Source organism: Vicia villosa, linkage group LG3, assembly GCF_029867415.1.
Source record: "Vicia villosa cultivar HV-30 ecotype Madison, WI linkage group LG3, Vvil1.0, whole genome shotgun sequence".
NCBI lineage: Eukaryota > Viridiplantae > Streptophyta > Magnoliopsida > Fabales > Fabaceae > Vicia > Vicia villosa.
In genome coordinates this window covers 84215602-84287690 of record NC_081182.1, presented here as the reverse complement: position 1 = coordinate 84287690, position 72089 = coordinate 84215602, and the positions used below count along the sequence as shown (strand labels likewise).

The 72089-nt window shown below is 34.2% G+C and overlaps 2 protein-coding genes and 1 pseudogene across 2 annotated transcripts; all 3 read left to right on the top strand.

The window, feature by feature from the left end:
- Positions 1–10709: 10709 nt before the first annotated feature.
- LOC131656241 (uncharacterized) lies at positions 10710–11599 on the top strand (annotated as a pseudogene).
- Positions 11600–23717: 12118 nt separating this feature from the next.
- On the top strand, positions 23718–26592 carry LOC131656240 (protein REVEILLE 2-like). Its single transcript, XM_058925995.1, has 6 exons — positions 23718–23999; positions 24087–24194; positions 24562–24673; positions 24805–24866; positions 25000–25398; positions 25503–26592. The coding sequence occupies exons 1-6, from the start codon at positions 23991–23993 to the stop codon at positions 25842–25844; spliced, it is 1032 nt and encodes a 343-aa protein (XP_058781978.1). The 5' UTR covers positions 23718–23990; the 3' UTR covers positions 25845–26592.
- A 19866-nt stretch (positions 26593–46458) lies between these two features.
- On the top strand, positions 46459–53586 carry LOC131662097 (expansin-A13-like). The gene is made up of 2 exons (XM_058931789.1): positions 46459–47142; positions 53124–53586. Exons 1-2 carry the CDS (start codon positions 46595–46597, stop codon positions 53431–53433), a joined length of 858 nt encoding a protein of 285 aa, XP_058787772.1. The 5' UTR covers positions 46459–46594; the 3' UTR covers positions 53434–53586.
- Positions 53587–72089: the final 18503 nt, after the last annotated feature.

Here is a 72089-nt window from a genome sequence, read left to right as displayed (position 1 = left end):
TCTAAGCAATTGTAATTAGAGTGATCACGTGGTGGTCAGGATACTCTAAGAAAGTCTTAGCTTGTGTCTAAGCATTTGTTCCTGGAGTGATCAGGTTGTGATCAGGATACTCTAGAAGACTAAGTGGAAAACCATTGTAATCTGTTGCGATTAGTGGATTAAATCCTCAGGTGAGGTAAATCACTCCGTGGGGGTGGACTGGAGTAGTTTAGTTAACAACGAACCAGGATAAAAATAACTGTGCATATTGTTTTTATCGTTCAAGTTTTTAGACTACACTTATTCAAACCCCCCTTTCTAAGTGTTTTTCTATCCTTCATAATAAAGAAAGCAAAGAAGCGGGAAATTATTTAAAGAAAGAATTTGAAATGAAAGATCTGGGAAAACTATATTTTGCCTTGGTTTACAGATTGAGTATACTAAAAATGGTATATTAGTACATCAATCAAATTATACAGAAAGGGTATTCAAAAGGTTCAACATGAACAAGGCAAATCCTTTGAGTAGTCCAATGATGGGTATAACACTTAATATTGAAAAAAATATTTTTAGGCATAAGGAAAGTAATGAAGAGGATCTTGGCTCAGAAGTGTCATACCTTAGTGCCATTGGGGCACTCATGTACCTTGCTAACTATACAACACCCAATATTGCTTTTGTAGTGAATTTACTAGCAAGATTCAGTTCATGCCCTACAAAAAGACATTGGAAAGGAATAAAGCATATATTTCGATATCTTCGAGGTACATCTGATCTTGGTTTATTTTATTCTAACAATACAAAACCAGTTTTGCTTTGTTATGTAGGTGCAAGATATTTGTCAGATCCACATCATGTTAAATCACAAACTGAATATATAATTACATATGGTAACACTACAATATCATGGAGATTGCAAAAGTAAACACTTGTAGCAATTTCTTCAAATCATGCTAAAGTAATTGCCCTTCATGAAGCAAGCAAAGAGTTTAGATGGTTACGATCGATAACTTAACATATCCAAGGAGCGTCTGGTTTACCTATTGATAATAATCCAACAAATTTGTATGAAGACAATGCTGCATGTGTTACCCAGATGACAAAATGTTACATAAAAGTGACAAAACCAAACATATCTCTCCGAAGTTTTTCTCATTGACACAAGAACTTTAAAGAAACAAAGAGGTTGATATTCAGTATATTCGTTCAAGTGATAATGTGGCAGATCTCTTTACAAAGACATTTCCTACATCAGTTTTCAAGAAGCATGTGCAAAATATTGGAATGCGTCACCTTCGAGATCTTTAAAGAAGAGCTATATGTGTTATGTTGAGAAGTGACATAATGTTGTACTCTTTTTTCCTTACTAAGGTTTTTATCCCAATAAAATTTTCCTAATAAAGTTTTTAACGAGGCAACTTATGTTCCCATAAGATTCTCAACAAGACTTCAACGGAGCACCATGACAAATATTTCAAAAAGGAAAGTGTTATAATAATAAGCAATTATTATTATTACTATTTTGAAATATATTATGAATAGTGAATATTTTTTATCTACAAAATTATCAACTTAGCATAGTAACTTGAACTATTACATCTACAATCACAATGCTATAAATAATATACTATGAGTTCAGGTAAGAACGCAACAATTATCCAAGTAAAATAAATTACTCCCACACTCTACATCTTTATTTTTATATTTTTATAGTTTGATTTTAATATTCGATTTTTATTTTTATAGTTTGATTATAATATTCGATTTTTCGTGTGTATATATATATATATATATATATATATATATATATATATATATATATATATATATATATATATATATATATATATATAGAGAGAGAGAGAGAGAGAGAGAGATGCACTGACAGTGTAAAATATTTTTAAACTGTCAATTAATCACAACCATGTATCTAATTAAGACGCAATTTTACTTTAAAAACACTAATATGACATGGCAAGTGTAAAATTTTTAATTGATTGTATGTGTAAAATTAATTTATACGGTCAGTGTATTACCTTTAAACTCATATATATATATATATATATATATATATATATATATATATATATATATATATATATATATATATATATATATATATATATATATATATATATATATATATATATATATATATATATATATATATATGGGATAGGATCAAATGACACCAAGTGTCAAAGTTTAATTTGACACCAAATCTCAACCGTTAAAAGAATTGATCAAACGGTGATACTAAATAGCCTATTTTTTAGGAGAAAAATATGCTATATATTTTTTTATTATTATTTTATTTCATTTATCATCACCGTTTGATCAATTCTTTTAACGGTTGAGATTTTGGTGTCAAATTAAACTTTGACACTTTGATGTCATTTGATCCTATCCCATATATATATATATATATATATATATATATATATATATATATATATATATATATATATATATATATATATCAACGTGGAAATATCCATAATAAAATAAATAAAAATATTAGCTTCGCATATAGTATATACGTCTCTGTTGATTGCAACCTTCCATCTTCACTTACTTTGGCCTGACATAGTCCAAATACTCTTTATCAAATCTATTTTTTTAATTATTTTTTTTTGGATAAACAAAGTCCAAATATAAATTCGTGGACAGAAATCATTTAAATTTAAATTTTAGAAGGAGAGCGAGTCAAGAAAAACAAGTGGCGTAAAATAATTTCATCCATTTAAGGTTCTTACACGTGTCGATATCTACAATATAAGAAAATCATATGCTCTAGAAAATACCATATTGTCCTTCTATTACCAAATTCAGCCACGTGGATGCCTTAGCAATCTTCCTTTTCTTTTGCTTCTACTATCAACCCTAATTGCTTTTATTTTGAAAAACCATCACATTCTCTCTCTTCCTCTACCTTTCTCTTCCTCTTCCTTTTCTACTTTTTGCTCCAAGCAGAACCAATCTTTTTCTCCTATCATTTCTCACTTGCCTTCTCCCTCTTCTTCTCTTCTGTCTCAAAAGCAAATCTTACCCGGACTTGGATTGAAATCGTTTTTTGGATCTACACTTGGATATGATGCGCTGTTGGGTAGCTTATGGTTTTAAATCGTTTCCTGTTCTAATGCTTCAGGTTTTTTCCTATTTGTTTTTAGGGTTTTTATTACAAGTTTTTAGATCTGACTGGTTGATAAAGAAGTAATTTTTGAGAAAAGTGAGATTACTTTTACATAATGCTTTGGAATGTCATGTTTTAATTTAAGGGTTTTTGTTACAAATTTTAGCATCTTCCTGGTTGATTAAGAACTATTTTTTTTTTTGAAAAATCTACTTAGTTTAAGATAACGCTTTGGAATGACAAATTTAAATTTTAGGGTTTTGAAAGGGATTAGTTTATTATGTAATGGTATAGTTTATTCTTGCTGTTGTTGTTAGTGTCCTTATACAGTAATTTGCAGGTTCCCGAAAATCTTTACTAAATGTTTTTCACGATGGTATGTGCCATCAAAAAATCGAAATGATGATTGATGACCGTTCAAAGGTTTAGGAGGACAAGGACCAGCCAATGGTTCATGTGGTTCCTGCCTTTACTCCTTACTATGCTCCTCAAGCAGAGGTACTGGTTTACATATATTATTTGCAAAAAAGTATATCTTCTGTAACTATTATTGATTGATAATCCAGTATCATTTGTTTTTTTCTTCTATTTGTTTTCAAGTGTTTTATTAGCTCAAATTGTCTTCCATTTATGCCTTTAATTTATTGTCCATGTGCTCAGAGAGTTTGATGAGAACTTTTAACAAAGAATTGCTGAAGTCTTCTTTGAAGACGAGGTTGGAAGTTTACCTCACCCTCCGGATGTGAGCAGTTACTTGATGTCTGAGGTATTGGATTGCAATATATGTGATTCTGAATTCATTAATGATTATTAATTCATATGTGGTTATGTGTCACCATTTTGACACTGTAGATGTCGGTTTATCTGCTGGTTTAATATTGGCTTATCTACTGGATGACAAGAGGTGCCAAATGTTAATGGACAAGCTAATTCCCCCATTAGTGAAGGAATGAGTGGCTCAGAGGTTGACCGTAGGTTAAACCAACCTATAAGTGCACCTCTGTTTCAACGTTGACATTGGACATGTGGGGGTCGGGATTCGCAAATTTTCGGTGATCAGTGATGAAGTTTTTGATGGTTTCGTTTCTATAGTATTGTTATTTTATTTTGGTTTTGTTGTTTGATTTCTTTAGATTCTACTTTTTTCTCCAGGAGGTAGAGGAGATGTGAATTTGAGTTCATGGCATCATGTATGGTTTCAAGGTAATTGTGGAACTCAATCTTTTTGTTAAATATTAAATTAGAGTAAATTGTTTTAATTTTCCTTAATTATTGGGAAAACATGGTTAATTAGTTCATTGTTTGAAAAATATTGTATGCAGTTTGGAACAGCTACAGGGATGCCACTTGTATGTTGGTTCACTACAGTGTCGTTGTAATGCTAATTAAACTTCCTTTTAAGTGATGCAGTTCGACGTGCTCGAGGTCGATGGAAACTATTATGGTATGTGCTTTTTGAATTATTGTATGCCTCACCTGTACATGCAAATCTGTGAAAAATGTGTACTTATAATCTGTGGAAATGTGTACAAGCTTGGGATTATTTTTCTTTACTGCTAAATTTGACTTGCATCATTAGAGTACATACTAATTTGTGGAAAAAAACTTACAGTATAGTCTCATCTCATCTCATGCAGCGTGTGGCCGAACTGACCAAACATATTTTACGTAGGAGCGAGAATGTTATATAATCCGCATGACATCTTATTGAGAAGGAAAATGGAGGAGCAGGATGAGTTGCAGCAAGTCCTTGAACTCTAAGAAAGGAGGTTGAATAGTCCGCAGCTTTCGGACTTGGAGAATATTCTGATCCACCACCAGCGCAGTCTCTCGGTCGGGGCTCCTTTTTCTTTTTCCTCATCAACGATTTCCCATGTTAACCATGCAGGTCTTTCTCTCGATAATATTCAAGAAGAAATTATTGGTTAGTCAATTTACAATAGTCTATCACGTAATTCTAACGAACACAATTACATGCAATATTACTTTGTTAATACTTTACTGTGAGATATTGGATCGAACTCTAGTATGGTCGAAAGGTAGCTTCTTGGTTCGATAGGATTGAGCATGAAGTCGAAGGTTGTTCACATGCTTGTGTCGAAGATGCTAGGGTTGTTAGCATGTTAAATTAGGTTTTAGTGTTTAAACCCTAATTTGTTAAGTTAGCTTGTTTATTAAGTTGGCTTGTATAATGGGTCTTGTGGAAAAAAGCCCATTAGTTAGTATGTTAGGTTTTATTATAAATAGCATACTAGTCTCTCATCATTGCTAAGCTGCAAATCCTAATTTAGGGTGAGAGAGGTTATTTGTTATTCTTGTAAACTTGTAATCTTGTTTTAAGAGAAAGTAAAAGAATAGCAGTTATAACCAATTCTTGTGTTCCTCTTCTTCCTTGTTTTATACTTTATTCTTGGCATTGAATTCACAACAAATTGGTGCGGTGAGCGTGGAGAAGATGCCTTCAACAAAGTATGAGATTGAAAAGTTCACCGGAGTGAATGATTTCGGTCTGTGGCGCTTGAAGATGAAAGCCCTACTGGTTCAGCAGGGTTGTTTGGAAGCGTTGAAGGGAGAGGCAGCCATGAATGCAGAATTGACGGCAGCGGAGAAGACAAATATGATCGAGAAAGCACACAGCGCAATTTTGTTGAGCCTTGGTGATAAGGTTCTCCGGCAGGTATCAAAGGAGACGACGGCATCAGGGTTATGGGTGAAACTTGAAAGTTTGTATATGACCAAATCGCTGGTAAATCGACTCTACCTGAAGCAAGCTTTGTATTCATTCAAGATGATTGAAGACAAAGTATTGGCTGAGCAGTTGGATATGTTCAACAAGCTGATTCTTGATCTTGAAAATATTGATGTGAAGATCGATGATGAAGATCAAGCGCTGTTACTATTGTGTTCTTTGCCTCGATCACATGCTCACTTCAAAGAAACTCTCTTGTATGGAAGGGAGTCCCTGACGTTTGAAGAAGTTCAATCAGCCTTGTACTCTAAGGACTTGAATGAACGAAAGGAGCATAAACCTTCGACTGTTGGCGAAGGTTTGGCCGTTAAAGGAAAACTCTTACGAAAGGATGGTAAATTCGACAAGAAGAAAGGCAAAAGTCAGTCGAAGACTTACAGTGGCGAAGCATCTGGCATTCGATGCTACCATTGTAAGAAGGAGGGTCACACAAGAAAGGTGTGCCCTGAACGCTTGAAATATCATGGAGGTAAGGATAATGGCAACGCTGCCATTGTTCAAGATGATTTCGAATCATCTGATGTTCTTGTGGTTTCAAGCAGTGACTCTAAGAAGAAGTGGATTATGGATTCAGGTTGCACTTGGCACATGACTCCAAACAAAGACTTGTTCGAGGAATTATGTGATCAAGATGGTGGATCAGTATTGCTGGGAAACAACAAGGCTTGCAAGATTGCAGGTGTTGGATCTGTGAGATTCAAGCTCCATGATGAGTCAATAAGGTTGTTGACTGAAGTCAGGTATGTTCCTGATTTGAAGAGAAATCTGCTTTCTCTTAGTGAATTCGACAAGAAAGGATATGTTTTCCAAGGAGAGAAAAGTATCCTAAGAGTCATGAAGGGTTCGAAGGAAGTCTTGAGAGGCGTGAAGAAACAAGGCTTGTATACCCTTGAGGCTGAAGTTGTAAGTGGTTCGACAAATGTTGCATCCACGAAATCTTTGTCGAAAACAGAAATCTGGCACATGAGATTGGGCCATGTCAGTGAAAGGGGTCTGGTCGAATTAGGGAAACAAAATCTGCTTGGTGGAGACAAAATCGAAAAGCTGAAGTTTTGTGAACCCTGTGTACTTGGAAAATCTTGCAGAGTGAAGTTCAACAAAGGCAAACAAAGAACACATGGATCCCTTGATTACATCCATGCTGATCTTTGGGGGCCTGCAAGGTGTCCATCACATTCAGGAGCAAGGTATTTTCTATCCATAGTAGATGATTATTCCAGAAAATTATGGGTATTCATCCAGAAGACTAAGGATGAAACTTTTGAGAATTTCAAAAGTTGGAAGACTCTGGTTGAAAATCAGACTGGCAGAAAGGTCAAGAGGTTGAGAACCGACAATGGCCTTGAATTTTGCAATGAGGCATTCGACAGTTTTTGTGCTGCCTCTGGTATTGCAAGGCATAGAACTACTGCAGGTACTCCACAGCAAAATGGTTTGGCTGAAAGGTTTAATCGAACTATTTTGGAGAGAGTCAGATGCATGTTGACTAGTGCGGGGTTAACAAAGGTGTTCTGGGCTGAGGCTGTTTCGACAGCAACATATCTGATAAACAGATGTCCTTCGACAGCGTTAGATATGAAGACACCTGAAGAAGTTTGGTCGGGACATCCACCAGATCTCGACAAACTGAGAGTATTTGGCTGCGTAGCCTATGCTCACATTAGGCAAGACAAGGTCGAACCTAGAGCTCTGAAATGCATGTTCATGGGATACCCTGAAGGAGTCAAAGCTTATAGGCTATGGTGCCTAGAGCCAGGTCACAGGAGGTGTATCACCAGTCGAGATGTAGTTTTCAATGAAGCTGAAATGGCTTTTAAGAAAACTGATGATGTTGGTCGAAGTACAGAAACATCTGACGAAGAGCTGGAACAGGTAGAGATTCCTGTTGAGGTGGAACATGTTGATGCTGAATTGCATATCCCAGATGAAGTCGAAGAAGAAGCAGAAGATGCTGAAGTTGAGGAAACTGACGATGACTACCTATTGTCGAGAGATAGGTCGAGAAGAGTCATCAAGCCACCTCAAAGACTTGGATATGCAGATCTTATAGCTTATGCCTTAATCTCTGCAAGTGAGGTTCTAGACGAAGAACCTAGAGACTATAAGGAAGTTATGAGGAGTCGAAATAAGACTGAATGGCTGAAGGCCATGGATGATGAGATGAAATCTCTTCATGATAATCATACTTGGGAACTGATCAAGAAACCTGATGGGGCAAGGTTAGTCAGCTGTAAATGGATTTTCAAAGTTAAGGAAGGAATTGAAGGAGTGACGTCGAAAAGATACAAGGCAAGGTTAGTTGCAAGGGGTTTCACTCAGAAAGAAGGTGTTGACTTCAATGATGTGTTTTCTCCTGTTGTGAAGCATAGGTCCATTCGAATGTTGCTTGCCATGGTGGCACAGTTCGATCTTGAACTGGAACAGATGGATGTGAAGACTGCGTTCTTGTATGGTGATCTAGATGAAACGATCCTGATGAGGCAACCTGAAGGGTATGTCGAAAAGGGGAAGGAAGATTATGTGTGCAAGTTAAAGAGATCTTTGTATGGGCTGAAACAATCTCCTCGACAGTGGAATAGGAGATTCGACAAGTTCATGGCACGCATAAGTTTCATTAGAAGTCAGTTCGACCACTGCGTTTACTTCAGATTTCGACCTGGTAATTCATTTGTTATTTTGTTGCTTTATGTGGATGATATTCTCATAGCAAGTAACAGTGTTGAAGATGTGATGAGGGTGAAGGCTGAACTCAATAAGGAGTTCGATATGAAGGATCTGGGAGCTGCTTCCAGGATTCTTGGAATTGACATTCGGAGAGATAGAAAGAAGTCGAAGATATGCTTATCTCAAGAGGCATATCTACGGAAGATTCTTGAAAAGTATGGTATGTCGAATTCGAAGCCAGTTGTGACTCCAACAAACCCTCAATTCAAGCTGAGTATTGATCAGTGTCCCAGTACTGATGTCGAAAGAGCCTATATGAATAGCATCCCATATGCTAATATAGTCGGCTCTTTGATGTATGCTATGGTCTGTACTAGACCCGACATAGCTTACGCAGTCAGTCTTGTAAGCAGGTACATGGCGAATCCTGGAAAGGCTCACTGGCAAGCATTGAAGTGGATTTTAAGGTACATAAATGGGTCTCTGAATAGAGTCCTAATTTATGGTGGAGCCTTGGGTGAAGATAGTAAAGCAGTAATAGAAGGATATGTCGACTCTGATTATGCAGGTTGTATGGATTCCAGAAAATCTATTTCTGGATATGTTTTCACTATGTTTGGCACTGCAATTAGTTGGAAAGCAACACTTCAGAAGGTTGTTGCTCTATCAACCACTGAAGCGGAGTATATTGCCCTAACTGAAGCTGTGAAAGAAGCATTGTGGCTTGAAGGTTTTGCGAAGGAGCTGAAACTTCAAGGTCGAGGTATCACTGTTAAATGTGATAGTCAAAGTGCAATACACCTGTCGAAGAATTCAGCCTATCATGAGCGAACTAAGCACATTGATGTGAGGCTGCATTTCGTCAGAGGAGTAATCGAGCGTGGAGAAGTCCAAGTGTTGAAGGTTTCGACTGAAGACAATGCTGCTGATATGATCACCAAGACATTGCCGAGTTGCAAGTTTTTCCACTGTATGCAGTTGATAAAGCTGCATGAAGAAAGCTAGTCTGTTCCTTGACGTTGTAGAGTTAGGTCCAAGGTGGAGATTTGTGAGATATTGGATCGAACTCTAGTATGGTCGAAAGGTAGCTTCTTGGTTCGATAGGATTGAGCATGAAGTCGAAGGTTGTTCACATGCTTGTGTCGAAGATGCTAGGGTTGTTAGCATGTTAAATTAGGTTTTAGTGTTTAAACCCTAATTTGTTAAGTTAGCTTGTTTATTAAGTTGGCTTGTATAATGGGTCTTGTGGAAAAAAGCCCATTAGTTAGTATGTTAGGTTTTATTATAAATAGCATACTAGTCTCTCATCATTGCTAAGCTGCAAATCCTAATTTAGGGTGAGAGAGGTTATTTGTTATTCTTGTAAACTTGTAATCTTGTTTTAAGAGAAAGTAAAAGAATAGCAGTTATAACCAATTCTTGTGTTCCTCTTCTTCCTTGTTTTATACTTTGTTCTTGGCATTGAATTCACAACATTTACCATTGTAGGCTACGGTGTCAGCCTCACTTCTCTCGGTTCTTTCGGTGATGCTTCTAAGCAGAAGCTGCATCAGCTACAAAAAGAAGTTGATCCATCTCGCTTAGATTATGTTTTCAAGTCTCGGACTTGGAGAATATTCTGATCCACCACCAGCGCAGTCTCTCGGCCGGGGCTCCTTTTTCTTTTTCCTCATCAACGATTTCCCATGTTAACCATGCAGGTCTTTCTCTCGATAATATTCAAGAAGAAATTATTGATTAGTCAATTATTATAGTTCTTATAGTTGGGTTAAGATTCAGTGTTGTTGGTAATTGTTGTAGCATAGGTATTGGTAAAGATTCAGTGAACTTATATACTGTTTTATGCGAACTACAAATTTTTTATTTTGAATTTTCTGTTAGGCTTATGCTTCAAGCAAATTTATTTTTTGGTTTAGATTCCAGTAAGTGTTTACTTTACTTACGACTATATACAAAGTTGTAGACATGAAGGTTGAAGTAGTGTATAAATTTACAAATAAGCATAACAACACGGGAATATTATATAAATCGCATAGTTAATCAAATTTTGCAGGACTGCAAAGGCAGGTTTTCATGCTGCTAGGTACAAGGCATTTGGAAAATTGTGTTACGTCATTGGTGCATTGCAAGCCTTCATGGGACATCAAAATCAAGATCTGAGAATCAAGGTCTGTATTAGTTTTTTACCCTTGCCATGAAAGGTAATAGTAAATTGTCTCTATCTGTCATGTATAAGTTCAGCTCTTCTATAGAATTTATGTAAGTGCACTAGAAGTGTCACACAAGTTTTATATTAAATGAAAAAAATGTGGATCAACAAAGGCAAATGGGTTACATTTTCTCAAGTGACAGCTATTTGCACCAGTAATGCAAAACACTTTGGCGGTGGCATGAAAATTGTGCCGAACGCTGATCCTTTCACAGGAAATTTAGAGGTGAAATGTCTTTTTAAAGGATCTCAGCGATGAAGATTATAATCTATTTTTAGTGATCTGTTAGCTAAACCTATTCCTAAACTCCTACTCATCTTCTATTGAAGTTTGTAGTTTCACATAAATTCTGTAGGTTGTGATTCTTCAGGACTTCAAGTGGTATGATATGTCCTCAAGATACATAAACTTTACAATGGGACACATCTCTCGGTTAAAAATGTATCTACAATAAGGTATCATCTTTTTCAAAGGAAACATACCTATAATCTCCTTGATGAATGTTTATTATTTCGATGACCCGGTTTGCATAAGGTTTGTGGTTATACTCATTTGGAGTGATATTTGTATCATAGTGTACTTTCTATTGAGGTGGAGGACATATCGGGCAAGGGTGGCATCTATATTCAATCTGACGGAGAGCATTTGGGATTCATTCCAAAAAAGATCTCTATTCTTTCTGCTGCCATTGAGATGATATTTTGATCCTTCTAGAGTATAATGGATTCAACGAGAAAGAAATGATGTTGTTCATGCCTTGTAATTTGTTCCATTTAAATAGAGGAGGATTATTTCGTTTAGATTGCTTAAGCATTAGGCTTCTTACATCATTTTATTGTAGCCTTTAGGGTGAGCAGCTGAGAAGTCATAAATTTGACAGTAAATAAGAGTACCAGAGTAGGCTTCTTACATCAGTTCATGCCTTGTGCTTTATTTCTTTTCCGTTCTATTAGCTCTATATTGGCTTTTGGTAGTAATTCTTTCTTTTCCGTTCTATTAGCTCTATTGGCTTTTGGTAGCTCTATTGGCTTTTGGTAGTAATTCTGATAAACACTGGTTTGTTTTCTAATAGAATATAGCAATTAGTTATCTTCAGCAAAAATGTGTGTTTAACAGTAAATAAGGAGCATGAATCAATATTTTGTGCAACTATGCTATGCTGACCATAATTATAGGACATTTGAAAAGTGTAATAATAGAAAGGAATCATGTGCTCGTATAAAGGAAAATATAGCTTCTAAACTTATTAGGGCTCCTCTTAAAGAGTAAGAAATATTAAGTTAAATATTTTTTATTTATTTTAAAATATACATTTTTTTTAATTGAACTTAAATATTTCTAAAGTTTAGATTGTTTCGATTAAGTGATAGTATAAAAATACTTCTTCAACGTGTAAATGTGTGTAGGTGTCCATCTTTTAATAAATGATTTGTTTTTAAATTATTAATGTTTCTAATGTTTTTTAAATTATTTTTAATTTTAAGATACAAAATTTGTTGAGCTAATTTATGAAAAATTAAAATATATATTATTGATGTAAAACAATTTTGTTTTTATTTTAAAAATAAGTTTTTATTTTAAAATTAATAATTTATTTTAGTAAAACAATTTTCTTTTCTAATTTATACTTTTATTACATTTTAAAAACAAAAGTGTGCGTACCATATCAATACTCGTGTGAATGCACGGGTAATCATACCAATACGAACCCATTGGTTATTATATTTTTTTACAATTACAAAAAATAAATACAATATATGAACCCAAACACGAGAAAAATTAATTGTTTATAAATTATTTATGTTTCTAATATTTTTATTTTGAATTTTTTTAATTAAAAATACTATATTTTGTAAGATAATATATAAAAAATTAAAATTTATATTACTGATGCAAAACAATTTTGTTAAAACAATTTTGTTTTTATTTTGAAAATGTATTTTTAAAAATAATAAACTATTTTATTTTTTTATATACATTTTGATAACAAAATGCGCGTATCGCGCCAGTATTCGTGCGGACGCACGGGTAACACATCAATATGGTGTGAATGACGAATAATCATAACAAATTTTGTGTGAAAGTATGCAGGGTAACACACCAGTACCTTGTGAACGCACGAGTAATTATACCAACATCTGTGCGAACGCACGGGTTATTATGATAAGATATGAAGCATTTTATAAATTAAATTAAATTTTACCTAATAAAATATTTTTCCGGAGGATTCTGTTAGATTAAACTACAATTTTAAATGATTTTTTTAATGATATTAAACAAATTTTGAATATTAACGGAAACACAAAGTTATTGATCAAAATAATAAATATTAACGGGAACACGGAGTTATTGACAAAATATTGAATATTAACGAGAACACAAAATCACTGATAAATTTTTTGAATATTAACAGAAACATTAAGTCTACGTCAATTTTTTTGAATATTAACGGGAATAAATTTGGAATATTAACGGGAACACGAAGTTATTAATTAAAATAATGAATATTAACGGGTACACAGAGTTACTGATCAAAATAATGAATATTAATGGAAACATGAAGTTATTGATTAAAATATTAAATGGAACATGAAGTTACTAAATAAAATATTGAATATTAACAAGAACATGAATTACTGATCAAAATATTGAATATTAACGGTAACCTAAAATTATAGATCAAAATATTAAACATTAACGGGAATGAAGTTTATTGATCAATTGATTAAAATATCTTTTTTCTATAAAAAATTACAATATTGAACAAAATGCGGGAACATGAAGTTACTGATCAAAATATTAAATATTAACGGGAACATGAAGTTATCAAATAAAATATTCAATATTAACGATACCTAAACAAAAATAATATTTTGATACGGGAACATAAAGTTATTCATCAAAATATTAATTATTAACGGGACATGAAGTAACTGATCAAAATATTTTTTTATTAATTACATTCAATTATTATTTTTTCACGGATAACCAAATATTTTTTTATTAAAAAATATATATCTGAAATAAATGCGCGCCCCGTACCAGAACCCGTGCGAACGCACGGGTTTCTTACTAGTTTGTTAAGCAGGACGGAATGTGACCATGACGTGGTTAAAAGCGCAAGATAATATATTAAAAATAAAATTTAATCTATATTAGTACAATCGATTTTAAATGTTAAAACACTTTAAGGTTTTTAAACTCGCAAACATCCTTCTATAGTAAATGAACAAATCTATATATAATGTGGAAATTTCTTTCCCAACCTCCCACTTTTCTAGATCACCTCCGGTGAAAAACTCAAAATACCCTCATTTCGGAAATGCATTTCCGAAACGTTTTTTTTTCAAAATTTGTCTTATTTCGGAAATGCACTTCCGAAAACACGAAAAAAATGTGTTTTCGGAGATCCATTTCCGAAAAACACCCCTTTTTGGGTTTTCGGAGATACATTTCCGAAAACACCTCTTTTTTGGGAGGGGGTGTCTTCGGAGATGCATATCCGAAATATTCCAAGACCAAATTAGTCTTGGAATGTTTCGGATATACACTTCCGAAAGAATTCAATAATTATTAAAAAATTAAAATCAAGGTGAATCAATACAATTAATAGGTATAAAATCAAGGTGAATCAATAAAATGAAGGTTAATCAATAAAATCAAGGTGAATCAAAATTTCCTAAACAATTTTAAAGTTAAAAATAATTTTTAACTTATATAAATATATAATATATAAATATATAATAATTAATATATTAATATATAAATATATAATAATTATTATAAATTAAAACACTCATTTTTTTAATTTTTATAATTATTATATAAATATATAAATATATTTATAATTAATATATAATAATTATTATAAATTAAAACACTCATTTTTTTTTAATTTTTATAATTATTATATAAATATATAAATATATTTATAATTAATATATAATAATAATTATATAAATATATAATAATTTTTATAAATATATAATAATTATTATAATTATTATATAAATATATAAATTAAAACACTCATTTTTTTTATAAATATATAACAATTATTATAAATATATAAATAAAAAATTATAACCTATTTTATAAGTGAAATTATTTTAATTTTTTTAATTAAAATTATTTTAAATTTTAAAATATGAATCAGGATAGAAATATATAATAGCTATTATTCATAACTCATAAATTATATCAAAATATATAATTATTATTATTATTCATTACTCATAAATTATATCAAATTTATGATATGTGAATTAATTAATATCCTAAAATTAATTTTTTGGATTTTTTTAGATTTTTTTTGTTGTTTCGGAGATGCATATCCGAATTAGTCAAAATTTCAATTTTTGGGATTTTTTCGGAAATGCACTTCCGAAGTCTGCAAAAATTTAGAAAAAAAAATATTTCGAAAATGCATTTCGGAAGCAGGGTAAAATGGGGTTTTCGCTGGGGGTGACCCCCATAGGGAGGTGAATAAAGAAAAAATCATATAATGTTCATGTAAGGCGATACAACAAAATCAGTTTATAAAATGAGAATAATTCTCTACTTTAAATACATATTTATACTATGTGGATCAATTTGTTTGAATTTTCTTACCAATGGTTCTTATTTCTATTTAAAAAACTACTATCTATTTATAATTGGAAAAAAAGGTATGCACTAGAGGTGTGCATGATTGATTATTTTCAAAAATTAAATCATAATTATTTTAAAATTATTTAAATGGTTTGGATTTATAACTATAATCAGATTTAAATCAAAACTAGTTATAAATTTGATTATGAATATATAATCGATTTAAAAAGAAATTCAATTTTGAAATTTATCACCTCTTATCTATGTGATTTTATTTTTTTTATCTTTCTATTTGATGAGTGTCAATAACAAATTAGACCAATTATAAATAGTTGATTGGTTGACTTGTTTTGTCTCCTTTTGTTAGTTATAATTGTAACTAATTTTATGATTTTTTATTGTGATTTAAAATTTTAATTGTATGAATAAAAGTAAATTGTATAGGTTTTAAAGCACAATGGGTTGCATTGCAATAATGACTCGTTTTTTATGATATATATATTTGAAAGCTGTTGTTAAAAAAAGGATTATGATTTGGTGATTGGTCATCTATCTCATTCTAAATTAATTATTCTCTTTTAATAATAATTTATTTTAATTATTCATTCATTTCTTAAATACACTAGAGTCACAAAATCATATAAATGGTAAAGTCACCAAATCTTCTTCAGTTAAAAATGTGCACTGCATTTACAATATTAGCAAATAGCAATACACTTTGGAAATGATCAAATGACATCTCAAAAAATAAGAAAATTTCTTTACCCACCTCTCTATGGGGTCATCCCCAGCGAAAATCCAAAACTACCCCTGCTTCGGAGATGAATCTCCGAAGTTATTTTTTTTTTTTATTTTTTTTTGACTTCGGAAATGCATCTCCGAAGTCAAAAAGAATTCAAAATCCGTGCATATTTTCGGAAGTTCATTTCCGAAACTGTTGCTGCATATACAAATTTCCCTCCTTCACTATTTCATCATTTTTCTCCAAAACTTCTCAAAACCCTCTCTAAAACCCAATCAATCTCCATCAATTTTCGCCCTAAAATCAAGTTTCAAACCGTTGATCACGTTAAAGGGAGCATAGAAAGCTACAATTTCAGGTAAACATCTCTCATTTCATCCCCTATTTCACTACATTGATTCAACAAATTTATGCTGAAAACTGATATGGTTCGGAAGTTCATTTCCGAAATATATTACCTAATAAATTTCGGAAATGAACTTCCGAAATATGCCCTGGCAGTTAAAAAAAAACAGTTTTGGCCAATTTTGCTAATTTATTCATTTGTTAGGTATGGTGTATCCGGACAACATTGTGCAAGACGATGGAGTATTAGTTCCGGAAATTGTCAACGTTAATAACGATCCGGTTATTGACGTTACTCCTATGATCAATGCGGTCGATGTTCGGCAACATTTTACAAATGATCGGAGCTTCGGTAGTCGCGAACAATTGATTGATTGAGTTCGGAAGGAAGCTAACAAACATGGATTTGGAATTGTTATTTTAAGGTCGGACAACGGAAATAGTAGGCGGAAAGCTTTCGTTGTTTTGAATTGCAAACGGGGTGGTAGTTATGTACAATCAAACCGGGTGCTAAAACACGAGGACACGGGATCGAGAAAGTGCGGTTGTCCGTTTAAGTTGCGTGCTACTCGGAGGGTTGATGATTTGTGGCGGTTAACCGTAATTTGTGGAATTCATAATCATGCCTTGGATGTCAAGTTACACGGACATCCAATGGCGTGCCGTTTGTCCCGCGAAGAGAGGAATGTGATATCGGACCTAACGATAGTCAAAATGGCGCCTCGCAACATACTTTCCGATTTGAAGCGTAAGAAACCGGATAGCGTTTCAAATATCAAGCAAGTTTACAATGAACGGCACAATCTCAAAGTATTGAATATGGGCCCTCGGTCGGAAATGCAACAACTTTTGAAACTACTAGACGATAACAAATATGTTTCAAGCTTCCGAACCTCCGAGGATAAAGTTACGGTGCGTGATATTTTTTGGACTCATCCCGAAAGTATCAAATTATTCAACACATTTCCAACCGTTCTAGTCATGGATTCGACGTACAAGACAAACAAATATAGGCTTCCGCTTCTAGAGATCGTCGGTGTGACCTCGACGGACAAGACTTATTCGGTGGGGTTTGCTTTTTTGGAGTGTGAAAAAGAAGACAACTTTACGTGGGCCTTGGGAATTTGCAAGTCTTTGTTAGTTGATCAAGAGGTTATGCCAAACGTCATTGTCACCGATCGGGACAATGCTTTGATGAATGCGGTCGATACCGTCTTCCCGACATCTACCGCTTTACTTTGCCGGTATCACATAACTTGCAACGTGAGAAGCAAGTTGAAACCCGCGGTTGGGACAAAAGATAGGCCGGATGAAAATGGTAAAGTTGCCAAAGCCGGTGTTGTGGTTGATAGGATAATGGCGGCATGGAGGGGAATTTTGGATGCATACTCCGAAGAGGTGTATACCGAGAAATTGGTACACTTTAGGTCTTTGTATGGTTCCATTAGGACTTTTTGTCATTACGTCGAATCCACCATTCTTGACAAAGTTAGAGAAAAAGTCGTGTGCGCTTGGACAAATCGGGTTAGACATCTTGGTTGCACCACGACTAACCGAGTTGAATCCGCACATGCGGTCTTCAAGAGGTGGTTGGGTGATAGCAAGGGAGATTTGTGTCGGGGATGGGACACCGTGAACCAAATGCTTGAAAATCAACACAATGAAATTCAAACATCGTTCGGTCGGAGCAAGACGGTTATGGAACACCGGTATCAGGGCCAAATTCTATTCTCCCAATTGATTTACAACATATCTCGAACGAGTTTGAATTTTTTGTTTCATGAAGCTAAGCGGTCGGAGACCATGGGGACGGATAGTTCTTTATGTGGGTGCACCATTAGAACTACATACGGCCTTCCGTGTGCTTGTATAATTTCAAAAAAGAAGGAGTTGAATTCACCAATACGCATGGATGAGGTAGCCGACCATTGGAAGAAACTTCGTTTTGATGATTTTGCCCCGCCGAAGGAAAATGACTTCAAAATCACCATCTCCGACGAGTTGGAAGTGATAATGGAGAAGTTTGCTAAAGCGGACGACACAACAAAAAATGCACATAAAAGAACAATTGCGAAAGATCGCATTTCCGGAGACCACCGATTTGAAACCGCCATCTCAACCGGTTAAAACGAAAGGTGCACCGAAAAAGTCCAAAATTACACAAGATGACACGTCAACAAAACGATCTCCTTCCTACTTTGAACATGTTGATGCATCGTTCCCGGAAATTCATGAGACACCGAAGTCTAAGTGTAGTGGTAACAAAGGAGCCCGTATTTCGAAGCCACCTCGCACACCGCCGATCAAAAAATCACCGATTGTCTACATTGATGAGATGCCACTTTTTATGCACAAATATATCGATAACATCGTTGATGTTGGAGGCGACGGCAATTGTGGATATCGGGCCGTTGCGGGTTTGCTCGGTAAAGGGGAAAATAATCACACTTTAGTCCGACGGGAACTCATTGCGGAGTTGACTTCCTATCGGGACATCTACGGCCGACTATATGAAAATCAAGAAAAGTTTGCGAAAATTCATGATGCGCTTGTTCCATCACTTACCGGTATCGCTCCGGTTTCGAAGTGGATGTCATTCCCCGAGATGGGTCATCTTATAGCAAGTGCATATGATATGGTGTGCGTCGATTTGACGAGGTTTGGGCTAAGTGAGACTTTCTATCCACTTCATAGTCGGCCGGCGTTGGACGCGTCGGGCCGCATCATATGCATCGGGTATCTACGATCGCGGCACTTCGTTCAAGCTTTTTTGAAGCCGGGTTGTCCTATACCGGCTACTTCTTGTCAATGGACGGCACATCGTTCAAATGAGGCGGAGACTTGGCCGGATCCGTTCGTTTCGAGAATGGCGGAGTTTGAAGAAATGATGAGCAAAGAGCGCGAGCAAAATAGAGAGCGGTCGAAGAACGTGCCTATTTTGGACTTAGGATCCACCGATTGGTTCGGTGAATTTTAGTTTGTTCCGGATCGTTTTTGTTTGTAACGATCATTTTTTGTATGTATTGTTGTTTATCATGTAAAATCGGACCGATTCAATACATATATAATATAAGTATGTTTTATGTCATCTTTGTCTAATTTATGTTTAATGTCAATTTCATTTGTTCAATTTACACAACACACTAAGCAATCAACAAAATGTAAAATTTAAGTCTGTTTCTGCATAATTCGGAAATGAACTTCCGAAATATACATGTCTGGAGCCTATTTTCGGAAGTTCATTTCCGAAATGTCCCCTGATGCAGGATAAGGTTTGTTGGGCCATCAATGCTCCAATAAGTCTATAAATACTACACACTCTTCTTCATCCTCTTCACACCACAAAACACAAATGACACAAACCTACCCCCACCTAGCATTCGTCTACTTTGAAACCGGCTACCCGATGCCGTTCCAATTTCGCTTCTCGCGCGACACGCCGTTTGCGGAGTTGATACCGTCGCTCAACACGCTTTTGCGCTATCCCGAGAATCGAAAGGTTGTCAAGCTCGAGTACCGCTCGCCATCGCTTAACGACGAGGGAGGCATTAAGTTCACACCTTTTGAGATCAAGAACGACAAAGATTTAGCGGTTTTGTGGACAACGTTCGACCGATTTTCTTCGAAAGGCCCGATCGAGTTGGACGCGAAACTTCAAAGATCGGCGGACGACGTTATCAAAATGTTGACTCATCCCCACCTACCCGTGTTCAACAATATGTAACTTTAATTTTCAGTAATATTATCGTTGTAATCTTCACCCGATTAAATAAAGCGAATCGTTGTTGTTTTTCATTTTGATTCTTTCCAGACATAAATTCGGATGTTCATTTCCGAATTCCCTCAAGGGGGGTGCGTTCGGATATGAACTTCCGAAACACCACATTTTTCTGAAAAGTAACTTTATTTCGGAGATGTATCTCCGAAATCAATATTTTATATTAAAAAAAACACGTTTTCGGAAATACATTTCCGAAAACACCTTTTTTACAAAAAAAAGTACCTTTTCGGAAATGAACTTCCGAAACAAGGGGTAGTGTGGTAAATTCACCAGGGGTGGGCAACAAAAAGGTTAGGAGGTGGGTGAAGAAATTCTCAAAAATAAATATATGTAATATTCACGACACTTTAAAATTCTCATGAAACATTTTATGTGTTACCCATCCTACACGAACGTCTAGTAAATGGATTTTAATTTTAGTTCAAAAATATGATAACAAGCTTTAGAATAAGCTTGGAATCAACAACTTCTATGCATATATAGAAGCTTGTTATCAAAGATTGATGGAACCGTTTAAAGCTTCTAATACCAATGAGATACAATGTATTTTCTTCAAATGATATTGGCACATAGTAGGAAATGATATATTTACAATCTTATAAATACTACTACCTTAATGGAGGAGGGTACTTTGATTCCAACATCTCTAAACATTAATAGCCCTTATTTTTAAAGGAGAATTTGTTAGAACTTGTGTCGGGAGTCTGTAGTAAAACATGGAGAAGAAGGTGAAAACGATACGATGACAGTTACATAAAATATATTCTAAAGCGTATATTTACACTAAGCTTTAAGTTCGATTCGTCCCCGCCAATTTAAAAAAATTGGATGTAAATGAGTTAACTTGCGAATCTCCTTCAGGATACTTTGGAAACCTTAACTTAAATCGCACATTCACATTAAGCATACCGATCAACGATATTTTACCGAATGAAATTCTTTCATTTATTCTCGTGCACTCAAAAAGTAAAGAATGATTTTGATATAATTTTTGGCATTTGAAACATGTTATTTCTATTTATAGAGAAATCCATGTCACTTGGTGAAAGGAAACAACCCTTTGAAAGATTTTGTTCACGAATGATTACATTGCTTTAATTGTAAAGCATTACACATTTTCTCTAAAAGGTATTTTTTTTAACCATTGCAACTTTCCAAATATATTTTGGAAATTTCTCTCACAAAATTTCCAACCACTTTCAAAGAGTTAAAATGTATCAACCTCTACAGTACAATTTACAAGATAGTCACCAAAATCCTCGTTAAGTGCCTTTGACCCCTTCTCAACACTTTCAATGGTCCATACTAAATTAGTTTTCTTTCATGTAAGTTTACTTTTGGCAATGCTATTATTTTGCAACAATTGTTCACTTCATGTGAAAATCCAAGAAGAAAAAAAAAGGGAAAAATCACTTTCAAGTTAGATCTTGAAAAGACCTTTGGTAATGTCAATTGAGCGTTTCTCTAAAATTGGTTATCGAATTTTGGCCTTTCCGGCTCATTATGCTTTTTGTTACTTCCCTTTTCCCGTCTCTTATATGAAATGGAAATAGGATGTTGTCCTTCAAAATATTCATAGTTTGCATCAAAGGGACTCATTATTACCTTACCTCTTCATTATTTGCATGGAAAAACTTTTTCTTGACATGATTGATGATGTCTATATTGACTATTGGAACCTCGTATGCATCACAAGCATAAAACCTCATCTCTCCCACCTTCCATTTGCTAAAGATGTCCTCCAATTTGATAAAGCTACGAAATGTTAACTAAACTATTGATAACCTTTTTATTGTTGTAGCCATGTTTCAGGTCTAAAGATCAACCTAACCAAGTTCCACAATTTATTTTCGACTAGTATCCTTCAAATTAAAACCCAACAACTTACTACTATCTTTGGCATCCATGAAACTACCTCCCGTATAAATATCTTGGATGTCATATCCTCAATGGAATAGTCAGACAGAGTGATTTTCAAATTCATTACTGAACAAATGCAAAGTTACATAGCTCTTAGAATAACAATCTCCTAAGCAAACCTAGAAGAATAGTCCCTGCGTCATATGTTCTCAACTCTGTTCCCTCTTATTATGTGCAAAATATATGGTTTCCTCTAAGCATTTGTGATAGTATATACCAATTTACTCAAAACTTTATTTGCAGGGATACTGAAACACAAGTATTAGTTTGGTAGGCTAGATAATCTCCTGTCTGAAAAACATGGATGTCCTGGGTATTAGATTAGCCAAATAAGTCGACACACATCTTATAGGAAAACTTTTTTAGGACTGCATGTTGGAAACTTCTACCATTACAAGTTCTTTCACCTGTAACTCACCTGTCAAAGAGAAAAATGTTCTCAAGTATTATTTTTGAATGGAGACTTGGATCTGGTTCATCTTTTTTCTAGTATAGCCATTGGACGACTCTTGGTCCTCTCGTTGTTATTATCTCGTTTGTTCATACTCATGATCTTATGTTGACAATTAAAGATTTCTATCCAACTATTCCTTCCCACATTAACACCTTATCCACTCAACTTCCTCAACATACTATGTTACCAAACTCAACAACATAAATTTAAGCATCAACGTCAACACTAGAGATGTCATCATTTGGTATGATCATATCAAGGAAACTTATACAGCCTTATATATGGCTCCTTCACCACAAAATGGTTCGCCTAACCATATTTTTGAATCATGGTCATTTATAATGTGAGACTATTTCTCCACTTACTCACACTTGCATTATTATTTTAACACCCCTCAAGTGTGAGTCCACAATGTTCTCCCTTGCACTTGTACCGTCGTTGACACCTTGCAACGGGACACCACTTCCTGGGCTTTTCGATACAAGTTAGTCGGTCCCTTTCTCGAACTAGACTCTGATACCATTTGTTAGGGGAGTTTTTTTTCACTAGGGAGCATTGATAAATAGTGTTGGACTAGGCATATTTGTGAGAGAGACACACCACTTATCCACCTAAAACCTTAAGGTGATAGGTAAGTGAGTTTTTCCATTTATAAATGTTCAAATCACCACATTCCTATCCAAAGGCTCATGATACCATTTGTTGGGGAAAGTTACTTGTAGCATCTATTTTGGTCAAATATTGAATTTGTTACTACTTATTTTTCCAAGCAATGCTCAGCTCAAATAGGACGCTCTGGCACCCAAAATAACCATTTTGTCATAGGGATCTGGTGGGCATGAGTGAATATTTCCTCAATTGCTTTAGCTTTTGATAAGTAATTTGTGTCTAACATAATTCGAACTTAAAACCTTTGAAAGGAGTACACTCTAAAAACTCACGCCTTCACCACTAGACTACACACGTACATCTTATAACTTTTTTTATTAAAAAAAATAAAGAAATAAGTGATGTCTTGGCAATTCCCAACTTGCTCGTACTTAATTGCTTTCAATTCAACAAATCACACCAGTGACACTGTTTAAAATTATCCACAAAATGATTCTGTTGGATACGTTTTTCTTCATCCACCGAATAAAAAAACAAAACAAAACTCATGTTCAACAGAATCACGACACGACTTCACTACAACTTCCTACGTGAGCCACAAGATTCATTCAACTTCTCCACTTTTCCATGTCGGACTCAACCAATTCATTTCTTCTTTCTTACTCTCCAATCCACATCTCACGTGTCACCCCTTCCTCACTTCTTTCCTTCATACTCACACTCACACATTTCACTCACAACTTCAATCTAACACTTCTTCTCATCAATTTTGTCACCAACAACCTTAGAAGAAACAACCTAAGTCCTAAAAAAAATGAAAAAGGTACACCCTTAATTATGTTTTTGTACTTTTTGATCATAATTATTGATTTTTGATGCATGATACATGTTTTTTTCTTTTGAAGTGTAGGATCAAGATTCAGTAGGAAGTAGAGTTTGTTTGAATTCTGGATCACATTCTGTTACACATGTTCAACTCAGCAATCAGTTATCTTGGGCTAATGATTATACTCTTAAGGTTCTTTCTATGGATTCTTGTCTATTCATGCCATTGATATATTGAACAAAAATTTAAGTTTTATAATTATTGTCTTGTTGTTGAGTATGACTTAAGATAAAGAGGAACACAAGAAATTTTAAATGAGTCTTAGCCTATCTGTTTGTTATGGATAGGTAACTGAAGTATTATCGTAAATTGAGTCGTAATATTATATGGAAATCAAAGAGAATTATAGCTGCTTTATAGTCGTAGATGTAAATATTTTTGGCCGAATTGCGTTAACAAATATAGAAACACTGATCAATCGTGTTCATTGTATTTTTTTTTGTTTCTCTTTAATCTTCTATACTGGTTGTTGCTCTAACTTGTCTTTTTTCTTATATAGGTAAGAAAACCATATACTATAACAAAGCAAAGAGAAAAATGGACAGATGAAGAACATAAGAAGTTCCTTGAAGCCTTAAAGCTGTATGGCCGCGCCTGGCGACGCATTGAAGGTATCATTGGTTTATAAATTTTGATGTGAGAAAAGTACGCTGTTAGGATTTATAGCTAAAAAGGAAATTTAGTAATGAAGAAACCTGATTGCGTTTGGTTTAAGTTTTGAGATTCTTTAATTTCACTGCAGAACATGTTGGTACAAAGACTGCGGTCCAGATTCGAAGTCATGCACAGAAGTTTTTCTCTAAGGTTTAATTTTTAAGGCGCATTCTTTGTACTATTAACAACAAACAAAACTATGTTAAGATTTTGATGTACCTATTTGTAACTTTGTGGTTCAGTTTCCTTCTTGATTAACTCTTTTGCCTTGATTCCATGTTAGGTTCTTCGCGACAAAAGTGAGTGCATTACAAACACTAAGGAGTCTATTAAAATTCCTCCTCCAAGACCGAAACGTAAGCCTATGCATCCTTACCCTCGTAAGCAGGCTGAGACGGCTGGTAGTAAAGAAATTTCAGTCCCGGAAAAGGTAATAAATTCTAATTCTCTAAAGGCATCAGATTTTGATCAAGAAAACCAATCGCCGAAATCAGTATTGCATACACCCGGTTGCGAAAGCCTTGATTCGTCGGATTCAGATACGCCAAATGGAAGTTTGTCTCCAAGATCTTCGATTAGTTGTGTCGGTACAAGTGTTTTCACACATGCTGAATTCAAAACACAAACAGAGGAAGAAGCTGGACTAGATGCTGATTCACCTCCTGATGAGAAACCTTTTATGGTAACTAACTTCCTAATCCATTTCATGATTTCATCTAATTGAGAACAATATCGCGAGAAAATTGTGCATGATTTATATATTCATCTGTTTGATTTTATCGCTAGAAACCTGAGATTCTCCCGAATGAAAGTGTTTCTGCAAAAGAAAGCATAGCAGAAGAATCGTCTCTTCGAAGTCTTAAACTTTTTGGGATGACTCTGTTTGTAACAGATACTTCTTCTTCAACAATTGAGGCATGCAAGCCAATACCTCTTGTCAAACACGTAAGCAAGGGTGAACAAAAATCGGATCGCCTTGGCAATGCTTCACTATGTGAAACATCAGCCATATCTCAGTTAAGAGTGAGAATGAGACGCGAAACATGCGGAAAAGGGTTTGTGCCTTATAAAAGGTGCATGTCAAAGAAGGAAAACCAGTCTTCATCTGCAGCAGCTGATGAAAGATAACAGAAACACATCCACCTTCGGTTGTATAGTTTTCCCTCGTCTGTTTGGCAACTCTTGATATCACGGTGATACTGCAAGTTAGGGGCGAAGCTCCAACTTGTTGCTTCTGGAAAAACCATGATGAAGACGCGAGAAATAGATATTCAACGCGCATTCTAACATATTCTAAAATTTTTGATATTTCTTTCTCGTTGCGAATTACTCAACATTTTGCTGTTCAAATCCCCAAAGCTTCCTTTTGTAATTTTTCACAGTTTCAGCTGTGAATCATCTTACAACTCTATATGGTCAGTAAAAGTAATTAGAAATCTGCATAATTGTTTAGCTTACTGAGAGTTCTTGTTTATAGGTTCTCATATTTACCATGCTGAAATTACTAAAAAAAAGAAGGCCTCTTTAATGGATCTACTAATAATGTTATGATATTAGTACTTGCAATAAAATTATCCAACTATTTAACAATAAAAGTGTATTACATCAATACATTAGTAGTAAGTTGGTTGAAAAACTCACAAGATGGTTAATGTTAGAATTTTACATGAATACATTAGTAGTACGTCGGTAGAAAAACTCACAAGATGGTTAATGTTAGAATTTTTTCAGCGAGTTAAAACTAGAGTTATCAATTCTAGATAGTGAAGGGGTCAATTTTAGATACTAGAGCGATGAATAGCAGGATAACCACTATATCAATAATTTTTAGATTAATTATATAAATACTCTATAAAATCATATATTTATTGTAAAATTAAAAAATAACACAACACCCATAAACGATTTATAAAATTAAATATTAAAAAATAATGTTTAATCAAATAATTATATGAAAACTCACAATCAAATTCAAAACATCACATCTTAAAATTTAAACTTTAGAATACCATTATATGAAAATTCAAACAAACATTAAAATCATAAGATCATCATCAAAGCAGTCTTCTTCTTCAACATATTCCTCCAATTCTTCATATTTTTCATCATTATCCAATTCTTCAACATCTTATACCACCATTTGTTGTGCAATTGTTGTCCTAGATATACTTATAGTTGCAAGTTGCTTTGTACTCTTTATGTAGATTACATGCTCATTAATCTAACGTGTATTGGCAACTTGAAACCAAGTTAAATCTTCATTTTAAAGAACCAAGTCTTCTTCAACATGTTCGCCATCTTCTCGTATCTCTCCTATCTATCCCATAAACTATTCAGTGTGATAATTAATGTCACTCAAAACCATAGGATCAATCTTGTCACAAATTTCACATCTTTCAATCAAAGCTTGGTTATACTTGATGAAAACTAAGTCTTACAACTTTTGATATTCAAACTTATTTTTGAAGTATTAGTTTAATAATCCCTGTATGTAAGATACTTTAGTATCCTAGTAAATATTAATACTTGTATGCTCTAACGTGCTCCAGTTACGCTCATATCTGGAAGCACTTTAAGCCAAACTCAACACTTTAACCGCCAATATTTGCAAATTTGGAGTTTGCTGCATAAGACTCCCACCACTCATTTGCAAGTAAAAAAAATTATTTACATTAGGATATACACAAAGTGTCTCATATGACTGATAATTATAAAAAAAAATGAACTTTCACCTTTCTTAGAGTTTATGTCGACCTTTATCTAATTGTTGCACCTATACCATAGAAACTTGTAACACTTGTATTATGCCAATTAAACTGAAATCATATCTTCCGCTTCAGGTCATCCACTAAGTGTCTCAATGCATTTAGGAAGGCCTCTAACCAATTTAGGATCATTCTCAATTTCAGGTTTATTATAAAAATATTCAGGATTCAGATAGTAACCTTCAACATGTAGTGGATGATGAAATTGACACTACCATCTTTTATCAATGATTGCTTGAATTAAAATGGAAAGCTTTTTCAATTGATTCTTTCGCTACACTCATTGCGACATATTTGTAATCCATTGCGAGTTTCTTTTCATTATCAACCATTCTTAACACATCTACAAGAGGCGCCACGACCTTAAGAGTGTAGATAACATTATTCCAAAATGATGGCATACGTATAATATTAGTTACTATTTTTCCTTTAGGATCATTGGCACACTCGAAACTCACTCAATCTTCACAATTGAACATATATATTTTTAAACTTGTTTTTTAGTTTCTGCAACTTTTGTAAAGTAAGAAAAGTGGTAGCAAACCTTACTTTTTTATTTCTAACCAATTCAACATTGCCGATAGTCTTTTTCATTAGATTAAAGCAAACGTGTGGTAATAAATATAATCCACAATCTGAATTCCGTTTTGTATAACCTTATGAATCCTTGGAACTTTTCCTATGTCTTCTAACATAAGGTTTATACTATAGGTAGCACAAAGAGTCCAAAACATATGTGGTCTATTTTAAGTTAACTTTTTACCAGTCATCTCATAATTACTTCCATTATCAGTAATTAATTGAAATATTTTTTTCACATATTTTCTCAACAAAAGTGTCCGACAACTCATTTAGCTTATTTCGCGTCTTGGTGTAGTCAAAAGCTTCAACACTTTTCTCAAACATGGTTCCCGCTGGAGAATTGACCAAGAAATTTATCAAGGTTCTACCTTTTCTATTTGTCCAATCATCTAACATAATAGAACATTCATATTTAATCTTTGGAACTTAACAGTTCTTCAACAAACCGTTTGTATATTCCATTGAAGGAGTGGAAAATCATGAAGGTTGGCGGTTTCAAATGAGGATCATATGTTCCAACGACTTTCAACTTCAATTTAAAAGTTTTTGTATTTGTTACATTAAGGCAGTTTCATTCATATAAAAAAAGAGCAATATATTGTATAGTTCTTGCCCTAGCTTCTTTATCACACACATCATTGATGCTTGAGTCTTTAGTCTTCTTAAACATTAAATCCAATGGATCTTTGGTATTCTTAACAACATTTGATTAGGTCTTAACAAGCCTTTTTCCGCTTTGAATTCTCCCTATTTCTTCAATTTCATTATTAGCATCTTCATCTATTTGCCCTAACATCTCTTCTATTCCTTTTTTTAATTCTCTCTTTCTTAACCAAATCTGTATGTAATAGTGCTTTAATATTCACTGGTGTTTTAAAGAAAGCAACTATATCACTCTTTACTTCTAATTTATGTTTCTTGCTCTACTTATTCCCCCAATAGTTGTTAGATAACAAAAATCACATGGCATCTTTTTCTTATTATTTAAATTCTTAAAATGGTTATATTTTCATGCTATTTAAATGTTACTATTGATTTGTTTGAAGGTTTGGCCACAGGAAATAATAGATGCGAAATTTAGAGATGACTTAGAAGAAGATGCTGTCATTGTCTAGGAATTAATAAAAGAGTTTAAAACAATAATATAATATAAAAAAATAAATTTGAAAAAAAAAAAAGAAGAAATGAAAAACGTGTATACTATTTAAAATAGAATTTTAAAAGAAAATAAAGAAGATTTTAATAGAAAAAAAAAAGAAGAATAGAGAAGAAGAAAAACATAAAAAGTAAGAATAGAAAAATAGAGAAGAATAGAGGCGAAGAAGATTTTAGAACAAAGAAAAATAGAATAGAGAAGAAGAAAAATAAAAGAAGAATAGAGAAAAAATAACATGGGATGGATGTAGCCTTTTCTCTAGAAGCGGATGGGTGAGAAACGAGTAGGAGCAACATGGAAGCGGGGGAGGAGGAACGTATTGGTTTAGGTCAAGTAAAAGAAATGCAAGGAGAAAAGGAGTCGTGTATTCTGAAGTAGGGATTTCCAACATTAAAAGGAATCTCTACCACTTTCGCAAGCAATATAAGCTCTTATATACTTTCTAGATTTCTTGTGTTGACCCTTTCCCTTATCTTTGTCAAGCAATGGACAATCTGACTTATAATGACCACCTTTGCCACAATTGTAACATGAACCTTTTGATTTTCCTTTCTTATTATCATCTTCCTTTAAGGAGTTTGACTGTCTTGTAAATTTGACGAGGTTCTTATCGGAGTGCTTTACACCATTTCTTTTAATGTACCTATTGCACCTTTTTACAAAAAGCCACATTTCTTCACCCTCCTAATTCTCATCGTCACTAGTATCACTATCATTTTGCTGACTTGTTGAGGACCTCGAACTAGAATCCTTTAGAGCAATAGACTTTTTTACCTCCTTATCCTTGCCTTTATCCTTCTTTAGCTTCTTCTCGTGCTTTATCTCATGTTTCTCTAAGCAAGTGAGTTCTTGCTCATGTTCTTCGAGCTTACCAAACAATATAGTAAGGTCTAATGTTCTAAGATCATTAGCTTCCTTGAGCACTATGACATTAGGTTGCCATTCCCTATTTAAACACCTCAAAATTTTATTAGTAACAATTTCATTAGAAACTGGCTTATCAAATGCATTCAAACGGTTTAGGAGATGAGTGAACCTCTTTTGTATTTCGGAAATGGTTTCACCAGCTTCATGTGAAATAGTTCAAACTATCGATTTAATATATTGACTCTAGCTTGTTTGACTTCATTATTTTCCTCATGGGCAACTTATAATGCGTCCCACATAGCTTTTGCAGTTTCACAATGGAAAACACGATAATATTCATTAACTCCTAGTGCGGATATGAGAATATTTTGTGCTTTCTGTTGAACCCTAAAATTCGCCCTTTTGTTTTCAACCATAATTGGCTTATTGCATAACATTTCATATGCATATATCCATTAAGTCAACAACCTCACAATCATGAACATAAGGTGTGGGATCACATGCTTTCTTGTGATTTGGGTTTTCCATTTAAAAAGAGAGGACTTGTCTTTCAAGGTTTGATTCACCGGATCACATGTTTTCTTGTAATTTGTGTTTGAATTTTTAGGGTTCTCACTTTAATCTAAAAAACTATAATGTTTGAGTAAGAATTAATAAAATTTAAATGCATTTCCATAATCCTCATGAAATTTTGAGTGCAATCGTATATTTATTTGTCATTTTTTGTGCTTAAATGAAAGAGTACGATTTGTCCATGGATGATTGAATTTAAGTTTCATGAAGAAGATAGAGTTGCACAACACGCGTCGATGCATAGCTAGCTATGCGTCGACCTCTAGCGGACAAAATTTCTTTCATAATTTTTTTGCACTACACGCGTCGATGCATAGTTAGCTATGCGTCGACCTTCAGCTCCAAAAACAACATTTTTCATTTTTTGCTTCAGTATGCGTCGACCTCCAAGAGGCAAGAGCCGTGCGTCGACCTCCAGCTAGCCATTCGTCGACCTCCATCTGCTATGCGTCGACCTCTACCTGGAAACCCAAAAAAACAACATTTTTCATTTTTTCTACATAGCACGCGTCGACCTCCAAGGGCTATGCGTCGACCTATGGCTTGCTTTTTCACCCAAAAACATGTTTTTAACTTGCGAAATGAGTCCACATGGTTAATACTTATCCACCCTCACTTTTAGACATGTTGATCCATGTTAGGGTTTAATTTTGATCTCGCCATGTTTAGGTGACCCGTGTTTTGTTTTCCCTTGTCATTATATGGATATGTTGATCATTACTTATTTTTTACTTGCATATTTGACATGTTCACATTTATGCTCATATGCTCAATTTTATCACATTCATGTCTATACACATATCCATACACATATCAATGTTCACGCATGTATGTACACATGTTTCTCATGCTCACATGTTCATACACATTCATGTGCTCCCATACCCATGATCTTTGACACGTACTTGGTATTGTTTTAGTTTTGACATGTTAAGACTTGATTGCTGGCTACATTCTTTGTCTTAGTCTTGCTTGAGTACTTGACATGATCACTTGTGTAAACTTGTATTTGCTTGATCATTATTCTTAATGTTGTGGAATACTTGTTTAAATGCCCATCTTGGGTATGATTAGATGATTCAGGTTTAGATGGTCATTCATTTCACTTTTGGTTTCAATATTTGTCTTTGGGTTTGTATAGTCCACTTGTGACTTTATCTTATACTTATCTACTTGTTGATTGCTTTATTGATTCACATATTCCCTTTGGTACTCATTCAAGTTTAATCTTTGATTAAGGATGAATTTGAGTTAGACTTTAAAACCCTTAATCCAAGCATGACAATATTAGGATAGTTCTTCTCCCTCAATCCAAATTTTAGGACCATTAATGCATGGAAACATTAGGTTAGTTCTCCCTATTCAATCTCAACTCTAAGTCCATCATACATGACAATAATTAGGATCAAGTCTCCCATTAGATTTTGTTTCCTCCTCTTGCATTGCATTCTCTTAAGACTAAAATGTTTTCATAATCAAAACACCAAAACACTTAATCATATCTCAAACACTTTCAAAATTAAAGGAGGAAATGATCAAGTATCCCATGTTTAAGGGAGCCACTTGAGATGTCTCTCCAAACAAAAAACCCCAACCAAATCCAAATCATTTTTACCCTCTTGAGCTTTTCTCATTGAAACGTTTTCAAAAGGATATGTGAACTCCATTATACATAATACAACAACACGTAAGTCTCCAAATATCGAGAGGTAAACGTTTATTGTTAGAATGCGAACTTAACATCATCCATAAAAAACACCAACAAACAAAACCTTTTTAAGCAGAACTACAAATGCTCTGACTTTCCTATTGCATAAAAGGGGTATGTAGGCACACGATGCGATGTCTTGCCGATCACTCGATAATAAAAATATTTTCCTTTTCCCCTAATTAAATCATTCATGCGTTCCCCACTTAGCAAGTAAGTTATAGATATACACACCCATTGATTAGAACAACAACAGTGGATCCTATTTAGTACCACATACGTGAGGGGTGCTAATACCTTTCCCTTGCATAATCGACTTCCTTACCTAGATCTTTTATTAGGGTTTTATCGATATTTTCTTTTTTTCCTTTGTTGGATACAATAAAGTTCAGTGGTGACTCTTGCTCATCGAGTTAAGTTAATCAATAGCTTAATCTCAAATTTCTCGCCGCGATACATTCCAATAATAAGACTATAATTTCTTATCATTATCGTCTCATTGTACTTCCAATTTAGATATGACAACACCATTAGTATTAGTCATTATAATTTGATTAGGACCATTGACAACACCACTAGAGAAGGGGGCGTGAATATATTCCTAGTTAAAAATAAGCTTATAAAAATAATGTTTTAAAACTTTTGTTAACTATGGAAAGAGGAAAACACCTGGGTCAACTATCGTCTAATGTAAACCGTTACCGAAAAGCTTGGATATGTGTTAAACCAATGTTATATGTAATGATAATGATAGGCTACAAAGACAATATATTTTCATAATCAATATGTTTGAATATAATCACAATAGTAATGTGTTTCCAATGAAATATAAAACAACAAACACAAAGAAGCAAATTATCAAACACTTCGTGTGAAATCGATTTTAATCAGATTTTTCTTATTGTTTTGTTTATATCAAAAACTAGTTATAATCTTATGGATGATAATCAACTCAATAAAACAATTTTAAATTTACAATTTTTTTATCTAAACATATCGATTGCACAATAAACATATTTAACAATTTGAAATTGAAAGTAAATGATATATATATAGAGAGAGATAGAGATAGATAGAGAGAGAGAGAACACAAAGTTTTGTTTTTGCAATTCACCAATCGTCCTTGGTATGGCTACGCCCGCCGCCCCCAATTCCAAATGAAAATGAGATATCAATCTTACTTTGCAAAACATTTTTTTAAAGAGAAAAGTAGCAATACAACCCTACAAACCAAATGTTTGATGTTGATTCTAATTCTTTTTCTTCCTTTGATCTTGAGCTCGATCAAGAAGCTCGATAATACCAATTGATCCTTCGGTTATCGCTAATCCTTTGACAGAACCACCGTTCTTCAAAGCTTTCACTCGGTGAACCCAATTAAGAATTATCGTAACCCAAGATTTCCAAATGATCCTCCGGTTACCACTACTCCTTCGACAGAACTACCTTCTTCGAAGCTTTCTGTAACACCCATTTATTTTAATTTTAATTTAATTTGGAAATTGAATTAATATTAGAATTATTTTGAATTATGGAAAATGAAATTAGAAAATAAAAGGTTAAGGCTTTGGGCCAATGGATGATGTTAGAAAGAAAGGGGTGCGAGTTAATAAAGCCTTTTAATAATTATAATATTATTTTTCATAAAACAAGAAGGAAGTTGGGAAGGAGATAGAACGTGAAAGAACTGAAGGTTTTGGAACACGAAGAATGTGAAAGAGGAACAGTAGAGGGAGAGACCAATCAAGAATTCTTGTTAAGGTAAGGGGGGGCTCTCCGATCAATATCTCTTATCGTATTATAGGTGATGATGTTGATTATGGGTATTGTTTAGATCAATGTTTTTGTATTGTGATTGTGTTGCTGTGTTCATCTATGGATTGAATCTATGATTGTGAATTCTTAATGAATTGAGTAGAATCAGGTTTGTAATGAGTGAAATCGATATAGGGTAATAAAATATTGATGATAGATGAATCCTATATGTTTAAGAGTGCAGAATTTCTGTTTTAGAATCCAAATCGCAGACTGTAACAGTGAAATCGCGAGGAAGACGAACTGGGTAAGTTGCAGGTTTTTGGGACTTCAGCCCATTTGCGTATGATACGCGTATGGTACGCGTATGAGAGGGTGGTACGTGTTTGGTACGCGCCCCGTTACGCAGCAAAATACGCCCTTCTGTTGATACACATATGGTACGCGTATGATGTGTGTTTGTGTGGAAATCTGGCTCTGTTGGTACGCGTACGGTACGCGTATAGCCAACGTGAAATGCAGAATTTTGTTGTTTGTAATTTTTGAAAGTTTGATGATGCGTAACTTTTAAAATATTGGTCTATTTTGAGTTCCGTTTTGATCATGATGAACTGGATGAGATAATCTGCATTACTGATTGATGTTATGATTTAATTGAATAATGTTAATATATATATATATATATATATATATATATAAAAACATGCTTTGATGACGATGATGATGATGACTTGAGTATGAGATGATGTTACTCATATATTGATGATTGTATAGGTATGTTTTATGTATGTTTGCATTCATTCATAATCATTTGTTGAGGGTTGTATCCATGATGATGTGTTGAATCAGTGAAGGGCATAATTCCCATTGTGTGGAATTGTGCTGGCAGGGCCGTATCTTGATGATGTTAGATCGATTGGTAGGTTATTCCCATTGATGATGTTGGTACCTGTAATACGGTGAACTGACTTTTTGAAATGTCGCGGTAAGCAAGAGTCGCCACCGACTTTTATTTTATCCAATTGGAAAGGCAAAAAGAACAGGAAAGACCTTTGAAAGATTTTGAGTTCGGGGGGTAGGTTATACAAAGGGAAGGTGTAAGCACCCTTTGTATCCATGGTTATCCATGGGCTCTTAATTTCTTAGCTCACTTATTTGTTTGTTTGAAAAGTTTGAAGTGTCGTGTGTGAATAGTAAAAACTTCATTAAGGACTTTAGCTTGTAAATAAGCGTAGCCTTGTTTTGAAAGTATTTGAAAAGAGAGGTGTGAAAAACAATTTGAAAGTTTGAATGTGAGCAAGCATTTAATAACTACCTACCCTAAGATTGTCTTTCTTGTTCTTTAAGTCTTTCGGGCGAAAGGGTCTATCCATACCATGAGAGGGCAGGAAGTCTTTCAATTGAATGTGCGGGTCATCGAGGAAGTATTGTTCGCCATAAGACTGTCCCTACCATAAAGCGGGCAGGTAGTCTAAGAGAAGGATATAATAGTCATTTTAGACAACAGTAAGGACACCTTAGCATTCAAAGGGACTATCACCATTTTATCGAGGGACGAGATTATATTTAACGTAGGCAACTCGAAGGGACTATGATCTTTTATCGGAGGGACTATGATGATTTGAATTCATAGGCAGCAAGCTAAGGTATCCCTACATCCGAGAGACTTGACTATTTAGTATAATTAGAGGCAACATGCAACAGTAAGAGGCAACAAGGCAACCAGAGGGATTACCCTAAAGGTGTGTGGGTGCACAATCATGTGGTTAACTTCGATTACATTTATCTTGTAAAGTTATTCATTCTAGATCCATTTCATGGTTTGCACTCTCTAATTTACTAACCACGCAGTTAATATAAATAGTTATATTGTGCGAAAATTAAAATGCAGAAAGTAAAATCCTACGCTATTACAAGGCTTCGGGATGGGGGATTACATAGCCAAAAAAACCCGGGAAAAAGGCAGAAATTAAAGGCGAAAATATAAACCCTAATTATTATTACAAGAAAACTTATTGTGACCTATACATAATTTCTAGAATTGAAATGGCGGAAGATAAATAAATAAAAGAATTTAAATGGCAGGAAACAAACAAATAAATAAATAAATAAAAATAAAGGCAGAAACTTAAATAAATAAGTAAATAAATAAATAAGTAAAATAAAAAGGCATGCGACAATCAAGGGAGTTTTAGAGATGAGAAAAGAATTCGCGCATAAAAGAAATTCAATGTTTGATTACAAAAGGGTAAACCTAAACCTTTGAAGGCTAAAAACCTAATGGGTAAAATAAATCTACAGGCTAAAAAACCTAAACCTATGGCTTTTGAAATTTGAGGGTAATTACTAAGACTAATTGCATTAAATTAGTTAAACTAAATTAAAATTAAGAAAAATGTTAATTGATTAAAACCCTAAATTCTAAATATTAAAATTAGCCTAAATTATTTAACTTAAATATTAAATTCTAAGTTATCTAATTAAACCTAAATTAATTATCTAAATGTTAATCCTAAATTAATTTTAATTATCAATCCTAAATTAATTGTTTAGAACAAAATGATAAATCCTAAAACTACTTATTTAACAAAATAGGTTAAAAACAAACAACAACAAAACAAAGTGATAAAACCATACAGCAAAAGAAACAAAAAAAGAGGAGAAAAAGAAACAGAGAAAAAACAATAAATTTATAAAAAAAAAAAAACTGAACGCAACAATCCTGTGAGGTAGGCTCTTGAGGGAACACCATGTGGATCACCTTCCGGTCCCTTAGATCTGCGCTTCATGGAGATCCCATGGTTGAGAGGTGAGGGAGCATCGTAGTCTTGCATGAAGACGCTGCGTAGAATCTGTGAGGAACTACCAACAACAATTATTAAAAATAATAGTGTCAAGGGTAGAGTTCGAACCCAGGCCCTTGCACTCAAGCACAAAACACGCTTACCAACTGCACTGCGTTAACAAGTTGTATATGCAATGGCTACCAATTATTAAATATAATAAGATTTAGTAAAGGGAATTTTCAAACCAGTCAAACTGTGGGCCCGGCGTTGGAGAATGAGGCAATAGGAAATAGAGAGAGGGAGGCTGAATTATTGACCCACGAATGAGGTGGAGACACGCCTGCAGAGAGATAATGGGTGGATGACCATCGAATGAATGCATGCCACGCACGCGGTCTTCTCCCCAACATCCACTGTTCATCATCTTCTCCGCCATACCTGCGGATTTTATTGCGCTTTTTGCTTCGGATTTACCTGCGGATTTTTCCGCAGGTTTTTCGTCTTCTTCACCTTCAATTTGGAACCTGCGAAATCAACAAGAAATAAAAAGGAAAATAACCCAGATCACCTAATTAGAGGGCCACGGATTCAATGGTAAGATTTTTATGTCCTGAAAACACCCGGAAACGTGAAAACGAGCGTGAGGCTCCTTTGTGCCCTAGCCATGGTGATTGAGTGGTTTTGCGTCCAAGCTTCGGTTTCAAGGTTCTAACGTGTTCTGAAGATCATCACAAACTTATATGAAACGTTAATATTAATGAAAACATGATAAAACATGGAGAAAAAAATTTAAGAACGTGTGAAACAATATGAACAAGGTACGATCATTCCAGTCATCATGGGACTTCATGACTGGTTTATTAGCGACTTTTACCACCTTCGGGAGAGATTGTGATGATCGTTTGCTCTTGGAAGGGGCTGCAACAAAGGGGCTCGAGTTTCACTTTTATTCTTGAATATTGAAGTTTTGAGCTAGGGTTCCTTGAGGCTGCAGAACGTCCTTCTTCATTAGGGTTTCCTTGTATACTTATAGGAGATTCAACTAGGGTAAAGAATGGGCTTGGTCCTTGAGTTATTGAAAAAAGAAAATATTTCTTTTGAAAATCATTCTAAATCTTTCTATATTTGCATGACATCCTTTCTGTGGTGTATTCCACGAATTTGGACCCTCCCCTGTGATTATTTGGACCATCTTGATTGATTGAAATTTATTAAAAATCAAATATTTGATTAAAACTAATTTTCAATATTTAATAATGATTTATTTGTATTCTAATGAATTAAAATTCAAATAAACAGAATAAATATTATAAAAATAAAGTAATTAGTTTAGGGATGCCCATAAAGCCCATAGTCACGTTTGGCATCCATATTCTAGGCCCATTAGTCCAAAAACACAAAATTATGCAATTAGGTTTTTGTGTTTTTCTTGAAAATCGACCAACTTCTGAGCCTCATATCTCCTTCAATATTTGTCATATGAACATGTTCTTAGAATTTTTGGAAATCTCAAGATGTCCTCTACAAGCCACTTTGGAACATATTTTTCATTTGGAGATTTTATATTGATGATATGGCTTCTGACAAAAAACAGCTTTTTGCGATCTTCTTAGAAGGACCTGTAATATATTGGTTCATATCTCCCAAATGGTGCATTTATGGCCTTGGCTTGTGAGATACAAAATTGTAGATAATTCAATTTCCTTCAAATTGAGCTTTGGATGGGAAATTTATAATGTTCCATGTGGAAGTTATGGCTGGTCAAAGTTCAGTTGACTTTTTCCTATAAAACCCTAATTTAGAACTTTGAGTTTTGTTGATTTCAGAACTTTCCTTGATGAGTCATGATCAATCCTTGATCAAATGATGAATGATAGTTCAAAATAAGGATGTTGACAAAAAAATCAGGAATTTTGACTGTACTTTGACTACAGTTGACTTTTAGGTCAAACTAATCGACTGTTGATCTTTTGAGCAGTTGATTGATCAGTCTTATGAACCAGGGCTTGAAACTTGAGGTGAGGATCCTTTGGGGCATATGAGAGGTTATGAGGTCCCCTTGAATTGTCAGAACTTGATTTTTCTTGAAGATAAGCAAAAACCCTAGTTGTGGGTTGTTGTTTAGGAGAGTGCGCATTCAGTCAAGTCTCGAGCTTTTGATGTTCAAATGAGCTTGAGTATGAAAATGTGATGGGCAAATTTTGGGGTATGACAATACCACATGCATAGTGTCAGTTCATACATATGTGTGACTTTTCATGATCTGGATAAATGTATTTTATGTTATGGTTTGATGGTGTTGTGATTGTGTGATGATGAAATGGCTGGATATGAAACGATTGGGTGAATTATATAACTATGATATATTGTTGTTTGTAATGCAATAATATTTATTAATTGTGATGAGACTCACCCTTACATGTTTTTATTTTCAGATTGAGGATATCGGCTTTTCGACTTGGTGAGGATTAGTTCATGAGTCAGTGCGTTTCGCTTAGCGTCAGGTGTCATGCTCTGATATTGTAACACTGGGGACGCAAGTTTTGAGTTTATGTTTTATAACTCTAATTGTTATTTTGATGTTTGAAGGATAAAGTTTTAAATATGTTGAACTTATCTGTGTGATTTAATTTCCGCTGTGTTAACATGAGATGTTATAATTTTATGATGGATTTCCCTCAGTGAATGCATGACATAGACGTATGATGTTTTATTAATTATTGAATTTGTGACGCCCTTGTTTTCATGTACTCTGAATAATTTATTTAATTGCCGTGGGGTTTAGAAGGGTGTGACAATAGTGGTATCAGAGCATAGCCGGTCGTTGTGACTATAGTCTTGTGTCAGTCTTCCCTGTGTATGCGACTAGTACGAGTTAACTTATCGATACTTTTGTTCTGACTAAATTGTTTGTGATTTAAGCAGAGCAATGACTGGAAGAGGTGGAAGAAACGATGATGCAATTGATGAGGTTTTGGAAATGATTGCTGGTGTGCTTGGAGGGAATCCCATTGGAGCTGGTATTGGTACTAACAGGAAGTTGGGAGATTTTCAGAGGAACAACCCTCCGTTGTTCAAAGGCACTCATGACTCTGAAGGTGCTCGGAAGTGGCTGAAGGAAATTGAGAGGATTTTTCAGAGTGATTGACTGTGATGAGAACTTGAAGGTGAGGTAAGGTACTCACATGTTATCTGAGGAAGCCGGCAACTGGTGGATTGCTACCAAGACAGAGCTGGATACTGATGGGATATCAATCACTTGGGCTATGTTCAAGAGGGAATTCCTGAGGAAATATTTTCCCGAGGATGTGCGGGGGAGGAAAGAGATTGAGTTTCTGGAGCTGAGGCAAGACAATATGACAGTTCCAGAGTATGCTGCCAAGTCTGTAGAATTGGTGAAATATTACACTCCTTACAACAATGATGAGGCTGGTGAGTTTTCGAAATGCATCAAATTCGAGAATGGCCTCCGTGATGAGATCAAACAGGGTATCAGAAAGGCGGTGAATTCAGAGTTGACGAGAATGGTATATTGAAGTTTGGTGATAGAGTTTGTGTCCCTGACGTTGCTGAACTCCGAAAGAATATTTTGGAAGAAGGACACCATAGTGGATTGAGCATTCATCCTGGTGCCACCAAGATGTATCATGACTTGAAGAAGTTGTTCTGGTGGCCTGGAATGAAGAAGGAGATTGCAGGATTTGTTTAGTCTTGTTTGACATGTCAGAAGTCAAAAATTGAACATCAGAAGCCATCTGGGTTTATGCAACCTCTATTTATTCCTAAATGGAAGTGGGACAGCATATCGATGGATTTCGTTTCTGGTTTGCCGAGAACAGTTAAAAATTGTGAGGCTATCTGGATTGTTGTGGACAGGTTGACGAAGTCTGCACATTTTATACCGGTAAGAATGGACTATCCGATGGAAAAGTTGGCTCAATTATACATTGAAAAGATAGTTAGTCTACATGGTATTCCTTCGAGTATCGTGTCTGACAGAGATCCGAGATTTACGTCTAAGTTCTGGGAAGGTTTGTAGAGAGCATTGGGTACTAAATTGAGGTTGATATTTTCTTATCATCCGCAGACTGATGGACAGACTGAAAGGACGATTCAATCGTTAGAAGATTTGTTACGTGCTTGTGTGCTAGAAAAAGGAGGTGCTTGGGATAGTTATCTGCCTTTGGTTGATTTTACCTACAACAATAGCTATCATTCGAGTATTGACATGGCTCCGTTTGAGGCTTTGTATGGTAGAAGATGTAGAACACCGTTGTGTTGGTACGAATCTGGTGAGAGTGCTGTGATCGGGCCAGAGATTGTACAACAAACTACGGAAAAGATTAAGATGACTCAGGAGAAGATGAAAGCTTCTCAAAGTCGTCAGAAGAGTTATCACGATAAGAGGAGGAAAACACTTGAGTTTCAAGAAGGAGATCATGTGTTTATGAGAGTTACTCCTATGACAGGTATTCGTCGGGCGTTGAAGTCAAAGAAGTTGACACCACGTTTCATTGGTCCGTTCCAAATTTTTGAAAGAGTAGGAGAAGTGGCCTATCGTATCGCTTTGTCGTCGATGCTTGCAAATTTGCATGATGTATTTCATGTGTCTCAGTTGAGGAAATACATTGCGGATCCGTCCCATGTGATCCAAGTGGATGATGTACAGGTGAAAGACAACTTGACGGTTGAGGCTTTACCTGTGAGGATTGAAGATCGAAAGCTGAAGCAATTACGTGGCAAAGAGATAGTTTGGTTAGAGTAGCTTGGGGAGGACCGGCTGATGGAAATGTCACCTGGGAGCTAGAGAGCCAGATGAAAGACTCCTATCCGGAACTCTTTACTTGAGGTATGTTTTCGAGGACGAAAACTCTTTTAGTGGGGGAGAGTTGTAACACCCGTATATTTTAATTTTAATTTAATTTGGAAATTGAATTAATATTAGAATTATTTTGAATTATGGAAAATGAAATTAGAAAATAAAAGGTTAAGGCATTGGGCCAATGGATGATGTTAGAAAGAAAGGGGGTGCGAGTTAATAAAGCCTTTTAATAATTATGATATTATTTTTCATAAAACAAGAAGGAATTTGGGAAGGAGATAGAACGTGAAAGAACTGAAGTTTTTGGAACACGAAGAACGTGAAAGAGGAACAGTAGAGGGAGAGACCAATCAAGAATTCTTGCTAAGGTAAGGGGGGACTCTCCGATTAATATCTCTTATCGTATTATAGGTGATGATGTTGATTAGGGGTATTGTTTAGATCAATGGTTTTGTATTGTGATTGTGTTGCTGTGTTCATATATGGATTGAATATATGATTGTGAATTCCTAATTAATTGAGTAGAATAAGGTTTGTAATGAGTGAAATTGATATAGGGTAATAAACTATTGATGATAGATGAATCCTATATGTTTAAGAGTGCAGAATTTCTGTTTTAGAATCCAAATCGCAGACTGTAACAGTGAAATCGCGAGGAAGACGAACTGGGTAAGTTGCAGGTTTTTGAGACTTCTGCCCATTTGCGTATGATACGCGTATGGTATGCGTATGAGGGGGTGGTACGTGTATGGTACGCTCCTTGTTACGCACCAAAATACGCCCTTTTGTTGATACGCGTATGGTACGCGTATGATGTGTGTTTGTGTGGAAATCTGGCTCTGTTGGTATGCCTATGGTACGCGTATAGCCAGCGTGAAATGCAGAATTTTGCTGTTTGTAATTTTTGAAAGTTTGATGATGCTAAATTTTAAAATATTGGCCTGTTTTGAGTGCCGTTTTGATCATGATGAACTGGATGAGATAATCTGTATTATTGATTGATGTTATGATTTAATTGAATGATGTTAATATATATATATATATATATATATAAATAAACATGCTTTGATGACGATGATGATGATGATGACGACTTGAGTATGAGATGATGTTACTCATAGATTGATGATGGTATAAGTATGTTTTATGTATGTTAGCATTCATTCATAATCATTTGTTGAGGGTTGTATCCATGATGATGTGTTGGATAAGTGAAGGGCATAGTTCCCATTGTGTGGAATTGTGCTGGTAGAGCCGTATCTTGATGATGTTAGATCGGTCGGTGGGTTATTCCCATTGATGATGTTGGTACCACATGCATAGTGTCAAATCATACATATGCGTGACTTTTCATGATCTGGATAAATGGATTTTATGTTATGGTTTGATGGTGTTGTGATTGTGTGACGATGAAACGTCTGGATATGAAACGATTGGGTGAATAATATAACTATGATATATTGTTGTTTGTAATGCAATAATATTTATTAATTGTGATGAGACTCACCCTTACATGTTGTTATTTTCAGATTGAGGATATCGGCTTTTCGACTTGGTGATGATTAGCTCATGAGTCAGTGCGTTTAGCTTAGCGTCAGGTGTCATGCTCTGATATTGTAACACTGGGGACACGAGTTTTGAGTTTATGTTTTATAACTCTAATTGTTATTTTGATGTTTGAAGGATAAGTTTTTAAATATGTTGAACTTATCTGTGTGATTTAATTTCCGCTGTGTTAACATGAGATGTTATAATTTTATGATGGATTTCCCTCAGTGAGTGCATGACATAGACGTATGATGTTTTATTAATTATTGAATTTGTGACGCCCTTGTTTTCATGTACTCGGACTAATTTATTTAATTTTCGTGGGGTTTAGAAGGGTGTTACACTTTCACTCGGCTGAATCCGAATTGCCAAATCTCGTGCAAAACCCCCAAATAAACACCTTGATCTTAGAGGACAAACCATAACTGGTTTTTCCCAATGAAACCCCCAAAGAATCTCAACCCAATTTACAATTCAACAACCTAAATTTGACTTTATCAACTCTGAATCTAGATGACACCCAACAAGAATGATTATGTGTAATTTTTGTGCATAAGCATAAATGAGAGATTGAAGATGAAGAGAACTTTTTTTTGAATGTTTATGGTTTCATCTAGTTGGAAATGATGCATGTATGAGGTATATATATGTGTGTGTGTGTGTGTGTGTGTGTGTGTGTGTGTGTGTGTGAGTGTGTGTACAAGTTGGAGGCAAAAAGAAAACTAGAAGTTTATAAAAGAATGTAGAATTTTAAATTTTTTTACACGTGTGTCGACACTTGTAAGTCATGAGTCAACTCATAGTAGAAAATTTTCTACTATGTGTCGACCTGAAGAGCCTTATGACTCGACTCATGCAAACATAATCCACATGCTTCAAAAAGCATTAACATGTGCTGAATCATAGACGTATGTGTCGAATCATAAAATAAATTTTTTCCATGTGTCGACCTGAAAAGCTTTATATGTCGACTCATGCAAACATAAGCTACAGGGTTTAAAATGCATCCACATGTGTCGACTCATAGAAGAAAATTTTGTTCTAGTGTCGATCAGAAAAGCTTTATGTGTCAACTCATGCAAACATAAGTTATAGGCTTTAAAAAGCATCCACGTGTGTGGACTCATAACACGTATGAATCGACACATAGACTCGGTTTTTTACATAAAATATTTTCTAAACACATTCTAAGCTTCCTAATACTAAGATGCATATCAAGACTCGGAGAAAACCGTCCAATATACAGAAATTCTAAAGTTGTCCTAGTTTTGACATCATGCAAAACATCTATAATGGGAGAGTGCACTCACAATTTTGAGGTTACAATGAACCAAAAAATGTAGGATCCGAAGAAGAAAATAGACTGATAAAATGGGTGTCAGCAGAGCTTAAAGAGGAAAGGTCAGAGTTTATAAAAGACGGGAAGCTTACGGTTTGCGCAAAGAGTGAAAAAGGCGTTTGAAATATTAAGTAACCCTATATAGGGGAGCAAAGTAGAGTACAAAATGGCCCAAAATGAAAGAAAATAGGGAGGTGAAAAAAAAAAACAATTGGATTTCACCTCGAAACTTTGGGCCATATGTTAGAAAGATCATGCGAAACGTCTCAATGATAAGACTAGCATTTAATACATCTGCTCCCTAAGTTACTCACGCCGACTGCCAAACCTCTTCCTTTTATCCAAGCAATGACCCCTATACAAAGATCTCAATCTAAATTTTTTTAAAAGGCTTCCTGCTACTACGCCACGAGAAACCTTGAGGACAATAGTTTTGTGCCAGCCAAATACCCAATAAGAGAAATACCCACTCATCAATCCAAGACCATTCCTCCAAAACGAGTAATGTATAACCCAACCACGTTCCATAGTTCCACAACTGATCCAGGTCATGGATCTGTTGCCACCATTGGATATAATCTAATATTCTTCCGCATTCCAAATTGTGAAGCATGTGACACCTTAACCAAATTTCATATATAAGGTGTCTCACATGAAGAAAAATGTATGATTCAAATCCATTTTCACTCTCACATTGTTCTTTATTTTTCACTGACTTGAGTATTGAAGTGTTAACCTTACAAGTCAGCACTCTCTCCGCCGTATCAAATGCGTGTTTCTTGGATCTTAAATTTCATTTCATCGTCTTAATAATCATTTTTGATTTTGAAGCTAAATAATTAAGGAGTACGACTTATCTCATATAGAAGTGGGATCTGATTACTTGGCCTACATCGATTTGGTTGAGAGAAAGAAGATGAATAAAGGATACACCAATATTTTATTGTTTAAAATATTAGAAAAGCTAGGATTTTCTTTGAAGTTATCATGTTTAAGCATATACAGTTATACCATTCCAATGGCAAAAAAACCGTACTCGCGGATATTCGCGGATAAAATCCGTCACAGGTAAGGGGCGAATAGTTTAATAGATATCCATGGATAGAATAAATGAATATTTAAATATCCATTTTTAAATGGATATGGATTTGATGATATGTATCTACGGATATCCGTATCCGTTAATAAATTATAATTTTTTTTAAAATATCATTAGTTTAAATCATTTAAAGAAGGAAATTAAACTTGCGATTAAGAAAATTAATGTGGCTAAGTTTTGTTGGTAAAGTAAGAGTAAATTGTATTGGTCTTATGATAATAACTTTTGTGTCTTTAAAAGAAATTGAACATTTTTTTTTCTTCAAAATATAATTTTAGAAAAAAAATATTATCCATGAATATCGATAAATATTACAGATATTTTAAAACCCACTAATTATCCGTCCTCATAAATATCCATTTAGGTACTTATACACCGAGTTACAAATGAGGTCGGCGTCCTTTTTTCTTTGTCAAAATAAACTTGGATTAGATTAAATAAACACCAAAAACATTGCTGCTATATGCTAGCTGTCAGCCGTAACTAAAATAGAACAGAGGGCAGCAGGAGCATTCAATATAAGCGGTCCAAAGAGTCGTTATCGTCCTTTGATTTTAATGGGACAAGACGCAGCGAAAAAATCGGTATCCAAATTTACTCGTGAAGAAAAACAGCAAACTTGCAACGATATTTTTTAAAAAATAGAAAAAAAACTTATTTTATTTGTTTAAAAATTAAAACAATTCTCCAGCAATAAAGATTGTACTAATAAAATGACAGAAGTGTCAGTCAGCACTTCAAAACACAGATGATAAAAAATTGTAAGAAATTTTAAAAAATGTGATGTTTGTGTGAAGATGATAATGCACAACCATTCAAGATTGTGATTTTTGGCATCTCATTTTTCATCATTCTCCAGTCTCAACTTCCAAAGGCAAATGTCACTTGGAGTATTAATCTCTATTTACATTATTACCCTTCAACTAATTATTCTATTCACTTCACCCACTACCTCTCATTACTCTTCTCCTTCACCTCCAGCCGCACCATTCTCCGAATCCCCTAACAAACCTCCCTCTCCTCCCGCCGCGGAATGGCTCTCCGCCCACGCCACATACTCCTCCTCCTCCGATGACACCAGAGACGCAGTCGACGGCGCATGCGGCTACGGCGACGCTCTCAGAGACGGTTACGGCATCACCGCAGCTTCTCTTAGCGAAACTCTCTTTCAACACGGCCAGATCTGTGGCGCATGTTATGAGCTTCGCTGTTTTGAGGAGGATGTTCCCTTCGACCGGCGGTGGTGCGTCTCCGGCAGGTCTATTGTTGTCACCGCTACTAATTTCTGTGCTCCGAACTACGGTTTTGACGCGGAGAGTAACGGTGGACATTGTAACCCTCCCAAGCAGCATTTCGTGATTCCGGTTGAAGCATTTGAGAAGATTGCGATTTGGAAAGGGGGTAGCATGCCCGTGGAGTATCGCAGGTACTTTTACTCTATTCTTAATCTTTCACTCTATTAGTTTTTCTTTCTAGAGCATGCAAATTATGAATGAATATGTGTCACTAGTATTTGTTGCAATTGCAATATTACATGACAAATAAATAATAACTAGTGTTGCAATTTTTATTGTATGAAACCATCTTATTAATTATTAAAATACATGTATTGATAGAATAATTAAAAAGTAAATCTACTTTTCAAAAAAAGGCAAATTACATCTGTCACATTCAAAATCTATCATAAATATGAGGTAGGATGAACAAAGAGAAATAAATAAAACAATGATAATATTTAAAAACTGTTCTTGTAAAACACTTTTGGACATAAAATCTATTGTCCATTTGTGTAGTAACATAGAACATGTTATTTAAATAGATAGAGTAACAATTATTCTTTATTATAAATAAAAAAAATCAAATTTGTGTAAACAAGAAACAAAAATGATATTTCTGTTAATTGTAAGTACATAACAGTAGTTATCTAACTGAATTAATAAATCACTAAATAAAGTCATTACATAAGTTCCTACGGCTAAAGCAACAACATCGGCTCTATTTCTACTCTAGATCAACTTCGCCTTTTACCCATTTTATGTACCTTTTTAGCCTATGCACATTTCTACAAATGTGAGAACCACATCCAATATCAAATACATATGATACAAAAGTAGATAAATTTACTTTTATGACAAAAATACCAAAATTTAAGTCTCTACTATATTCTTTTTATCTTCCAGGTACTTTGAGCAAATTCTCTTATAATGTTCGGTCTAACGTAGTAGAGACAAGTGCTCTACTTAGCTATACCTTTGTTATACTTCAAAGAACGACCAGTAGGTTTGAGCCTGACAAATTCCTCGCATTTCCTTTACTATCCTACTTGTTGGGTCTTTTGTTTTCCACGAGAACAATTTTCCCTTTTGATTTCAAATTCTGCCCAGCAGTTGTCGACATGCCTAGCAGCTCTGATCGATTTTTTTCCATATCATTCATATTAAAATTTCGGAGTTGATAGATTGACGATTGGTCTCTGTGGTTCGATAATTTTATATATTACTTCGATAGACTGTGCACTTGCAGTTCTATATTTAGGCTATACGTAACAGACCCATCAAGTATTTGGCGCCGTTGCCGGGGAGCAACTTTGCCAAATTTCGTACCCTATTATTATCCCGTTTACACTAAGGCTATTCTAGCCGGTAGATGCGTAGAAATCGTAGCACCGGTAACCTATTAAACCCTTTAATGGAACCCGAACGTTATGCCAGAGTACATCTGTTTATCCTTAATTAAGGAAAGCTATGGCCGAAGACCGTAACCAAAGACCGCTTAAATAGTTTACTTAAACAGACGGCTTAAAGAGCACGTCTGTTTGCTATACTAGAACTAGGCTCCTCATTAGATGGTTAAGTAAACTCTTTAAGCGGTCTTTGGTTACGGTCTTCGGCCATAGCTTTCCTTAATTTAAGGATAAACAGACGTGCTCTGGCGTAACGTTCGGGTTCCACTAAAGGGTTTAATAGGTTACCGGTGCTACGATTTATACGCATCTCCAGGCTAGAATAGCCTTAGTGTAAACGAGATAACAACAGGGTACGAAATTTGGCGAAGTTGGTCCCCGGCAACTGCGCCAAAAACTTGATGGGTCCGTTACGTATAGCCTAAATATAGAACTGCAAGTGCACAGCCTATCGAAGTAATATATAAGATTTTCGAACCACAGAGACCAATCGTCAATCTATCAGTTTGTCATAAATTTCATTATGAATGGTATGGACAAAACTCTACCAGAAATGCTAGACATGTTGAAAACTACGGAGTAAAGCAGAAAATCAAAAGGGAAGATCATTCTCATGGTTTATAATAAAAAGAAGCAAGATACTAAAAGGAAAAACAAGGAAGTTGTAAAACTCAAATATACTACTCGATATTTGAAGCCTAGCTAGGTTATAAGTAAGGATGACAATTGCTTCTACTAAGGTAAGTCTGAACATTGGAAGAGAAATCGTCAATAGTACTTGGAAAATAAAAAGAATAGGGTAGAGACTTCAAGTTCAAGTATTTTGATTGTAGAAATAAATTTGTTACTTCTACATCAGGTTGAATACTCGATTTGGTTCTCACATATGTAGTAATGTGTTGGGTTAAAAAAGAGTGGAGAATTGACAAAAGGTTAAGTTTATCTATGAGTTGGCAATGGAGCAAAGGTTGCTGCCTTAGGCATGGGAACATATGTATTCATTTTATCTAGTGGTTTATTAACTCAGCTAGAGAATTGCTATTTTGTACTTGCAATTAGCAAAAATATTATTTTTGTTTCTTCTCTGGACAAGTTTGATTTTTTATTTATAATAATGATTAATTGTTGTTGTATTTATTTAAATAATATATTCTATGTTATTGCACAAATGAACAATGAATTATATGTCATTGATTTTGAAATGTCAATTTATAACATATTAAAATAATGAAATCTAATGAATTAAATCTCACTTACCTAAGTTATCTTTGATATTGTCGCTTAGGCCATATAAATGAGAATACATTTCCAAACTCCATAAAAATGGACTTTTAAACTCTTTTTATAAATCATATGAAATATGCAAATCTTATTTACTTGAGAAGATGACAAAGTTCTCATTCACAATAAAGATGAAAGAGCTAGTGATCTTTTGGCCCTCATACATGCCGATGTATGTAGACTACTAAACACACAATTCATGAGGTTTTTAATACTTTATCACACTTACTCGTGGTTACAATAGATATGGTTATGAGTATTTAATGAAACAAAAATCCGAATCCTTTGAAAAGTTCAAAGAATTAAAAAATGAAGTACAAACCAACTAAGCAAGAATATTAAATTTCTTCAATCAGATTAAGAGGTGGTGAATATTTAAGCATAAAATTTGATGACCATCTAAACTTACTCCTCTTAAAACACCACAATGAAGTGGAGTATCCGAGAGAAGAAACCCAACTTTATTAGACATGGTTTGATCCATGATGAGTCACAGTGATCTTCAAAACTCTTTTTGAGAACATACTTAATTAATAGTTGCTTACACGTTTAACTATGTTCTATCCAAAACAATTGAGAAAACATTATATGATATACCAAGTGAAATATAGTATACTGTAAGGTACAATGAGTTTGTTCGTTCAACGCTCGTGATCGTTCCCAATTTTGCATCAATGGTTAATCGTCACAAGAGATAATCATTTTATCACTGATCATGCTCATTCGTAAGGATCAATTAAAGAGAAATTTATGTTTTCCGCTGCATATTTTAATCGTGATTTCCCTTTAATAGGACGTGAGGGAAATGCTCCGAACCCTATAAGTGAGAACCATTGTCCACCATGACACAGAAAAATTGGGTGTGGGCTTTTGAGAATTAGGAGAATATTGTGTGTCAATTAAGACAAAGGAATACATATGACATCAAGTAACCTTTAAGTTTTAGGGAAAATTTTTCCTATGACATTTGTGGTGATAGTTGAAAATATGTTTCTTTAGTTTCTATCTCATTATCAACTGCACCAGAGATCTCATGTGTCTCTTGGATTTCCTCTATCATTAGTAAGAGAAAATTTTCTGTTGCACATTTGTAAGCTGGAACAAAATTTTCATCATAATTAAAACATAAGTTTTGAGCTCTCCGCTCGGGCAAAAGTAATGCGTCTTATATTGTAGTTGTTGAGGAAGGATATGTTGGTCTTGGATTGTGGTTTTGAGAGATAGAGGAGCTTGAGGTCAGATTATAAGATCTAGTTAACTTAGGTTTAGAATCCTTCAACTTAGTATCAATTAATTTGGCTATTTCCACAACTTGTGAAATAGAGTAAGAGTGTTTACTGACAACTTCATTTCGAATTTCTGGGTTCAATTATGATATGAAACAATTAAGGATTGCATCTGATGGTAACTTGATATTCCGAAACATATCCATGTTGTCTCAATGGTGAATGATATATGTATAGTGAAAATTAGGTACTAGTGACAATATTTTCAGAGCTAGAGTGTTCAATGGTGATGAAAATATACCTGTTGGAACTCTGTTTTCTAAATAAGATGCTGATGGAAAATTATTGAGTAATGAGTGATGCAGATTTGGCACGGTTGTTTTAAGATTGTGCTTATGGGTGAGGATGAACTCATTAAGAACACACACATCCGTTAAACTCATTAGGGTTCTTTAAATGGACCCATTTAATTTTTTATAATATTACACTCTTGCCAATTATTTAAACAACTCAACTAAAATTTTCAAATACCCATACCACTTTAACTTTAAAATAGGTCCCACTAAACACCACATTATACTCTAACATTTTATTATTTATAATTTTTTTAATCCAATTGACAAGTAAAGATCGTGCTTTATTGTGGAAATGTTTACTAATTAAACAACTCAATTGCACAGCTGTTTTGGACTAGCCCCACGACTGGTGGTGGCCAAATCCATATCTACTCTCAGGGCGATCCAATAACCTTGGTCCAATCACCTAAGGGTAGTAAGAACGTCATCTCTCCTGCCCCTCTGTCGGAGACACACCTCCATTTAGTCCGAGGACAGCACATCATCACTACGCTCGACCTAGCTTGCCCCTGCACCTACGGCAAGGCAGCCACTCTGCTCTTCAGACAAGGACAGACAGCCCCTGCTCGCTGGACATCTTTGTCAACCAGAGATACCTCTCTTCCCGACCAACGACTAGTTCCGGGTAACCTCCCAGAATTCCTAAACATACTTCTAGAATCCTGGCAGTCACGCGTTTTGGGATTAGATCCACGATCCAACCCAAAACGTGGACCAATGGCCAAGCGCTGTGGGATAAAATAAAAATCCTCTCATTTGAGAGGGTTAGGTAACACAATTTTAAACCACTTGAAACACTAAAACGTATCTGTGCTCCTACTTGCTCGTCAGAGTGCCTTGCAGGTCCACCCTCTCCTCTTCATCAACAACGTGCAGACGTCTCTGGCCCACTTTCTGATTCTGATCACCTCCAGATCAGTGGCGCCGTCAGTGAGAATCTTTGTTATCCCCGTCTTTTCCTCCTCTTCATCAACACCGTGCAGACGTCTCTGGCACACTTTGTGCATGTTTGGATTGGCTTCTACAAGTCTCAAAAGCACTTCTAGTTCACTTCAACTTGAAAATTGTTTTTTTTTTGTTTGAATACTTTTCCAAAATCAATTCTCCTCCTCCAAAAGCAATTCTAGTAGAAGCTACAATTCCTAGCTTTTGAGTTTAGTAGAAACAATTCTACATCTATTATATATTATTTAATATAACTCTTTTAAATTTTCCTTCTTTACCCTCTTTAATTTTCATCAATTACTTCTTTCCTTTTTTATTTGTATTAGAATTAATTCAAAATCAATTTTGTTAAAACTATACAAACAACATTAATTGATTACAATCACTTCTGTATCATTGTATCCAAACATAATTCAATTTTTCTAAACTCAATTCTTTTAAAATCAATTATACCAAACTCAATTTTCTCAGAATCAATTTTGTCCACCGCCAATTCAAACAAGCCTTTTATGGTTTTGATCCCCCTCAATATCAACACCCAATTATCCAAAGATTTCTGACATCGTTTCTTTGGAAAATGTGAAAGAACGATCAATTTTAATCGATAATGGTGTGGCTGGTTTATTGCTTGAATGGCGTCATCAAGGTCTTTTGGAGTACTGTTTGTAGAAACCAATAAAAATAATTTTTTTTACTTTATTTTGAGATTTCAAGAAACTAAGTCAACATGAAAAAACATCAATAACAAATTTAGAATCACACTAAAAATTACTTCAACCATTTTTTTTAAAGAGCTCTAACATAGCCGCCAAAAACTCACTATAAGTAGTGTTATAAAAAAAGTTAATATTCAATTCCATTCTTTATGTTGGTATTTCTTTGGATGTTATGTTTATTAATCTGTATTTTGGAGCAGGACAAAGTGCACAAGGGAAGGGAGAATGCGGTTTACAATTACAGGTTCTGGCATATTCAATTCAGTGCTGATAAGTAATGTGGCTGGCATAGGTGACATTGTTGGTGTAAAAGTTAAGGGTTCAAAGACTGGTTGGATTCCTATGGGTAGGAATTGGGGTCAAAATTGGCATGTAAATGCATTGCTACAAAATCAACCTCTTTCATTTGAGGTCACTAGTAGTGATGGTGTAACCATTACATCTTACAATGTAGCTCCTAAGAATTGGACCTTTGGACAAACCTTTGAAGGCAAACAATTTGAGTCTTAGGAAAAGAATAAACAAAATCTAACTTGTTTCAAAGGACCATTTTCCTTCCATTAGTTACCTTAAGTTAGGATTTATCAGACACATTTTTGATCAGATTTTGTTCCTCTCAACATTTATCCTATTTTTCGAATTTGAGAAAATAAATTAAAGTTCCATGAATAATGGTTGCTCTAAGGTATTGTTGATATGCGTAAATTTAGGTTTGAATTCATCTGGGATTTTTCTTCTGTTCACATTTACATGTGAGTCTAACTCATTGTATTGGTCAAAAGGTTTTGCTTATTTGGACATGAAAAAAACACTTATATAGAATTGTTTTAGCATAGAAATCAAATTTAATCTAAAATTTTAGTCTTTTTTTTTAAATTTTCTGAAAATATTTCTTTACCAGGAAAAACACTCCGGTATTCAACAGTCATTCATTTAATATTATATAGTATATTTAATTAATTAAAGTAAATTTAAACTTTGAATTAATTTAAAATAAGAGAATACCCAATAATTCTCGAAATTGAAATTCATTTCGTTAAGTGAAAGGTTTAGGATTGAACCTTGGTGATATCCTATTGTTATGGAAAATTCGTCGGTCTTTCTTCCCTGTGTTTGCATACTAGTTGACATCCCCTGCATACATAATTTGGATAGTTGGAATATAAGCAATCTTTACCTTTTTTTTTCTCTATGACTTTCCACAAAATCTTTATAGTCACACTATCATACACCTTCTCAAAGTTCATGAAGATTGAGTGTAAATCTTGTTGATACATCTGACAATGCTCCATCACACATCGTAATAAATAGATAGTTTCTATGATTAACCTCTTAGACATAAAATTAAATTGATTATTATCTTCATACAATTTTGATCCTCTTAACTTTATCTCCTCTATAATTTGCACAATTTTGTATATTCATCTTGTTTTTTTAAGTTGGAGTTAACATGTTTCTTCTCCATTCATTAGACATTTTTTTTACTTTATAATTTTGTTAAAGGTTTGGTGATCCATTCAATGCCTCAATCTCCAAAAAATTTTCACACTTCATTATGTATGTTGTCTGATCCAACTGCCTTACTATTACTCATCATTTTTACTGTTTCTTTTACCTCATGTTTTTTAATATGACGATAGTAATAATAACTTTGATCCTCTTCCTAATGTCAATCCTATTAGAGTCTCGTGAGATATCATATCCTTCATTAAGTAAATTGTAGAAATCTTCAATTTATCCTTTGACAAACTTCACTTGATCCAAATCTTTTGTCATTCTTTTTCTTCCATTACTAAACTAATTTAATGATTTGTCTCCCTACTTGATTCCTAAGTATTGATATAATATGCCAAAAGTTTGAGTTTTTGTTTCACTCACCGCCTTTTTAGTCTTTTTCTTAGCTTTGTTATACTTTTCTCACGTTTTGGCATTTTTGCACCTAGTCCATTTTTTAAAATATTTTTTTCACTCTAACTTTACGCTAAACACTTTTGATTTACCACCATGACTCTTTACTCCACTCTAAATTTCAGGGCTATGATCAAATGTCCTACTTTTTTTACATCTATAATATCATTATTCCACTCCTTGTGTAAATAATGCTTACTTAATTTTTTGAACTAACTTTGTCGGTGGACTAACGTTTAAGTTCTAAGCTATCTAATTCTTTCGCATTTTCACCCGTTTACTAAGTTTCTTGTAGACACAGGAAATTGGTCTTTCTTCAACCATAATGTTCATTATTTTCATAAATTATCTAATAAACGTGCCTACATTCCATTTTCTAAAATGAATCCTACTTTCGTAAACTAACTTTTTCATCCATACTCGTTCACAAAAATGTAATAACTCTTACTTATTAGTTACTACATCCAAAGAGCGATGCAACGACCTTTTTTTCATTTGACAATATACTCTAGCCACGCAATGTGTTGGGCAACAACCTAGCATTCACACTATTATGTATTTGATCTATATTATCGAGATTCGACAAAGTTTTACGTTGACTATCGATTGTCTAGCACAACTTTCTATTTTTATCCTTAGTTTTAAAAAAAAAATTAATTTTGAGAAATGAAATGTAAATTTTTCTATACAACTTTTTATTATTTTTAGTATATTAACAAATACTTTAAGAGTACATGTTAACATCTTCCTTAAAATGAAATAGTTGAAAGGGGAAATCCACTATCTTACTCTAACGGTCATAACTCGTAACCTTTAAAATATAGCATTAGCATGGGCACCCTTAAAAAATAATAACACTACAGTGTACAATTATTCAATTTATACAGTATACACCATAAGTTTACTGCTCAATAATATTTTATTTTGTTTTTTAATTTCTTTGCTGTAACTAAACTAAAGTTTACGATGAATAATGATTGTTTTTATTTCTTCACACAACTTAATTTTTTTTTTAGCATATAACCTGTTATGGACAGTTTGAAAGGTTTTGGAATGCTCTTTGACCAACTCTTTAACTAATTCTATAAACCTTTTGAAAGTATATACCATAAGGTCTAATAGCGAACCTCGAGTTAAAAATGTATAAAGTAGGTAAACTTTTGCTTTAACTAGAAGCAAATAATCTCCCCCTCTAGCGTATCAATCACCTCTGATTAAATATGACGACTGTCCTTACAGTATGTTGTATCATACGTGAACAGTTTCAACCACCCTTGATATATAAGGGTAAAATAGAATATTTCAAGTAATTAAATTCAATCTCACCAACATTTTCACGAAAAAACCACATTTTCTCCACCAAAGACTTAGATCAATGATCTTCTTCCTGAAGTTTTAATCTTCTCCTCTAATAGATAAATTATTATATTAATCAAGAATGATAACATCCAAAGTCACTCGATCTCCCATTAAACGACAAGCTGATGTTGCAGCCACAAAAGCTCTGCTTCTTCCTCCTCCTCTGGTGGAAGACAGTTAAATGATGGCGACATCTCTACCTGACCCTACGCAATAAGATTTCGCTCCTCAAAGAGTTGGTCAAAGAGCATTCCAAAATCTTTCGTTCTTCAGATTCACACAATAGCCTCACCAAGCTTAACCATCACACCAAACTCATTCAGTACCTCTTTTACTTGGACAAAAAATGCTCATAAGTCGTCAGTTGTTGTAGGCGAATCTTGGAGAACAAGGCGCCACCAACTTGCTAAACAATGTCCGCACTCTAGTACACCAACACAACTTATAATTCCTGGCTGATAGAATACTCAGAATTGAAGAAATTCTTTAATACGTTCTAGCAAGGGAGAATAGTGTACGTGAGGGAGGAAGCCTCCCGAGGAAATTAGATCGTCACATCATAACTGGTCCCCATTGCCATAGCTACGCCACATAGAGAACTCCTGATGACACCAATTCTTAATCGACATCGAGGAGATAGAACTCCCTCACTTTATTCTGAAGGAAGGAGTGGTAGTCATACTCTTCCCAAAGTTCGTCATTATCATCGTTTATTGGCACGTCATTCTCGGGGAAGGGGAAAGATATGACATAGACGCTCCTACTCCATAGCAAAAGAAAAACTCGCTGCCCATATGCATCATCGACAACATAATCTTGAGGTCTTTGGACAAGCCTCAAAAGTTGTAGAGTTACGACAAAACTAGAGATCAAGACAAACATGTTAGGTATGCATATATCAGGTTGAATTATTATCACATTCAAAGGGCGATGAAGTGCAAGATCTTCGCACAAATATTGACCAGAGATGCAATGATGTAGTTTAAGACCCTTCTATATATGAGTATAGATTAATGGAAGAATTTAAAGTACGCCTTCACTGCCCAATTTACTGCTCGAAAACAGCAACCTACAATCATGGCTGCATTGAGCAGGTTACTCAAAAAAAGAAGGAAACCCTACGTGAGTATATTGATCTTTTTACAAAAGTGGAAGTAGAAGTGGGGGCATAGATGATATATTAAAGTGTTGTGTTTAATAAATGGTTGACGCCTGATTCCATGTTCTGGGAAAAATCGGGGCTTGAAGGAGCCTGTAATCTAAGTGATTTGCTGAATAGGGCGTAACCTTATTATCAATTACGAAGAAGAGCTATTGGCATGAGAATGGGAAATAGGTCTAGGAGTATGAAACTCGGGATACAAGTGGGCACCAAAAAGAGATAATAGTCACTCAAAAAAGATGAGGATTATGAACCCCAATCCAGGTGCACCGCCTACACCTCATTGAACACTTAGAGGTATAAAATCTAAAAAGAGTGTGCCAAAACTGAGTTTAAGGAAGTCAGGATCAAGAATCCCTACCCGGTAAGAGAATCATCCAGAAAGAAGAAGCCTAAATATTGCCATTTCCACAAAAGTCATGCGCATAATACCAATGAATGCTTCCATCTAATGGACGCCATTAAGAAGTTGACTAAAAGGGGAGACTTACTGAGTACACTCAGGATGGTAACCAGAAATGTGGCTGGGACGATAAGAGATAACGTAGGGGACAAGAAGATTCTCCAAAGAAGAAACTCTCCCCTCGCTGGGAGAAATTATCCCCCAAGAAAGCTATTAATGATGTGACTTGAGCCAGGAAAAAAGACAACAACATTGAAGAAGAGGAAGTCAGAAAAGGAAAGCGCTAATACATCCGCATCCATTATTGGTGGTCTTTTGAGGGCAACGAATCACTCCATGGGGATGATGAAGAGGAAAATCATTGAGCTAATAACTGTTAGCAAAGAAGAGGGGAAGGCTTCGACTTAGGAGCTAGAAAAACATATCCTCTGGTCAGGATATCGAATGAGATATTTCCTCTAGTCATAATAGCTACCATATCCAATTTTAATGTCTCCAAGATCCTCATTGGCGCCAGAAGCTCTTGTGACATCATGTTAGCAAAGATTTTTGAAACTCTAGGGCTGAAAGGGAAAAGTTGTAATCCTACGAGGTGTCCGATCAACAAGAATTTAATAGAACTGTATCCCCTACGGTATATAGAGTTGATGGTCACCTTGGGAGAAGGGAGAGATACTAGACTTGCAATTTCTGGTGGTTTCACGCACAAACATTGATAATTGTATTTCGGGAAGACCATTCATAACAACCTTAGACGTAGTGGCTACCCTAGTTCATTTAAAGGTGAAGTATCATAACATCCATAATGAGTCACTGACAATATGCACTGACTTATATGGGATAAGAAGGATACGCAAGGCTTTAATGCAAGATCAAAAAGAGGGCAAGGGAAAATTGATGGAGACCAACGTGGCCTCCCTCACCGGCTTATCTGTTATGATCTAACTTGGAATCTATAGGGGAAGATTCCTAATGAGAGCTGAAGTTGATTATGGCACACTCGTCTAATTCCCCAGTGGCCAATAAGCAACAGTGATGATCGCTTGGTTAAATTTCCCCTTACTTCATGTAAAATGTACATGTTAAAAGGATGTAATGCCCTTCTCCTAGTAAGAATAAATTAATATTACTAAACTCTTTTCATTATGATCATAACATATAACCACAAGTTCGGGATGTTGTCGATGCTAAATGCACACAATTAAAGGAATAAAACCCCCACTGCAAATAACTCAGGGTTTATATCACAAACTCCACAGGCGTACGATAAAAAAATAAAACCCCACAATGCAAACTCACAAATAAAGGCAACCGACTGTCAATTGTCGATTAAGGGCTATGAACATTGACCCCGAGCCAAGTTTTGATGTCAAATTAAACTTCAAGAAAGACCTCAGAGAACGAGTTACCTCCCATAGAAACAAACTCGGGACTTAAAGGAATGCCCTAAGATATTAAAATAATGGTAAATTAAAATATACATGGTTAAGCATGTACCATGAAGTTTTCCTATTCATTGAGATTACATCGGGTACATACACCACAGACAAAAATCAACAATGGACTACCCATTTGTCTCATCCATAATAGAGACAGGTTCCCCATTCATCTTAAGTGCATATTTCATCTCTCGCGGAATATGCACTTGGTGATAAAAATATTCCACCTCATGCAATGCATTCTCAAAATATATATGCACAAAAGAGAAACTCTCTTCCACTGCCTTCACATGCTCTTTAGCTAAGGAAATATTTTCAAGACACGTCTCCCGAAAGTCGTCCTTGATTTTCTTCCAACTTTTTCTAGCTTCTTTCAAAGAGGCCTCCTTCTCCTCTAAATTATTAAGAGAAGATTCTTGCGCCTTGTTGGCCTTAGAAAGCAACCTCATCCATGGTCAATGGTGTCTGTGCAAGAGCCATAAATATTTCATTCTTCTTCAACTTTTGTATGATTGGTTGAAACTTTTTGATAATTATTCCATAATACTCTAAACATTTTACAATGAACCTATCCTTGAAAGTAAAATAGATGTCGCTTGGAACTCTTCTAGACGTCTCTCTCTATTATGAGAGTTTTGACGCATTCTTGGGGAATTTATTTTTTTCCTTTCAAAGATCGTCCAACAGGTTGACTTCTCTTTTCTCGGCTGCTCCAAACACCAAGACAACTAACCTCTAACAAGTATGATACGTCATATATGCTAACACCTTATGGTGAACGAATTTAGCCATACACGAGAAGTATGCGTAATCCTCTTTAGAAATAGAAGCTCGAAATTCCCTGACCATTCGGGAATTAGGGCAGGAAAAGAGCAAGGAGTCGGGCCAATGGATTCAACGTAGCCCCTATCTTAGATCCAGGTTCCCCCAAGTTTTTCTCAAGCATCTGACTCTGGAGGACGAGCAACCTTTCCTTTTAAGGCGCTTCAAGATTAGGAATAATGGTCAGACTCTCCTAGCCACAAAAGACTATGAGCACACAACATATTCCATTACAACTAGATTGGGAGAATCACACGCCTCTGCAGTCTGAACTCCCTAGTAGCTAGAGCAATGGTAGAACCCACCGTGAGAGGAATTACCTAGAGAGACTTTTTATTTATTGAATTGTTTGTAACATTTCATTTTGTCTGAAAACCAATAATAGACATGTTAGAAAATAAAATACCAAAATACTATTCAATAAAAATGGATTCCCCCATATTTCTTACCAAAAATGATTTTCCTAGCCTCTTTCGAGTATGCGTTTAGTAACAAGCGTGTTTCTATGTATCGTTTCCCTTGTTTCCTCGTCGCCACGTTCGAAGGGACAATGCCACCGTTGTATCCTTGACCCTAAAAAAAGATACAAATTTCCTTTTCAAGTAAATCTCCTCTTGAGACAGATCATCCATCTTATAAACATAAGATCCAAAATACACCATGAAATGACTATACCGCCTAAACTTAGAGAACTTATCCAAACATTGGTACGATGACATAGGTTCTATGGTACATACGTTGGAATGGGCCACCTCACTGATAGGAGTAACTAATAAGTATCGATCTATGAAATGTTTCATGCTATCTGAGTATACCTCGAACATTTTGATAATTTGCTTGAGAGATATCAGACCTTGGCCCCGTGCTATGTCAGCATAGTTGTGTTGAGCTTTAAAGAGATATAACAACAGTGGTGTGGTCTTTATACCAGTATTATATTTATACCAATACTGGAATACCTTGATGTAGACCCGACTCACTGAATGTAATTGTGAAAGGAGATTAATAAATGATTAAATACGTCGAACTTAAAATCATTGAAGGAAGGCGAAAATCTATAAAGAAGAATAAGCATTCATGAAGGGGGAACAATACACCTGTCTTATTTGTTACATATCCTCTTGTCTTATTCAAGGGAAATTATCTCCGAGAGAGTGGAAATTTTCCATGAAAGGTGAAATGACATTTATATAGTGTAGTGAGATAAAAAGTTCAACAACCCAAAATGGAAGAAAATAGGCTTATGAAAAGAAATGGTCAGATTTCCCTCAAAAGTACCACAATACTTGAGTACACTTGAGCATCCTAGAGGGGAGATCTACACCTACTATAGGAGCCTAGGGTCACGTGTAAGGACAACCCTGCAAAGTGTCAAAATGATTAAACTAGCATTTAATGCGCTTATTTTTAAGGTCACTCAATCGATTGTGTGAATATTTTCCACTTTTGCAAACAAAGGATCATCGTTGAGGATACTAACCCAAGGAGGCACTAGCTCGATATTCTTGAAGGCTTCCCATTTGACTTCACACGTAAGAGGGGAAAGGGGTGAATTGTGTGTTTAAAAAAATTGATTTTGAAAAACTTTTAGAATTAATTTATGAATTTAAAAGCATTTTTTAAAGGTTTTAGAAATAAGTAGTGGAAATTTAAATTGTGGAAAATAAAAGTTAAAGGAAATGAGAAGACACGAGGAATTATACAAGTTCGGTCAAAAAAACTTATACTTGTCTCCAAGATTTAATCTTGAGAGTATCCAATAAAACTTAAGAGTTTTTAGTAGATTGAACTCTCGAACCCCATTATACAAGGAAAATGAAGTTTGTTGCTAACCTTCAACCAAACACCAAACAAGGAGAGAAGCGGTGTGTTTTCTTTCCAAACGATGAATTTGAATTTTCGGCACTTGCAATAGAGATGTCAAGATTGATGTCTCAACACAGAAACACAATGTCAAGATAGATAGAAATTATGAAGGTAAAAGACACAATCAATTGTTAACCCAGTTCGGTGCAACTCACCTGCTCTGGGACTACCATGCCAGGATGGAAATCCACTATAATAGTATTAGTTCAAAGCTTAACCAATCTCAGTTTACAACTTATCAAATAATCATTACTTCTATGAAATTTCTACCGAGGAACCTCCTAGATATGAGAACCCCCTCCCACTTCCCACAATCATGTAAGTGATAAAAACCAGTTACAACCCAGTGACTATATTAAAACAACCAAATAGAATATTACACTTCCAATAAACAATACTTAGTTTTGCCTAAAATCTTCAACTAAGAACAATACTCAACTCTTTGCTTAAAAGCTCATGAGTGAGAACAATCACTTGATAAACAATCAAGTAACAATCAGTCTACCTCAATGTATCAGAAGATACACGAGTGAAATACACAGAAAACACAAAAACCTTAAAAGACTCCTAAAACCCTAAACCCTTATTTTGCACCGACAATTTTTTTTTTTATGAATACTTGCTATTTTTGGTTTAGCAAGTCCTTATTTATAGACTCTTGCAGTATGGACTTGGACTCTTACATCAAATCCAATCTTCTCCTTTTCAAATAAGCTGCAAGATCTTCACACAAAAATAAGAATAAATCTTCAAGATTTCCTAAAAAGTGTCCAAGATCCTTTTTTATGAAACCAAATCAAATATGCATTGTTCCTAAAATAACCTTGATTGGTTGCGCCTGTATGAGCACTATAATCTTTGAAAATCTCATATTTATCAATTAAATCTTCAAGGATTTAAATCAGTTGTACTGTCATGATGTTCTGATATAGCATGTTACAACATTTGTCTGAAACACATGACAACAGACCCTGTCATGGCAAATGGTCAAGATGTTACAACATCTTTGCTCAACATCTGTTAAGAACCATGTTTTAGCGAAATTTATGCCAATCATAAATCCATGGATCTAATAGAATTGAAGGGGTTAGTATTATTTTCACAATAAACTCAAAGAAGTTAGTCTTCAAGCTTGAAACGAATATCTTGCACAGTCTGATCTTGAAACTGGGAGAGCTTTTTACACCAGGCTAAGCTCATGAACCTAGGAGATTTTATACCGGGCTGATCTCCAACTTTAGCAAGATTTTAACATTGGGTTGAGCTTGAACCAAACCATGGTTTTATAGAGTGCTAACCAATAACCTATAAGATTTTAACACCTGACTAATCTAGAACCTATGAAAGCTTTTAAACGGGCAGAGGCTTCGAACCGAACCAGGTGACGTAAAAACTAAATCCTGAAAACCAGGCTTTTCACAGGTTTAGATTTGAACCCAAATAAATAATACCTAAATGGATGAATTGTTAAACCAAGTTAAAAAAAGACTTCCTTGGTGAACTTATAAATCTACCCTTCCAGAAGTACAACTATCTCTCTTGCAAAATGACTTTCTCTAAAGCGCAACAGCTAAATTTTAGTGAGAGAAAGTAAACATAAAATATTTTAGAAAGGTAGTGAGGAGTGAGGAGTGAAATCTCAGGTTTATGGATGTATAAATATTTGGAAAGAGACCTCTATTTATAGGCTAGAAGTTGGCACACGAAAGGTGTTAGAACAAGATTTAGTTCTGCAATACGTCTCTGAGTTTTGATGATAACAATATGTATGAATTTTTTTGTTATTGTTATGCTAAGTTTGTTATTGTTGAGTACTTAACAAACCAGTTTGATTCTGATGAGAAGGCGTGGCCAAAATATCAGAAGCCATCTGGTTATGTTTCCGCGCTACAAAGTTCTGATGAACAGTAGCAGCGACTTCAAAAGCAGAAGTATCTGAAGTCACCACTCTGAAGAATTCAATGTTCACTCTTTTTCTTCCAACTCATGCTGAGAGCCTCTGAAGTTCAAGAAGAAAAAGTTAAAGTTACACTGTGTAAACTCGGTTTTTTTTTTGCGAACTGACTCCTTGCTCTCTCTTTTTTTGATTTTTATATTTTTGCAAGAGTCGCCACTGACTTTTATTTTGTCCAATATTTAGGAAAGGCATAAAAGAACAGAAAAAAGACCTTTTGACAGATTTTGGGTTCGGGGGGTTGGTTATACAAAGGGAAGGTTTTAAGCACCCTTTGTATCCATGGTTATCCATGGGCTCTTAATTGCTTAGCTCACTTTTGTTTAAATGCTTTATTGATTTGAAAATAGAAGAAGTGAAGATGGACAATAGGTCACATAGGTCTCTGAAGAGTTTCACCGGGAATAATGCCCTTCAAATACCAGATGAAAGTTTTGAAAATAGATAAGAAGTTTTGAAAATACGTTGTTTGAAAATGAAAGTGTTTGAGCAAGCAATTAGGAGTTACTTACTCTCAATTTATAAGATCTTTCCTATGCATTTAATACTTTTCTTAAATGATGGTATGATTAAAAAAAAAAGTAATAAGAGGGAAAACCATAGAGGTGCAAGTGTGCAAAGTGCTTTTTTTTAGTTTTATCTTGATTATTAATGTTTTAGCTCAAAGGTAAAAATATGGTCCAAGTGGACAAAAGGAAGATGACGGAAACATAAACAATGCGTCCAAATGGACAAAGAAAAAATAGCGGAAGCATAAATAATATGTCCAAATGGACAAAGAGAAAATAGCGGAAACATAAATAATATGTCCAAATGGACAAAGAAAAAATAGCGGAAACATAAATAATATGTCCAAATGGACAAAGAGAAAATAGCATAAACATAAATAATATGTCCAAATGGACAAAGAAAAATAGCGGAAACATAAATAATACGTCCAAATGGAAAAAGAAAAAATAGCAGAAATATAAATAATATGTCCAAATGGACAAAGAAAAAATAGCAGAAATATAAATAATATGTCCAAATGGACAAAGAAAAAATAGCAGAAATATAAATAATATGTCCAAATGGACAAAGAAAAAAAATAGCAGAAATATAAATAATATGTCCAAATGGACAAAGAGAAAATAACATAAACGTAAATATGATGAATGATAAAATAAAGTATAAAGCAAGAAATATAAAGAACAATATAATAAAATGTGGAATTTAAAGTTAATTGTTAGTATGTTAGCACGCGAATCATCTTGAAGCTAGTCAAGTATATCCACGATGTTAGTGAAGATCGATGGTGAGTGAATGATGATCTCGGATTTAAAGTTAATAAAAATTTATCAGAAGCATGATAGAATCATAGCGACTACACGATAAATTTCCAAAAGTCTTAAATCAACTGCATACAATCTCTGCCATATTTGATCTTTTATTCTGATTCGGGACAAAGGAAAAAGATAAGAAATAATATCAAATAATATACAAAAATAAATATAAAACAAATTAAACTTAATTCATTCTTTTTGTGATTTTTTTGGAATTGATTTTAAGTTAATTAACAAGCTAATTAAACAAATAATTATACAAATAATTAAACTTAACAAGAAAAATATTATTTTATATGTCAAAAATTAAATTATAAAAAATATAAACCTAAATCTAAAAGGAAAATATATTTGGAGTTTTTTGATTGGTTGAAAATAATTAAAAAAAGCAATATTTACATAATTACTAATTAATTAAGCAAAATAAATTAATTATGAAAAGAAATAAAATATTTTTATGTTAAAAATTAAATAAACATTTTATCAACTTAAAACTAAAATTAAAACATTTTTTTGAGAAATTGAAATATGCATAAATATGGAGTTTTTAATTCATGAACTCCTAACACTACTACATATTAAAAATTACATTGTACTTACTCTATGATGTCCCAAGAGTGGAATAGAGTGATTGAAATTGATTGAAAGTGACTATTTGAATGAGCCTTGATTTTTACAAGTTTCTTGAAACTTTTGCAAAAAATATAAACTTAAGCTATGACTTTGTGGTGATTGTTGTTGTTCTTTGTGTTCCTCCCCCTTTTTTTTTCTCCCCTTGAATGAAGAAAATGAAGCTCTATTTATAGGCAAAGAGATATGATCATAAAGCCTTGCAAGTGGAAATTGTCATGATTGATTTTGTGGAAAAAGAATGGAATATTCTTTTATGCTAGGTTAAAAAACTTAACCATAATTTAATCACTCAAGTATTATTCTCTTCAATCTTGCAATAATATCTTTAAGCATCTTGAATTGGTCTTGATTGGCAACCATAAGCATCTTTGATAATATCTTTGAATTATCTCACTTTAATTAAACTTTAAATGAATAAAATTTAATTAAAATGAAATAAAAATGTCATGAATCATGGATTTGTTGTGAATATCTTTAAACATATGAGAATCAAGATTGAACCACAAAAGAATTGGCCTTTTTGAAAAAATATCAAATTTTGGTCATTACTTGTTTCATGCATTTTTCCAAAAAAAGGTCAACTTCATCAAGGCATATCTCCCTCAATTTTGATCCTATGAAAGTGTTCTTTTACTTTTTGGAAAGCCCAAGATGTCTTCTACAAGCCACTTTGGAAGCGTTTTTGCATTTGGAGAAGTTATTTTGATGATATGGCCTTTGACAAAAAACTGCTTTTTGTTGACTTTGAAAATGACCTGTAATGTTTTGGCTTATATCTCTTAGGCCGAAGCATTTCTTGACCTTGGTCCCAACATCAAAGTTGTAGAGAATTGAATTTCCTTGAGAATGAGTTTTGGTTGGAATTTTTCTGATAAATTATGAGAGAGTTATGGTCGGTCAAAGTTCAGTTGACTTTTAGGTAAAAAACTCTAATTTTGCAATTTTGAGTTTTGTCGATTTCTGAACTTTTCTTGATGAATTATGATCAACCATTGATCACATGATGAATCTTTTGACAAAATATGGATGTTGACAAAAAATTGCATTTTTGACTGTCTGTTGACTTTTTGGTCAAACTGGTCGTCTGTTGATTGTTTGAGCTGTTGACTGTGCGTCCGAGCGAATCGAAGTTTGAAAATTTTCCTGGTGGTACTTTGAGATATATGGAGATCCATGAAATCCATTTGAGGTCTCAAAAACTCGTTCTCCTGAAAAAAAAAACAAAAACCCTAGTTAGGGACTGTTTGTGCAGGAGACGGTTAGGCGTACCTGATTTTTATGCAGTGTTTAGTCTCTGTTGATCACGTGATTATCAGAAGAATTCTATAACAAAATATTGGAAATTTGAAGTGCGAAAAATTGATTTAACTGATGGTACAAACACGGAGAATTGCGCTGATAGCGGGTTTGACTGGTAACTAGCTGTCCGGGTATTAACGTAACAGTTAAAGTGAAAACTTAACAGTTAAAGTTAATTTTTTCTTTTTGTTTTTTGTTGTGTTAATGGTGAAAAATTTATTTACCTGAGCTGTTAGAAAAACACAAACATAATAAATAAATAAAATATACTGTACGCGAACGAAATTACCGATAATAACCTTGAAAAAATATTTAATGCACAGAAAAATAAATATTTAACACACATAATATTATCTTGATAATTAAACTACCGTACGACAGATAGTACAACATTTAATACTAACAGTACAAATATTACATAATATAATGAACAGTACGACAAATAAAATAAACGGTACACTATTTGAAAGCGAAAGATACAACAAACTTTAAAAATGACGATTAAAAATCCATGCTATAAATAACAACATATAGATGAACGGGAGTGTAAGCAACCCAGGTCCACATTTTTCAAGACTATGCAGACAGAAAAAGGACATGATCACCACCAAAACAGTGATGACCATAAGAAAAAACGTATCCATCCACTTTGCCATTTTTGCCGGGGAAGAAGAGAAAATAATTATGAGATAGAAGTTTGAGAAATTTGGGAGATGAGTGAAATTTGATGTGAGAATTTATGGAAAAAATGAGGAGTATTTATAGAGTGAAAAGAGAGAGATAGAGACGTTGGGAATGGAATGGTACCGTATGAATAGTAGTAGGATTTGAAAAAAAGTATGGTAGGTTTTGAAAAGAAAAGGGGTATAGAATAAAGCTAGGATTTGATTTGAAAGAAAGAGATTTGAAACGAAAGGAAGATATTTGAAAAGAAAGAAAGAGATTTTGAAAAAAAATAATATAGTATAAAAATAAAAATTAGTGGGAAATAAAACCAATAATAATTTAATTGTTACCAGTATAATCTGAAACCCGGACTCCGTGCCTGCAAATTTTAATTCTGTACCAACTGCGTCAGCATTATTTATCTGAAAATAAATCTGAAATAAACAGTGTATGAAGTGATAAACAGTATTTGGCGTTTATGTAAGAATAAATTTAACAGCGAACCAAAATACTGTATAAAAAATTCTAAAAATTGAGTATTCATAAAATCAGGATATTTATGAAATAAAAATCCGAGATTGTATAAAACTCCAAATTTTTAGACAGAAGTCTGTTGGCTTCTTTTTTTGAAAAAAAAGAACGCGAGCGAATTTTGGGGTATAACAATAATGATCATAACACTTAGAAAATGATGGGATCTCAGAGGTCAAAAATTGGGGTGCAACACACTGTAGTACGGAAGTACAAGATACAGACAATTGTTTCGCTCTACTCCAAGAAAAGGACGGACATTGCGTACTATCTTGTTTACCACTAATGCAAGCCGCCAACATTCTGCAAGATGCAGAATTTTCCCGCCAACGATTATATTTCTCTATTGGCTATAAAAAGGCTTGAAGACTCAAAGAAGAAGCTAAGGGAACTTCAACGAAAACACTCACTCTGTATAGATTGTTAATAGCTTCATTTTTCTTTTAGTCTTAGATTTGAAAAAGAAAGTTTACATCCTGCTTATGTAGAAGCACTTATATTGTAAACAAACCTGTGATCAAAGGTTGTTTGATCGTTCCTTGAGAGATCGAGTGAAGGTCAATTGTCTCAAGAAATCTAGGGCTAGAGAGTCTTAGAGGTTGTTAGTCAATGGGGTACCTGTGCAGGTGTTATTCATAGGAGTTGCCTATGCAGGAGGTTATTAGTCACAGGGTTATCTGTGCAACGTTAGTCACCGGAAGTTGCCCGGTGCAATTGTAATCGGTTTGGTTATAGTGGATTAAGTCCTCGCTTGAGAGAGGCAAAATCACATCGGAAGGGTGGATTGGATTAGCTTGAGAGTTCTCAAGTGAACTAGTATAAAAATATCGAGTTCTTTCCTTCTTGCATATTTTTGTTATTATCTATAGTAAAGAACTTGTAGTTTCAAGAAAGAGGAATGTCTTTATAAAAAGATTTGTGTTTTAAAAACCCTATTCAAACTCCCCTTTCTAGTGTTTTTCACACCTTCAAAAGGATTTTTTTTGTGGCCAAAATTTATGAGCCAATCAATTGGCCTAATGCTCTAATCGATTGGTTAGCCTAAAAAAATTAATTAATAAGTTTTAAAAGACAAGAAAAGATATATAGTTGTTTCCTATCATTAAGATGTTGTTCTAATTTCTTACGACACATTTTTACAATAACCCAATCGATTGAGTATACGTGCCAATCGATTGGCAAGAACAAATTTTTGCCCATAGCTTTTGTTACAGCTCCCAGCTCATATGGCACGTCTTCAAGGCCTTTTTAGAATTATTTTCTTGATAGAAATAAGTTTGAAAAATTATTTGTGTGTGTGATTAGTTGTATACTTTACGAGAAAACCCTTATGCTTTTACAATGTATATTCACTCGGACGTTTCGGGGCGAGCTTTCATATACTTCAAGACTTGTCATATACTTCCAATCTTGTAGACACTTGCTTGATCTTTACTCTGAGATGAGACTTGAATTATATTCCATTTAGGTGCCATCATTAGAGAATCAAGTTTATCAAACCCTTTTGATTTGCTTGCATCTTTAACCGCTTTACGCTTAACTTTAGTTGTTATCATTAAGGACTAGTTGTCACCATCAAAATCATGTTCTTCTTTAAGAGAGATACCTTGACCAATAACATGCAAAACAAGAATCCACACCCGTTACTACATTATAACAAGCCTCGGGGCAATTGTTCTAGGAAATTCAGAGGCTCAATAACGGGAAGGCCCAGTCATCAATCCAAAGATGCTGGAGATACAATACATTCGCGACCTTCAAGCCTGTATTCAATCCACACTGCAGATCATCCTTTGCCGTTGGATTCCATCCAACGGTTCTCCACATACAACTCTAAAAAGCAAGAAGATCTCTAATTATCCCTCGTATAAAAGGGATCTCACGAAAAACTTGAGGTATGTTCTAACCATGATTTACTCCCGCACTACTTTTCACTCAAAATTTGACTTGAGCGACGAAGTGCTAACATTGCAGGTGAGCCCCCTCTCCACTCTGCCGAAAGCTTATCCACCATATCATGACATCACTACACATTTCTAGTTCCACCACATAACATAATCAAATAAACTTAGACATGTTTAATGACTCATACTTGACTCACATTTAAATACTCGTTCATCGTGCATTCTCAAACTTGACTTACATTTCAATTAAATACCCGTTCTTCTCCTTGAACCCAAACAAGAATAAATAATTAAACCCAAAATTCATCTTAAACAGATTCATGTATTCCACCCCCGCCTTAAACAAGAATAAATAATTAAACCCAAAATTCATCTTAAACATCTATTGTTATATTTTATATTTAAACATATCTATAGATATAGTTTGAATATAACTATATTATATGTTAAAACAATAAAAAATATGAAAATTTTAATAAAAATTAAAAGAGAATTAAAATCTTTAAAAAAATGGAAAAGAAATAGTAACATAATAAATAGGATTAAAAATAGAAAAAGAAAACAAAAAATATTAGTGGCCGAAATTTCGATCTCTAATTTTTATATATAAATTAAATTGTATATAAAAATATTTTTTAATGATCGATTTAGTGACCTCTTAAAATTAGCTCATGAATATTAGATTTTGGTGGCTAATTCAGTCACTACAATTAATATTCCAAATCCTTAAAATGGAATATTCTATACTCATCTTTTAAAATTTGAATAAATCTAAATTGATATTCAAACTCAATTAAAATAATTTCTTTTATCAAACTTTAAACGTCTACCCACATATTTGTTCAGTTACCATACCTAAATATGTATTTACTATAGAGTTTAATTGCTATGCACTGTCAGTGTAAATTTTTTTACACTATCAATACATCACAACCACTCAATTATATTACTTTTAAAAAAATTAAAATAAAATTCAAACATTTCCAACAGATTAACGGCTATGATTCACTGACGGTGTAAAACTTCTTTACACTGTCAGGGTATTCCAATTAAATTCTTTATTATATATTATGCATATAAACCTTTTTATATTATTATTGCATAATTATTAAACTCTTTTATACAGCTATTGTCCAAAAAATATTTTTAAATTGTAATCTTCAATTTTATAATGGCAATAAAGTTGTGATTTTTCTTCAATATATTCTATGTATTAAAAGTCCATATACAGCCTATTAAAAAAAAGTCCATATACATCTATCAAATTTTTAAAAACAATGATTAGTTAGATATTTTTGTTGTTGATAGAAATGATTAATTAAATCTTCAACCAGTGTTGCTTTCAAACAAATAATGGGACCTTGATTGATTTGATTTCCATATTATTAATTAGGATTTATTTTTATTTTCACAAATTTGATCATTCTATTTAAAAATATTTAGTTTTGGTTTTTTTCTCAGAATTATGAATTAAAACATAATTCAAAATAATTATGACATGGTTTGAATAACATGTAAAATTATTTAGATGAATTAATTATTTATATGTGAATAATAAACTTATAAATATGTTTTTTTAAATAAAATTTACAAAAAAAATCTTTTGCAATTAAACGAGTGTTGATCCATCTACTTATACTATATTATTTACCAAAATACTAAGAAACCAAAACTAAAATAATTTTAAAATAAACAATCAATTTCTGTGAATTGATAATAAAAAAGAAAGAGAGGTAGCTATACCTAGCACCACATTTGTATGAGTAGATAAAAAATGTTTAAAATATTTAAAAATTTATCCACCCAAGTTAAATTAAATGCCACATATTAATTTGGTCCACACCGAAAAAGTTTATGAAAAAAAATTAAGTCTTAAAGTGGTCCAATTCAACTATATG

Excerpts from the sequence above, each read along its gene's own strand:
- LOC131662097 (XM_058931789.1), top strand. The coding sequence starts at position 46,595 with ATGTCACTTGGAGTATTAATCTCTATTTACATTATTACCCTTCAACTA. Across the intron at positions 47,143-53,123 it reads ATGCCCGTGGAGTATCGCAG|GACAAAGTGCACAAGGGAAG; the intron begins GTACTTTTACTC and ends ATTTTGGAGCAG.
- LOC131656240 (XM_058925995.1), top strand. Across the intron at positions 24,674-24,804 it reads CGCCTGGCGACGCATTGAAG|AACATGTTGGTACAAAGACT; the intron begins GTATCATTGGTT and ends ATTTCACTGCAG. Across the intron at positions 24,867-24,999 it reads CACAGAAGTTTTTCTCTAAG|GTTCTTCGCGACAAAAGTGA; the intron begins GTTTAATTTTTA and ends ATTCCATGTTAG.